Source organism: Dendrobates tinctorius, unplaced genomic scaffold (assembly GCF_039654945.1).
Source record: "Dendrobates tinctorius isolate UK_male_01 unplaced genomic scaffold, ASM3965494v1 ptg000084l, whole genome shotgun sequence".
Lineage (NCBI taxonomy): Eukaryota > Metazoa > Chordata > Amphibia > Anura > Dendrobatidae > Dendrobates > Dendrobates tinctorius.
The window spans coordinates 44,921,166-44,993,254 of NW_027361752.1; the positions used below are offsets into that span (position 1 = coordinate 44,921,166).

The window sequence follows — 72,089 nt, forward strand, 5'->3', positions numbered from 1 at the left end:
AATATGTTCCATAAATCTCTGTTGAAATCCGTAGGGTCTGTCAAAGAGGACTCCGAGCCTGTTGTTCTTCCAGTGCTGGTGGAGGGTCAATTGGAGTATGAGGTCGGACATATGGTGGACTCTTGGCGGGAGCGCCGCTCTTTGCAGTACCTGGTCCACTGGAAGGGATATGGACCAGAGGAGCGCTCATGGGTCCCTGCTCGCTCTGTACATGCAGATCGCCTGGTTCAGGCTTTCCATGCCAAGTACCCGGGGAAGCCTGGGGGTCCAGAGGCCCCCTGTTGAGGGGGGGGTACTGTCATGATCCCAGTGCAGGTTTTTGAGCTGCACGTCAGGGGTTAATGTCTGGAGCTCAGTGCAGGTTTTGACCTGCACACCTGGGGTTAATGATTGTGGCCTCTCTATGGTTCAGGGAGAGCTTCTTAAACCCCTGGGAAGCTCCAATCCCTGCCAGTTATACTTTTGCCTTTGGCCGAGTGTGGTGACCTCCGTGTGCCTGTTCGTTGTTATAGCTTGTTTATATGGTTCTGACCCGGTTCTGTTCCCCGTTGTGAGTTTGCCTGTTGATTCTGTACTGCGCTACCCTCCCTGTGTATGACTCGTTGCCTGTTATCTGACTACTCTCTGCTCGCCCCTCTTGTACCTTGCAGCTATCTCTGTGTATGACTCATTGGCTGCATCCTGACTATCCACCCTGTCTATGCCCCTTGGTAACTTTGTCTCGCAGTTACCCTGCTAGGAGTTCTCTTGCAGCTCCTAGCTCTCTGAGGTTTAGGCCACGCCCCCAGCAGTCACGTGCTTCAGGTCCTGCGGCTCTGAGGTACGCATCTACTCGGCTGCTGCCCGCTCCACAGGTATCTTTGAGCACAGTTCGCTTTACTCAGGACACGCGCACTGGCTCAGTGAGCAAGTGCAGTGCGGTGTTCTTGACATTAGAGTCAAACACTAGGACACTTATGAAGGACTAGATGATGGCCCGGAAGATGCCGGGAGCGTGGTGAGAGGTGGGACAGAGTCCGGGGTAAGTCGGAAGGTGAGTATATAACTATTTTTTATTTTAACAGAGACTCTAGAATACCCGATGCGATAGAATCGGGCCACCATCTAGTGTATTATACTCCTGTTACACCCGGAGCTGCTGTCACTGTTCTATTGTTACCTAATGTATTGTACTCCAGTTACACCCAGAGCTGCTGTCACTGTTCAGATCTTACCAAATGTATTGCACTCAAGTTACACCCAGAGCTGCAGTCACTGTTCTGCTGTTACCTAATGTATTGTACTCCAGTTACACCCAGAGCTGCTGTCACTGTTCTGCTGTTATCTAATGTATTGTACTCCAGTTACTCCCAGAGCTGCAGACACTGTTCTGCTCTTACCTAATGTATTGTACTCCAGTTACACCCAGAGCTGCAGTCACTGTTCTGCTCTTACCTAATGTACTATACTCCTGTTACAGCCAGATCTGCAGTCACTGTTCTGCTGTTACCTAATGTATTGTACTCCAGTTACACCCAGAGCTGCAGTCACTGTTCTGCTGTTACCTAATGTATTGTACTCCAGTTACACCCAGAGTTGCAGTCACTGTTCTGCTGTTACCTAATGTATTGTACTCCAGTTACACCCAGAGCTGCATTCACTTTTCTGCTGTTACCTAATGTATTGTACTTCAGTTACACCCAGAGTTGCAGTCACTGTTCTGCTGTTACCTAATGTATTGTACTTCAGTTACACCCAGAGCTGCATTCACTTTTCTGCTGTTACCTAATGTATTGTACTTCAGTTACACCCAGAGCTGCATTCACTTTTCTGCTGTTACCTAATGTATTGTACTTCAGTTACACCCAGAGCTGCATTCACTTTTCTGCTGTTACCTAATGTATTGTACTTCAGTTACACCCAGAGTTGCAGTCACTGTTCTGCTGTTACCTAATGTATTGTACTCCAGTTACACCCAGAGCTGCATTCACTTTTCTGCTGTTACCTAATGTATTGTACTTCAGTTACACCCAGAGCTGCAGTCACTCTTCTGCTGTTACCTAATGTATTGTACTCCAGAATATGTACAGGACTGTGCCTGTGTAATGAGCGACGCAGCAGTGATGCCTTTAACGGCTGTAATGTGCCTGTGCAATAAGCGATGCAGCCGTGTTGCCACGACGACTAAGCAACTGTCGCTGATTGGTCGCGGCCTAACTGCCGTGACCAATCAGCAAGGTGGGATTTCCATTACAGACAGACAGAATTAGACAATTACACTCACTGGCCACTTTATTAGGTACACCATGCTAGTAAGGGGTTGGACCCCCTTTTGCCTTCAGAACTGCCTCAATTCTTCGTGGCAGAGATTCAACAAGGTGCTGGAAGCCTTCCTCAGAGATGTTGGACCATATTGACATGATGGCATCACACAGTTGGCGCAGATTTGTCGGCTGCACATCCCTGATGCGAATCTCCCGTTCCACCACATCCCAAAGATGCTCTATTGGATTGAGATCTGGTGACTGAGGAGGCCATTTGAGTACAGTGAACTCATTGTCATGTTCAAGAAACCAATCTGAGATGATTCGAGCTTTATGACATGGCGCATTATCCTGCTGAAAGTAGCCATCAGATGCCTGTTCTTAGCTGAGAGGAGTGGTACCCAGTGTGGTCTTCTGCTGCTGTAGCCCATCTGCCTCAAAGTTCGACGCACTGTGCGTTCAGAGATGCTCTTCTGCCTACCTTGGTTGTAACGGGTGGCAATTTGAGTCACTGTTGCCTTTCTATCAGCTCGAACCAGTCTGCCCATTCTCCTCTGACCTCTGGCATCAACAAGGCATTTCCGGCCACAGAACTGCCGCTCACTGGATTTTTTTTCTTTTTCGGACCATTCTCTGTAAACCCTAGAGATGGTTGTGCGTGAAAATCCCAGTAGATCAGCAGTTTCTGAAATACTCAGACCAGCCCTTCTGGCACCAACAATCATGCCACGTTCAAAGGCACTCAAATCACCTTTCTTCCCCATACTGATGCTCGGTTTGAACTGCAGGAGATTGTCTTGACCATGTCTACATGCCTAAATGCACTGAGTTGCCGCCATGTGATTGGCTGATTAGAAATTAAGTCTTAACACACAGTTGGACAGGTGTACCTAATAAAGTGGCCAGTGAGTGTATATAGTAGATGTTGAGCCTCTGTCCTGCATATTGCTCAGAACAGTATCCAGTGTAGTTTCCAAACTAGTCTCCTGCACACGACTTGGATCAGTGAATGTTTCCTTCCGTTCCGTGTGATTCAGGCCTTTTGGTTATCACCTGGGAACTTTCGACCATCTGAGCCCATTTTACTGTTTCCCTAACCTGGCGCCAGTCCATTGGGTTAACTAAATTTTACCAAACAATAGTCCTTAGGTCGACATTACAGCTCGCCCCTGTAAGAGCAGCCTTTTTAACCTCGGGAACGGTCCATTTGTCCCCCATCAGTCCATAAGGTGGGGACACAGTCCTTTAAGCGCCTTTCCTGTCCATGTCCACGTTGTCCCTACTAGATAAGACTCAGTCCATGACTGAGGGTGCAGGACCGTCCAGTGGCTGCAGTGTCACGGCAGTCCAGCAGGGGAATGCACAGTGAGTGCAAGAAATGAAAACAAGGGGAAGGGAACACACTGTGCATTGTATATAGGGTTGCAACATACATTACATATGGGAATAGCACCGTACAGTATATATAGGGGCAGCACCATACAGTATATATAGGGGCAGCACCGTACAGTATATATAGGGGCAGCACCGTACAGTATATAGGGGCAGCACCGTACAGTATATATAGGGGCAGCACCGTACAGTATATATAGGGGCAGCACCGTACAGTATATAGGGGCAGCACAGTACATTATATAAAGTGACAGCACAGTACAGTATATATAGGGGCAGCACTGTACAGTATATATAGGGGCAGCACAGTACATTATATATAGGGGCAGCACCGTACAGTATATATAGGGGCAGCACCGTACCGTATATATATAGGGGCAGCACCGTACAGTATATATAGGGGCAGCACAGTACATTATATATAGGGGCAGCACCGTACAGTATATATAGGGGCAGCACCGTACAGTATATATAGGGGCAGCACCGTACAGTATATAGGGGCAGCACAGTACATTATATAAAGTGACAGCACAGTACAGTATATATAGGGGCAGCACTGTACAGTATATATAGGGGCAGCACAGTACATTATATATAGGGGCAGCACCGTACAGTATATATAGGGGCAGCACCGTACCGTATATATATAGGGGCAGCACCGTACAGTATATATAGGGGCAGCACAGTACATTATATATAGGGGCAGCACCGTACAGTATATACAGGGGCAGCACAGTACATTATATAAAGTGACAGCACAGTACATTACATATAAGGGCAGTGCTGTACATTATATATATGGCAGTACAGTGTATATAGGGGATAGCACCATACAGTATATAGGGGCAGCGCCGTATATTATATGTAGGGGCAGTGTTGTACTGTATATAGGGGCAGTGTTGTACTGTATATAGGGACAGTGTTGTACTGTATATAGGGGCAGTGCTGTACAGTATATAGGGGCAGTGTTGTACTGTATATAGGGGCAGTGTTGTACAGTATATAGGGGCAGCGCTGTATATTATATGTAGGGGCAGTGTTGTACTGTATATAGGGGCTGTGTTGTAGTGTATATAGGGGCAGTGTTGTAGTGTATATAGGGGCAGTGTTGTACAGTATATAGGGGCAGTGTTATACTGTATATGGGGGCAGTGTTGTACTGTATATAGAGGCAGTGTTGTACTGTATATAGGGGCAGTGTTGTGCTGTATATAGGGGCAGTGTTGTGCTGTATATAGGGGCAGTGTTGTAGAGTGTATAGGGGCAGTGTTGTAGAGTATATAGGGGCAGTGTTGTACAGTATATAGGGGCAGTGCTGTATATTATATGTAGGGGCAGTGTTGTACTGTATATAGGGGCTGTGTTGTAGTGTATATAGGGGCAGTGTTGTACTGTATATAGGGGCTGTGTTGTAGTGTATATAGGGGCAGTGTTGTACTGTATATAGGGGCAGTGTTGTACAGTATATAGGGGCAGTGTTATACTGTATATGGGGGCAGTGTTGTACTGTATATAGAGGCAGTGTTGTACTGTATATAGGGGCAGTGTTGTGCTGTATATAGGGACAGTGTTGTAGAGTGTATAGGGGCAGTGTTGTAGAGTATATAGGGGCAGTGTTGTACTGTATATAGAGGCAGTGTTGTACTGTATATAGGGGCAGTGTTGTGCTGTATATAGGGGCAGTGTTGTAGAGTGTATAGGGGCAGTGTTGTAGAGTATATAGGGGCAGTGTTGTACAGTATATAGGGGCAGCGCTGTATATTATATGTAGGGGCAGTGTTGTACTGTATATAGGGGCTGTGTTGTAGTGTATATAGAGGCAGTGTTGTACAGTATATAGGGGCAGTGTTGTACTGTATATAGGGGCAGTGTTGTACTGTATATAGAGACAGTGTTGTACTGTATATAGGGGCAGTGTTGTACAGTATATAGGGGCAGTGTTGTACAGTATATAGGGGCAGTGTTGTACAGTATATAGGGGGCGTGTTGTACTGTATATAGGGGCAGTGTTGCACAGTATATAGGGGTAGTGTTGTACTGTATATAGAGGCAGTGTTGTACTGTATATAGGGGCAGTGTTGTACTGTATATAGGGGCAGTGTTGTACAGTATATAGGGGCAGTGTTGTACTGTATATAGGGGCAGTGTTGTACTGTATATAGGGGCTGTGTTGTAGTGTATATAGGGGTAGTGTTGTACTGTATATAGGGGCAGTGTTGTAGTGTATATAGGGGCAGTGTTGTACTGTATATTGGGGCTGTGTTGTAGTGTATATAGGGGCTGTGCTGTATATAGGCGCAGTGTTGTGCTGTATATAGGGGCAGTGTTGTGCTGTATATAAAGGCAGTGTTGTGCTGTATATAGAGGCAGTGTTGTACTGTATATAGGGGCAGTGTTGTACTGTATATAGGGGCAGTGTTGTGCTGTATATAGGGGCAGTGTTGTACTGTATATAGGGGCTGTGTTGTAGTGTATATAAGGGTAGTGTTGTACTGTATATAGAGGCAGTGTTGTACTGTATATAGGGGCAGTGTTGTACTGTATATAGGGGCAGTGATGTACTGTATATAGGGGCAGTGTTGTACAGTATATATTGGCAGTGTTGTACTGTATATAGGGGTAGTGTTGTACTGTATATAGGGGTAGTGTTGTACTGTATATAGGGGCTGTGTTGTAGTGTATATAGGGGCAGTGTTGTAGTATATAGGGGCAGTGTTGTAGTGTATATAGGGTTAGTGTTGTACTGTATATAGGGGCAGTGTACAGTATATATTGGCAGTGTTGTACAGTATATAGGGGCAGTGTTGTACTGTATATAGGGGCGGTGTTGTACTGTATATAGGGGCAGTGTTGTAGTGTATATAGGGGCAGTGTTGTATATAGGGGCAGTGTTGTACTGTATATAGGGGCTGTGTTGTAGTGTATATAGGGGTAGTGTTGTAGTGTATATAGGGGTAGTGTTGTACTGTATATAGGGGTAGTGTTGTACTGTATATAGGGGTAGTGTTGTACTGTATATAGGGGCAGTGTTGTAATGTATATAGGGGCAGTGTTGTAATGTATATAGGGGCAGTGTTGTACTGTATATAGGGGCAGTGTTGTACTGCATATAGGGGCAGTGTTGTACAGTATATAGGGGCAGTGTTGTACTGTATATAGGGGCAGTGTTGTAGTATATAGGGGTAGTGTTGTAGTGTATATAGGGGTAGTGTTGCACTGTATATAGGGGTAGTGTTGTACTGTATATAGGGGCAGTGTTGTAATGTATATAGGGGCAGTGTTGTACTGTATATAGGGGTAGTGTTGTAGTGTATATAGGGGCAGTGTTGTAGTGTATATAGGGGCAGTGTTGTACTGTATATAGGGGCAGTGTTGTAGTATATAGGGGTAGTGTTGTAGTGTATATAGGGGTAGTGTTGTACTGTATATAGGGGTAGTGTTGTACTGTATATAGGGGCAGTGTTGTAATGTATATAGGGGCAGTGTTGTACTGTATATAGGGGCAGTGTTGTACTGTATATAGGGGCAGTGTTGTACTGTATATAGGGGCAGTGTTGTACTGTATATAGGGGCTGTGTTGTACTGTATATAGGGGCAGTGTTGTATTGTATATAGGGGCTGTGTTGTACTGTATATAGGGGCAGTGTTGTACTGTATATAGGGGCTGTGTTGTAGTGTATATAGGGGCAGTGTTGTAGTATATAGGGGCAGTGTTGTAGTGTATATAGGGGCAGTGTTGTACCGTATATAGGGGCAGTGTTGTAGTGTACATAGGGGCAGTGTTGTACTGTATATAGGGGCAGTGTACAGTATATATTGGCAGTGTTGTACAGTATATAGGGGAAGTGTTGTACTGTATATAGGGGCAGTGTTGTACTGTATATAGGGGCAGTGTTGTAGTGTATATAGGGGCATTGTTGTATATAGGGGCGGTGTTGTACTGTATATAGGGGCTGTGTTGTAGTGTATATAGGGGTAGTGTTGTAGTGTATATAGGGGTAGTGTTGTAGTGTATATAGGGGTAGTGATGTACTGTATATAGGGGTAGTGTTGTACTGTATATAGGGGCAGTGTTGTAATGTATATAGGGGCAGTGTTGTACTGTATATAGGGGCAGTGTTGTAATGTATATAGGGGCAGTGTTGTACTGTATATAGGGGCAGTGTTGTACTGTATATAGGGGCAGTGTTGTACTGTATATAGGGGCTGCGTTGTACTGTATATAGGGGCAGTGTTGTATTGTATATAGGGGCTGTGTTGTAGTGTATATAGGGGCAGTGTTGTACTGTATATAGAGGCAGTGTTGTACTGTATATAGGGGCAGTGTTGTACAGTATATATTGGCAGTGTTGTACTGTATATAGGGGCAGTGTTGTACTGTATATAGGGGCTGTGTTGTAGTGTATATAGGGGCAGTGTTGTAGTATATAGGGGCAGTGTTGTAGTGTATATAGGGGCAGTGGTGTACTGTATATAGGGGCAGTGTTGTAGTGTATATAGGGGCAGTGTTGTACTGTATATAGGGGCAGTGTTGTACAGTATATAGGGGCAGTGTTGTACAGTATATAGGGGCAGTGTTGTACAGTATATAGGGGCAGTGTTGTACTGTATATAGGGGCTGTGTTGTTGTGTATATAGGGGCAGTGTTGTAGTATATAGGGGCAGTGTTGTAGTGTATATAGGGGCAGTGTTGTACAGTATATAGGGGCAGTGTTGTACTGTATATAGGGGCTGTGTTGTAGTGTATATAGGGGCTGTGTTGTACAGTGTATATAGGGGCAGTGTTGTAGTATATAGGGGCAGTGTTGTAGTGTATATAGGGGCAGTGTTGTAGTGTATATAGGGGCAGTGTTGTAGTGTATATAGGGGCAGTGTTGTAGTATATAGGGGCAGTGTTGTAGTGTATATAGGGGCTGTGTTGTACTGTATATAGGGGCAGTGTTGTACTGTATATAGGGGCTGTGTTGTAGTGTATATAGGGGCAGTGTTGTAGTATATAGGGGCAGCGTTGTACTGTATATAGGGGCAGTGTTGTACTGTATATAGGGGCAGTGTTGTAGTGTATATAGGGGCAGTGTTGTACTGTATATAGGGGCAGTGTTGTACTGTATATAGGGGCAGTGTTGTACAGTATATAGGGGCAGTGTTGTACAGTATATATTGTCAGTGTGGTACAGTATATATTGGCAGAGTTGTACTGTATATAGGGGCAGTGTTGTACTGTATATAGGGGCTGTGTTGTACTGTATATAGGGGCAGTGTTGTAGTGTATATAGGGGCAGTGTTGTACTGTATATAGGGGCAGTGTTGTACAGTATATATTGGCAGTGTGGTACAGTATATATTGGCAGAGTTGTACTGTATATAGGGGCAGTGTTGTAGTGTATATAGGGGCTGTGTTGTAGTGTATATAGAGGCAGTGTTGTACAGTATAAAGGGGCAGTGTTGTACTGTATATAGGGGCAGTGTTGTACTGTATATAGGGGCAGTGTTGTACTGTATATAGGGGCAGTGTTGTACTGTATATAGGGGCAGTGTTGTACTGTATATAGGGGCTGTGTTGTAGTGTATATAGAGGCAGTGTTGTACAGTATAAAGGGGCAGTGTTGTACTGTATATAGGGCAGTGTTGTACTGTATATAGGGCAGTGTTGTACAGTATATAGGGGCAGTGTTGTACAGTATATAGGGGCAGTGTTGTACTGTATATAGGGGCAGTGTTGTACAGTATATAGGGGCAGTGTTGTACAGTATATAGGGGCAGTGTTGTACTGTATATAGGGGCAGTGTTGCACAGTATATAGGGGTAGTGTTGTACTGTATATAGAGGCAGTGTTGTACTGTATATAGGGGCAGTGTTGTACAGTATATAGGGGCAGTGTTGTACTGTATATAGGGGCAGTGTTGTACTGTATATAGGGGCAGTGTACAGTATATATTGGCAGTGTTGTACAGTATATAGGGGCAGTGTTGTACTGTATATAGGGGCAGTGTTGTACTGTATATAGGGGCAGTGTTGTACTGTATATTGGGGCTGTGTTGTAGTGTATATAGGGGTAGTGTTGTACTGTTTATAGGGGCAGTGTTGTACTGTATATAGGGGCTGTGTTGTAGTGTATATAGGGGTAGTGTTGTAGTGTATATAGGGGTAGTGTTGTAGTGTATATAGAGGCAGTGTTGTACTGTATATAGGGGCAGTGTTGTACTGTATATAGGGGCTGTGTTGTAGTGTATATAGGGGCAGTGTTGTAGTGTATATAGGGGCAGTGTTGTAGTGTATATAGGGGCAGTGTTGTACTGTATATAGGGGCAGTGTTGTACTGTATATAGAGGCAGTGTTGTACTGTATATAGGGGCAGTGTTGTACTGTATATAGTGGCAAAGTTTTGTACTGTATATAGGGGCAGTGTTGTAGTGTATATAGGGGTAGTGTTGTACTGTATATAGAGGTAGTGTTGTACTGTATATAGGGGCAGTGTTGTACTGTATATAGGGGCAGTGTTGTACTGTATATAGGGGCAGTGTTGCACAGTATATAGGGGCAGTGTTGTACTGTATATAGTGGCAGTGTTGTACTGTATATAGGGGCAGTGTTGTAGTGTATATAGGGGCAGTGTTGTACTGTATATAGGGGCTGTGTTGTAGTGTATATAGGGGCAGTGTTGTACATTATATAGGGGCAGTGTTGTACTGTATATAGGGGCAGTGTTGTACTGTATATAGGGGCAGTGCTGTACTGTATATAGGGACAGTGTTGTACAGTATATAGGGGCAGTGTTGTACTGTATATAGGGGTAGTGTTGTACATTATATAGGGGCAGTGTTGTACATTATATAGGGGCAGTGTTGTACTGTATATAGCGGCAGTGGACAGTATATAGGGGCAGTCTTGTACTGTATATAGGGGCAGTGTTGTACAGTATATAGGGGCAGTGTTGTACTGTATATAGGGGCAGTGTTGCACAGTATATAGGGGTAGTGTTGTACTGTATATAGGGGCAGTGTTGTACTGTATATAGGGGCAGTGCTGTACTGTATATGGGGGCAGTGTTGTACAGTATATAGAGGCAGTGTTGTACTGTATATAGGGGCAGTGTTGTACATTATATAGGGGCAGTGTTGTACATTATATAGGGGCAGTGTTGTACTGTATATAGCGGCAGTGTACAGTATATAGGGGCAGTGTTGTACAGTATATAGGGGCAGTGTTGTACTGTATATAGGGGCAGTGTTGTACAGTATATAGGGGCAGTGTTGTACTGTATATAGGGGCAGTATTGTACTGTATATAGGGGCAGTGTTGTACAGTATATAGGGGCAGTGTTGTACTGTATATAGGGGTAGTGTTGTACTGTATATAGGGGTAGTGTTGTACTGTATATAGGGGCAGTGTTGTACTGTATATAGGGGCAGTGTTGTACTGTATATAGGGGCAGTGCTGTACTGTATATAGGGGCAGTGTTGTACAATATATAGGGGCAGTGTTGTACAGTATATAGGGGCAGTGTTGTACAGTATATAGGGGCAGTGTTGCACAGTATATAGGGGTAGTGTTGTACTGTATATAGGGGCAGTGTTGTACTGTATATAGGGGCTGTGTTGTAGTGTATATAGGGGTAGTGTTGTAGTGTATATAGGGGTAGTGTTGTACTGTATATAGGGGCAGTGTTGTACTGTATATAGGGGCAGTGTTGTACTGTATATGGGGGCAGTGTTGTACTGTATATAGGGGTAGTGTTGTAGTGTATATAGGGGCAGTGTTGTACTGTATATAGGGGCAGTGTTGTACTGTATATAGGGGCAGTGTTGTACAGTATATAGGGGCACTGTTGTAGTGTATATAGGGGCAGTGTTGTACTGTATATAGGGGCAGTGTTGTACAGTATATAGGGGCAGTGTTGTACAGTATATAGGGGCAGTGTTGTACTGTATATAGGGGTAGTGTTGTAGTGTATATAGGGGCAGTGTTGTACTGTATATAGGGGCAGTGTTGTACTGTATATAGGGGCAGTGTTGTACTGTATATAGGGGTAGTGTTGTACTGTATATAGAGGCAGTGTTGTACTGTATATAGGGGCAGTGTTGTACTGTATATAGGGGCAGTGTTGTACTGTATATAGGGGCAGTGTTGTACAGTATATAGGGGCAGTGTTGTACTGTATATAGGGGTAGTGTTGTAGTGTATATAGGGGCAGTGTTGTACTGTATATAGGGGCAGTGTTGTACTGTATATAGGGGCAGTGTTGTACTGTATATAGGGGCAGTGTTGTACTGTATATAGGGGCAGTGTTGTACTGTATATAGGGGCAGTGTTGTACTGTATATAGGGGCAGTGTTGTAGTGTATATAGGGGCAGTGTTGTACTGTATATAGGGGTAGTGTTGTACTGTATATAGGGGCAGTGTTGTGCATTATATAGGGGCAGTGTTGTACTGTATATAGGGGCAGTGTACAGTATATAGGGGCAGTGTTGTACTGTATATAGGGGCAGTGTACAGTATATAGGGGCAGTGTTGTACTGTATATAGGGGCAGTGTACAGTATATAGGGGCAGTGTTGTACTGTATATAGGGGCAGTGTACAGTATATAGGGGCAGTGTACAGAATATAGGGGCAGTGCATTGTTACATGTATACGGCATGTGTCCGCTGTCAGTCACATGGGGTGTGAGGCGGAGGCGGGGCTACGGTTGAGGCGCAGCTGTGGGCGGAGAGGAAGGGGCGGGCCGCTGGGCGGAGCTCGGATCTCTGTGTCCTTCGCCGTAGCCCGGAGCCGGTGTGTGTCGGGCTGTGCTGCTCCTCTCCGCTGACAGACGCCGCGGCTCCTCCTCAGCTGCGCACATGCCCCGGTACGAGATGGCGCTGATCCTGAAGGCCATGCAGCGGGTGAGTGCCGCCGCCGCCGCTTCCTTCTCTTACAGGACAACGTGCTGAGCCCTGATTGGCGGCCCCGGCGCCTGAGCCCGCGTGTGAGCACCGGCGGCAGGGATGTGACCCCGGGGCTGCACGCTGTGTCCTTCACACTGACACTCACTGCAGCCATTCATTCACTGTAGTGCGGACAGTGTCACCCCCCATATACAGTGCCGCTCCGTACATCGTGTCACCCCCCATATACAGTGCCGCTCCGTACATCGTGTCACCCCCCATATACAGTGCCGCTCCGTACATCGTGTCACCCCCCATATACAGTGCCGCTCCGTACATCGTGTCACCCCCCATATACAATGCCGCTCCATACATAGTGTCACCCCCATATACAGTGCCGCTCCATACATCGTGTCACCCCCCATATACAATGCCGCTCCATACATAGTGTCACCCCCATATACAGTGCCGCTCCGTACATAGTGTCACCCCCCACATACAGTGCCGCTCCATACATAGTGTCACCCCCCACATACAGTGCCGCTCCGTACATAGTGTCACCCCCCACATACAGTGCCGCTCCATACATAGTGTCACCCCCCACATACAGTGCCGCTCCGTACATAGTGTCACCCCCCACATACAGTGCCGCTCCGTACATAGTGTCACCCCCCACATACAGTGCCGCTCCGTACATCGTGTCACCCCCCATATACAATGCCGCTCCATACATAGTGTCACCCCCATATACAGTGCCGCTCCGTACATCGTGTCACCCCCCATATACAGTGCCGCTCCATACATAGTGTCACCCCCCACATACAGTGCCGCTCCGTACATAGTGTCACCCCCCACATACAGTGCCGCTCCATACATAGTGTCACCCCCCACATACAGTGCCGCTCCGTACATAGTGTCACCCCCCACATACAGTGCCGCTCCGTACATAGTGTCACCCCCAACATACAGTGCCGCTCCGTTCATAGTGTCACCCCCAACATACAGTGCCGCTCCATACATAGTGTCACCCCCCACATACAGTGCCGCTCCGTACATAGTGTCACCCCCCACATACAGTGCCGCTCCGTACATAGTGTCACCCCCAACATACAGTGCCGCTCCGTTCATAGTGTCACCCCCAACATACAGTGCCGCTCCATACATAGTGTCACCCCCCACATACAGTGCCGCTCCGTACATAGTGTCACCCCCCACATACAGTGCCGCTCCGTACATAGTGTCACCCCCATATACAGTGCCGCTCCATACATCGTGTCACCCCCCATATACAGTGCCGCTCCGTACATCGTGTCACCCCCATATACAGTGCCGCTCCATACATAGTGTCACCCCCCACATACAGTGCCGCTCCGTACATAGTGTCACCCCCCACATACAGTGCCGCTCCATACATAGTGTCACCCCCCCATATACAGTGCCGCTCCGTACATCGTGTCACCCCCCATATACGGTGCTGCTCCGTACATCGTGTCACCCCCCATATACAGTGCCGCTCCGTACATAGTGTCACCCCCCATATACAGTGCCGCTCCGTACATAGTGTCACCCCCCATATACAGTGCCGCTCCGTACATAGTGTCACCCCCCATATACAGTGCCGCTCCGTACATAGTGTCACCCCCATATACAATGCCGCTCCATACATAGTGTCACCCCCCACATACAGTGCCGCTCCGTACATAGTGTCACCCCCCATATACAGTATTGGGCTACTCTATGCTCAGTGCCAGTGTCACCCCTCGTATACAGTGTCAGTGCTGCTGTATGCCCCCTGCTCAGTGTCGCCCCAGTCATTGTCAGCGCTATTCTATGCTCCGTGATCAGTGTCACCCCATATACAGTGCCATCTTAGCTATTCTCCACGCTCAGTGCCAGGATCACTCTATACACAGTGCAGTGCAGTCCCAGAGCCATAGACACATACAGTAAGGCGGTGTGCACACGCTGCGGGTCCGCAGTGCACAGTAGCATAACCTATAAAAAAAAAACCACTGTGCAGACGGTGCGGATTTTTCCGCGTGGATTTGCTGCGTTTTCAAAACCGCAGAGAGAATTGACATGTTTATTCTTTCTGCGGATTCCGCTGCGGTTTACCATCTCCTCCATTGTAGAGGTGATTAACCACAGAGCAATCCGCAGCCGCAGATCTTCTGACCTGCAGATTTACCTGCGGATTTTACAAAATTCGCACCCCAATCCGCAGCGTGTGCACGTAGCCTAAGGCTATGTGCACACATAGTTTTTTGTCTCTGCGGATTTTGTAGAGAAAACCACAGGAAATCCACAGGACAAAGACCTGCGGTTTATCTGCGGATTTGCCCTGCGGTTTTACACCTCATAATGGATGAGGTGTAAAACTGCAGCGTTTCTGCACCAAACAATTGACATGCTGTGTTTTGAAAACCGCGGAAAAAAAACGCAGCATGTGCACAGCTTTTTTTTATTTCCATAGGAAATAAAGGTACTGTACAACGCAGCAGAAACTGCAGCGTGTGCACATACCCTAATGCCCCAGACATAGTGTCGCCCTGTACACAGCGTCAGTATTACTTCTTCCTCTCAGGTCCGGTGTATACACAGTGTCAGTACTACTTCTTACCCAATCTAATTTACTTCTTTTCCTCCCTTCTTTTTGCTGCCTGGCATGGAGTATGTGGCAGTCGAAATATTTGCACCTTGACCGGAGGTGGGGGGGTGCCCTGTGCCTGAGGTGGGGGGGAGGGGGCGCCCCGTGCCTGAGGTGGGGGGGAGGGGGCGCCCCGTGCTTGTGGTCCTGTGGTTGTGGCGCTGTTGTTGTACCGTTGATACCCTTGTTGCTCACCCCCTGTTTTTTTTTTTTTTTGGTCATTTTATAGAGGCGTTATTACAAAGTGTCGGACCCCCACTGATCCTATGAATAGGTGATAACTTGTTTCATCCTCTTTTAAGTCCTTATTGGCAAAGATGCCCCCAGATAGGCAGCAAGGTGACCACCCCAAGTGGAAGCTCCAGTGATGGGCGCACTGGTCGTCCAAAAAAGTTTCTAAAAAGTTTGTAAACTTTTTAACAACTTAACACAAAGAACAACCTAAAAGAAGTTTAGACGTTACCTGACCTGCGACCATCAGGTTATAAATTTTCCTTTAAAAAAATTAAAAAAAAAAATAGTTCTCTGAGCAGCAGAAGACCTCCTGGATTCCCCCAGTGACCAGTGTTTAGGGCTGAGGGGGCACCGTGTGAGGCTCAGTGCTGGCAGGTCTGTTTTAATAAGATCTCTGCTTGAGTTCTTGCAATCATTTTCCCTGCAGGGGAAGCTCCTAATCCTTATTTTGTTTTTTTAATTTATTTTTTTTGTTAATAAAGGCAAGAAAAGAGGTTTTACATCGTAAGTACGGCTTATATGGCGTTAAAAAAAAAATGTCTGTTTTGCAGGTTTTAGCTCATGACTCCGCGGCTTCATGCGTTGCAGGGTTTTTAGCTGAAAGGAGGCACTATTTCTTATGAAGAGCAGAGCTGCGCTGCTTTTACCCGTTGGGGCCATGGAGAGGCGCTGTAACGAGCAGCAATATCAAACACGGCCTAAAGACAAGCGGTGCCAAGTCCCTAAAACGTCTAGGATATTGGGTACCGGGTACGAGAAGCTCAAAATTTATACCGATGTTCATCTTGGTTTTCCATAATTAAGATGCCATTGGTCCCAATAGCCAAATAACTTTTCAACATCCAGTCCAAAAAGTGCTGGAGTAATGGAATTTTTGGGGGGGTTTAGATCAGTCTAGGGGCCCACAATGACTAAATCAGATTTGGGTTTGATTTCCGACAATAATAGCTCTCAAAAATAAAATTCGAAACCTACCAAAAAGTTAGCGTCAAGCCAAAAACTTGAGTCTCGTTGGCGACAGCCTATAGAATAAGGGTGGTCTTTGTAGACCGCTCTTTTCAGGTCTGGCAATAAAATCTTGCCTAGATGTTGATGATCAAAAGAATCCAAAAAGTTAAGCTCCCCATCCACATAGGAACAAAGTCTAACCGGTCAAATTTGGTGAGCCTGATTAGTAATCTTGTATCTATGGTGGCTTCTTGACTCTCGCCTTATGGAGGAGGCTGAATTTCAGAGATTTGCTCCTTCATTCTGACGAGACGTTGCCACTAGAGTACAAACCAAGCATGTGTATGTTTGGGCATAAAAGCCTCCATATACATTTATGGGCCGATCCCGCCAATATTGATGGGTTTAGCCAACAGTCTAATGTGTACGGTGGTCCCTGGACAACTGAGCGTTGGGGAAGGTGTTTGATTTCGGACTGCAGACGCTCTGTTCTCCTGGAGATAAGACAAACGTATTTTTTGAAGGAAATGGTTTTCGGAGGCTCTCACATGACGGCCATAGATCACCGACCTGCCCGATTTGCCAACCCTGTAGGACCAACCCTTAACTTCCCAGACTCATTGGCCACCTTGTTACTAAAACTTGCCTTGACTATAGTTTCTTTTGTCCTTGTTGGACTTACAGCGATTTGGCAATTTCTCGTGATCCCATATTGAACTACTCTGTTATTTTTTACTTTTTAATGCTGATGTGAACAATCCCTAAACTTTATTTAAAAAGTTCCATTCTCTACCAGTGATTCACCTAACGACTGGCCAGAGTAATTTTGGTCGCTAAGTGTTGACGATGTGACGTAGGCTTGTATTTTGGCCGTAGGAGTTCCAAACCCTTGTGCTTGTTCCCTGCTTCCCATCTCGCTTTCTAAGTCTTCTGTCGATTGTGAAATCCATATTTTTAGATTGTCGCGAGCGTCCGGGAAAGTTTGTATGATGTGTGTTAAGCTCCCACACCCATCTCCTTTCCTTCTTTCCCCTGTTGTCAATGTACCTTGTAGAGTTGTAATATATTAACCGTTCGGGAACTTTCGGAAGCTTTGTTGTAAATTGAGTTTTCTTTTTTTAAGTGTCATTGTCTTTACAATGACTCCCATTTCTAATTGTGTCTTTGTCTTCTGTTTTTGCTGCCTTGCAGGGTTCCTTGCCATAGGTCCTCCTTCCATGGTTAAATAGCCGATGGCTTTGGAAATATTTTTAAAAAGTGCATGCAAAGCATCGAATATTGCAAGAGCTGGCGTCAAGAAAGCAAACCAAAGGACAAAGACTTGATTATTTTTTTGCACTGTTTTTTAATGATTTTATTAAACGAAAAAAAATAAATTACTTGGACGTATCCCTCCCTCCCATCCCGTCTTCTAATCATGAGGGCTTCACTGGAAGCGGCTGATATCGCCATAGTGGCATTGTATTTTGTACTGGTATTATGTTTTGGATTTTTTGCCATGTGGAAATCAAACAGGAGTACAGTAAGCGGATACTTCCTCGCGGGTCGTTCTATGACCTGGGCAGCTGTCGGTGCCTCCCTTTTTGTAAGTAATATTGGTAGCGAACATTTCATTGGACTTTCCGGATCTGGAGCGGCGAGTGGATTCGCAGTAGGGGCATGGGAACTAAATGCCTTGTTACTGTTGCAGCTCCTTGGATGGGTCTTTATTCCAGTCTACATACGTTCTGGAGTATACACCATGCCGGAATATTTATCAAAACGTTACGGAGGACATCGAATCCAGGTGTACTTTGCTGTCCTGTCCTTGATTTTGTACATCTTCACCAAATTGTCCGTAGACTTGTATTCAGGGGCATTGTTCATCCAGGAATCCCTCGGATGGAACCTATACTTGTCGGTCATACTACTCATTGGGATGACTGCCCTCCTCACGGTCACCGGCGGTCTGGTCGCGGTGATTTATACCGACACCCTCCAGGCTTTTCTCATGATCATCGGAGCACTGACTTTGACCATTATAAGTTTTGTGGAAATCGGTGGATTTGAAGAAGTTAAAAGGCGATATATGTTGGCAACACCCAATATCACCTCCATATTGCTAACTCACAACTTTACCAATACGAACTCATGCCACGTCTCGCCAAAACCCGATTCTCTTAAAATGCTCCGAGAACCTACCGATGAAGATATCCCTTGGCCTGGATTCCTACTGGGTCAGACTCCTGCTTCGGTATGGTATTGGTGTGCCGACCAAGTCATCGTCCAGAGAGTTTTGGCAGCCAAAAATATTTCCCACGCCAAAGGATCGACGCTTATGGCTGGCTTCTTAAAAATTTTACCAATGTTCTTAATCGTAATTCCAGGGATGATATCCAGAATTATGTTTGTGGATGATATTGCTTGCATCAACCCCGAGCACTGCATGGAAGTCTGCGGCAGCCGAGCTGGATGCTCCAATATTGCCTACCCTCGATTAGTCATGAAGGTTCTTCCAGTGGGCTTACGTGGCTTGATGATGGCGGTCATGATTGCAGCCCTTATGAGTGATTTAGACTCTATATTTAACAGTGCAAGCACCCTTTTTACCCTTGACATCTACAAATTTATCAGGAAAAGTGCAACATCTCGAGAGCTTATGCTGGTTGGGAGAGTGTTCGTAGCTTTCATGGTGGTCATCAGCATTGCTTGGGTTCCAATCATTGTGGAAATGCAAGGGGGCCAAATGTACCTTTACATTCAAGAGGTGGCGGACTACCTAACTCCTCCGGTGGCGGCTTTATTCTTGCTTGGAGTATTCTGGAAGCGCTGCAACGAACAAGGGGCATTTTACGGCGGCGTGGTAGGTTTCGTACTCGGAGTCACCCGTCTTGTATTGGCCTTTGTTTATCGAGCCCCAGAGTGCAACTTGCCGGACAATCGTCCCGGTTTTATCAAAAACATCCACTATATGTACATCGCAACTGCTCTCTTTTGGATCACCGCCATAATTGCCGTTGTAGTCAGCCTTTTGACGCCACCTCCAAAGAAAGAACAAATCAGGACCACTACTTTCTGGGCGCTAAAAAACAAATCTGTAAAAGAAAAAACGCACACGGAGGATTCCTACAAAAATCACGAGAAAAACGCTACGCCTACTGAAACCCTAAAACAAGTGTTTCCTAATGGGAAGTCTGAGGACCATATTAAGAGTATCCAAACCGAGGACGTCAACCTTCTAATGACTTACAAAGATGACCCAAATCCGATAAGTTCCCTAAGCGTCTCGGAAGCAGAGACTCCCGTGGATTGTTACTCTAACGGGCAAGCATCTCTTATGGGACAGCTTCCTCCGGAGTTGAATATTGAGGATGGAAGCAGATGCTCAAAGTTTTGTGACTGGTTCTGTGGGTATAAAAGCACCACTGCCAATAAAAGAACCATAAAGGACGAGGCGGACGATGAAACTGCGTGCCTAAAAATGTTGGAGGAGAACCCGATTGTCTCGCGAGTTCTCAACACTGGACTGGTTTGTGTCTGCTCCGTAGGGGTGTTTATGTTCATTTACTTCTCGTTGTAAATGTGAATTGTACCTTCTTCAGGGCGAGGCGAACAATCGACAACTTTTGCCTTTGGGATGAAATATGGGGGGGTTGCGTCATGTTTCAATCCGATGTTTACTTTGAATAAAAGGCCTTTTTAGAAGATCATAAGTGACCAAACCGAGCTCTTGTACATGCAAATTTCTTTTTTAAAGGGGTATCTGAGCCTAAAAGATTTTTCACCTATCTACCGGTTCGTGGTCTTGACACGTTCTTGACCCTGGAGGTCCCATCGGTCTGACCCTATTCGTTGGATCGCTAGATGATCGGTGCAGATTAGATCCTTCCGATCAAACACTTTATTACTCATCCATTGGGCCGGTTGATTACTATTTTGGGTTCGGATACCCCTCTCTTGGTCCGACGCTTATTTTTTACCAAAAATGTAATTTATTAAACTGGGGAACGTTTACCGGTGAGGGGGAGAAGTAACTTCTGTACTTGATGTAAGGAGGGATTCGGCACACCAAACTTTCGACAACTTTATATTCGTGTATATATTTGTTTTGTTGTTTTTCGTGTAAACTACCCTGACTCTGCCTTAGACTTTAATCGTAACGTTTTGTTCGGAGCGTAATGGTCCCGTCTCGCTGTGTAAATGAGTGCTTAACAATTTCTTATGGTTCTTTGTCTTTACTATTTATTTTAATTACACTTTTATAAAATACAGATTTGTGCTTCTTTGCTATTATTTAGATATTTTTGTACAACTTTTAGGCTTCTTTTTTTTTTTTTTAGTCAGTATTTTGGTGTCTTCTCCTGGGACTCTTTTTGAGTATTTAAATGAAATAAGGGGGTTTTCACACTGCGTTTTGGCCCCCGTTCCTTGGCCCGTCGGGGTTTACGTCCAAACCTCCCCCCCCCCCCCCCCCCCCTTGCAAAATTGGATTCAGGTCCATGACTATAGACTATAACGGTGACCACAAAATGAACATGTGCTCTGTCGATCATCGTTTTTGGGCGTATAAGCCTACCGGAGACAAACACTCAGACGTAGTAGAGTGGGATGGGTGGAATATGACGAAGGAATTTTCCAAGATGAGCAAAACAAAAAATCCTTCTTTCCTTCTTTCCCCAGAAATGGCCAACAGGTCATGCTTTGTATTGCAACTGTTCACTTGGAATGTTTGGCTGCAATACCTAACACTGCCTGTACCCAAATGTGGCGCTATTTCTGGAGGGCTTTTTTCTTTTCTTTTTTTTTTTTGACATCTTATGTGGATTTTACAGCCGGAGAGAAAACCGAAAATGTGACTCTTTACATTTTAAAAGGGGTTTTAATTTTTATTTATTTTTTTGTTATCCCTACTGTGCCTCGAGGTGGTGAGGGGTTAAAAGTCTGAAGTTTGGGTGGCCCAATAACATTTCTTACAGTTTGGGTTAGTCCTTGCTTGCTTAGTTGTCTAGGCACAGTGTGGGACAGTTTATTTTGGCATGGGGGAGGGGCATGGCACCGGGATTCTAGAATGTGCTGCCATGCTCCACCCTCTTAGTAATCAAACTTGACATGTGTTAGTTGCTTCTACTTGTTAAAAATTTAAAGGGAATTTGTCACAAGGCAACAAACTGCATATATTTAAGTTAATATCTCAGATCTGATGAGGCCGGTATACTTACACTGAAAATTCATGTCAGATTGGTTATGTATATATAAAAGACTCTTTTTTTTCCTGATATTAAAATGAGTATTTTACGAGTCCAGCTAGAGCTTTTAATATTGGGATTAGGCAGCTCTCCTGGTGTGGATTTTGATAGCAAGTACACCAGCCTCATCGGTAAATAAAGATCTATTAACATACGTATGCAGTTTGCATTGTCCATATTAACACAGATTCTCTTTAAAGTTAGCAAAGCGTTTTATATAAAGAAGGCTTAATCATTGTATTAATAAAATTAAAATTTCACAAACTTTTTAAAACACTTTTTTTTTTTTTTGTCGTGGGATTTTGGCCTTTTGACTGTAAACAACCAAAGTGTTTACAGTAAGCAGAAGACTTGGGGCGGAAAAAAAAGTGAAAAGCTGAAACCTAAAGTTTACTGGAAAGTTTAATAACTTTTTAGTAACTAAGTAAAAAATTTTTGGTTCTTATATTTGCAAGCAATTTGGTGGGGGACAACCGATCGCTCAATAAACCTCCGGAGTATTGCGCAGCTCTAGAGACCGGAGCGCACAGTTCCTGCTTGAGCGTCCACAGTGCGCAGTACGGATTCAATAGAAAGTATCTGCTCTGTGTATGCTTGGTTTACCAGCAATCAGCTGTAATGAGTCACTGAAAGCAAATATTTAAAGAGGACGTTTCACTTGAATTTTTTTTTCTTTATACTGAGTCCCTCTTCCGGTTGGTGCTGTTCCACAGATTCTGGAACAGCTTTTCTTTTTCTTCTGTGCCCCTCCATTCCAAAGTTATGCCCACCGGTAATAAAGGCGCAAATTTTCCTTTTCACCCTACTAGCTGTGGGCGGTGCTTCCTTGCCCCCTCTTCTGCTGACCAATCAAAACAAGGACACGCCCACAGAAGATCTGTGATTCACACCCAGTAGGTTGACCGGAAAATTTGCATCTTTATTACCATTGAGCATAACTTTGGAACAGAAGGGCACAGAAGAAAAAGAAAAACCGTTCCAGAATCAGCCGAGCGGCACCATTTGGACGAAGCGCATAGTTTAAATAAAAAATATATAATGAAAGCTTCCTTAAAATTCTTTCTTCCACTGTTCATAACTGGGGGTCCAAACATACATCGAGCAAGCCAGGTAGAGCAAGGACGTGCTGGGTTCCCCTAACCCAGAGACGCTCTTCACACTCCCCATTCTGGCTGATGATCCTGCCGCCAATCACATCACTATGGCCCGATCCCTGGGTTCATAGAATATACCGTATATAAAAAAAGTAAAATTTCTGCCGATCTGAAAGAGATGCGATATGGTATATTGTTAGAGTTGTTCGTTATCGCCATGCATCTACACTACAATCAGAAAATGAGCAAGGAACGGTCTGGCGAGACAAGGTGTATCTGTACATTGACCAACACGGATAATTCATATTTTTGGGAGGTGTTGTTGCAGCGCTAAGCTGAGTGATGTGGAGCTAGAAGGTTTCCCGTGTTAGGAGCTGATGATCATCGACTTTATTGGCCATGTTGACTAGATGAATGCCCGTGGCCTTGTACAAGCGTCGTCTTCCATGGTTCATGGAGTAGCAGAAGGTTCTACACTGGCTTCTCTTTCCCTAAAGTTATACGACCTAGCACTTTTTTGGGTGTTAGTGGAACATTTGGGATATGAGACCCTTTACCCTTGCACGCTGCCCTCCATAGACAATAGATGAAAGTTAGCCGAACCCAACCTGTGTATGGGGGCTCCCGACTCCTGATATCTGGGGGGGGGGAAATAAGAATCAGGCAGTTGAAATTTCGACGTTCAGTCCTTTTGTTTTCAGGGGAGGTAAGCCAGTGCCATAGGAGTCTGGCGGCAGCTTTTTCATCTCACCATTGTAAATGCATGAATGCTGTGCGAATCACATTGCTCATGTATGGCGGAGTCGGGAGAGAGCGGTCTCCATTAGTCTATGTGCTACCGGATTTTGACTGGTGGTAGATTCAGTAAACCTTTTAATTAAATATATAATAGTTCTGTAGCTTTGCTACACGTTCTAATATTAGAGAAGGTTTTGCATCTAAATCAAAATTTTTGGGATAATCTGATTAATATGACATTGGAGAAGGAGACACAGTCATCAGATTCATGCTGCCCAAGACACAGGAGGCATGAATCTGATGAATAGCCGGCCAGAGACGCTGCATCTTGGTTTGTGCACCTGTCAGACGGGTGAGCCAGCCAAGACGTCATCCCCGGCCGGTTTCTCTAAATATGTTTTCTCGGAAATTCCTGGGCATCAGTCAAACTATGCATATCTCCATCAATCAGGTACGTATAGTCGGCAGTAAATAGGGGTTCAGTCCTACATTCTAGACCTTCTACCATGTAATAGATTATTGCCATTTTGACTTGATGGGGCCAAAACTGTTCATGATGGGTCATCTCAAAAATATCAATTACCGAGTGGAATTACGGAATCAATAATTTACAAATCTCTTCCAAAAACCGGGGAATACAAAATTACCACCACCTAGGAAGCGCTATAAAATGACAAGCATGGCAGTCATAACTCCCTTTTTAGCCTCTCTTATGACTACGAGTTGGATTATTCTTTTATTTTGGGTTACCGGCTAGTCTTCATCCCATACGACCCTCTCTACTTGGGGGGCCACGTGCAGTACTTTGCTGTCACTTTTGATATATATTTGGTACAATTTACTCCCAACAAAATATATATATATATATATATATATATATATATATATATATATATATATATATATATATTGAGTGTAGGTGGGTTTGGCAATTAAAGCACATGGAGATAGCCAAGTATTTGTTAGGACAGATGCAAAATTAGTGATAAGCACAAGATCTAGAGTAATCCTCTATTTGAAGCAGTATAATGCATGTAACACTGGACCGCACCCATTTAGGCAGCCCCCTGCACAAACTTTTTTGTTTTTGGACACAAGTACCCATTAAATTACGTTAACGGGTCAGAGATATGGAAAGATGCGGATATATACTTGAGGCCACCATACAGAGACGTTCGGCCGACCGTCTGTCGTGTATGGTGGCCCTCAACTGTAGTCATCGGTTGGGTGGGAAGATATGGAATCCATCATGTTCAAATTTTTTGAACTATCAATCCTTTCCGTGAGATTAGCTGCCACCAGAGATGACCAGTAGTGGCTGCGGCTACCTTGCAGACTCTCTACTGAGCGCTCTTGTGTTCCCTACGAGAGAGACTTTGCCGACGGCAGCTTAACTTCTGATAACAAAAGGATCGGCAATCCCAAATCGGACATGCTGGATTCTGGTCTCCATTGACATCATTTGTTGGGGGCCCCCATACACATTAGTCTTCGTGGGGTCCTTAGACTACAACACAGACCCGGGAAAATCTATAGTACTTGTTGGAAGTGTTTGTCCTATTCGTGCGTAGACTTGGTGTACTGGGATGTGGTACTCCCATCTCCTACATTCATAAGTGTTGAGAAACAAGGTCCTGTCTGGTGCCACCGGTTTCTCTTCATTTGGCTCTGAAAATGGCCATCCACTTGCTCGGTCATTTTCAGAACTACAGTACAAGTTTTCTGATAAATTTATGCAGGAGCTGCCAACCGAAGCGGGAGATGGGAAATGACAATCGTTATTAGCACATTTCTTTTTAATAGAAGTGGTTGTCCCTTCTCAAGCTCTTCAGTTGATGACCTTACGCAGAGTTTCTACACTATGGACACCTCCAAACTCTAGATGCTTCCCTGTGTAGACTAATGTTTTGCTGGATCATTCATGGTCACACGTCTGGTTTTGTAAAATGGAAAAATTCAGAATACCTGGTCATGAGTCCCTTGTAAACTCTCATACTCAATATTTACCATAGTAGTATAGTATTTTGCTTAGGTATTCATCGTCGGTGGTATCTCACTAACCAAAAAGCACATTTTGACATTATTTTTGTGCCTTTTCAAACTTGACTCTGTCTGGTAAATGTTCAAAATTTGTTGTGTCCAGGTTTTATTGTGCAGCCAACTTTTGAAGTCCTAGAAAAAAAATTCGTTACACCTTTATTCATTGATCACTACCACCTTTCAAATGAGCTTATGAAAGATATTTTGGGGTGAGGAACTTGCGTAATGCAAAATATGGTCATTTCCAGTTCCTCTGGGGTTTTTACGGATCAGGTTACAGTTATCTATACCAAAAGTTGGTGAACACCACTACTCTAGATGGGTAAATCTTTTTTTGATGTAAAGCACAAAAAACATTCAATATCTCTCATATATGTCAAGATTCTCATCCTAAATGCGCTAAAAAGCTCAACCAAGTATTGTCACCGTAAGCATAGTGATACGACCTCCGGTATATAAGTCCACCACTCTTAGAACCTAATCTCTGTGGGGTCAACAAGATATCTGCTTGATGCTTAACTAGAAATATTAGCTTTGATGTGTATTTATAGCCTCCTTTTTTTTGGAAGGAGTTAGACTTCTCGAAAACTTCAGCCACCCATTGTACGCCTCATAAAGTCTTATCGTTCCTAGAGAAATATATGGTGTATTATTCATTTTATTACTTAATGGGTCCACAGCTCCGGCCACCTTTTTGATAACGTACAGTCTGTTTTTGTTTTCCCGCTATACGTTGAATATGGTTCCTCATGGGAGGGCTTAGAATTTTCAGCAACCAATCAAAGAAGCCGTCAGTCAGAGCTGTAGATTAAGGTATACACGAGTACTGGTTTACTGGAAACCTAAAAATATCTGTGATTTATATATTTTTTTCTCTTGTATATACATATATTGCTTTGTGTGTATATGGTTATTTTTTTTTTAATTGTCTATTTAATACGACAGAATTGTTTAATGGTGTGTGCACACGCTGCGGATTCTGCTTTTACAAAATCCGCGCGGCCAAATCCGCACCCCATTCCGCAGCGTGTGCTCGTACCCTTAAGGTATTTTCAGTAAATTTAAACCACGTGAACTTTTTTTCTTTTTTGTGAAACCGTTAACAAAACTATGAACAGTTTGTATTGTTGATGAATTACTTGCTGAGTAAAGAAGAAAAATTCTTGTTTCCCTAAGTGCCAAATTAAAGCCGACTTTTTATTGACTTTGTGACTTGCGATGACTTTACTGCGTCTACTTTTTTTTTTTTTTCTGTTCATTACCCGCAACACAGTTTGATCTTTCAGCCTGAGACGTGGGGTGGGAGATTTGGAAGCTCACTCAACCTACGCAACTGATCTTTGATGAAATCGGACAAAAGGCTAAACATTTTATGATAGAAGACCAATTTAAATTTTGTACAAAATTTGCAAAGAACAGAACGGAGCAATAGTTTACGAAGTAAGCCGAAACGCCAAGCCATGTACCTGCCGATGTTTTTTTGTTTAAGGCAGTCAGAGGTTTGACAAAACTTCTAAAATCCATGCTGCAGTTCTGAACCGAAACCTTAATATTTGCCAATAATAAGGAAGGTTGGACGGTGCTTCGTTGTGATTTTTTTTTTTTAAAAGGTTAAATATATTTTTGCAAGTGGGAATTACCAGAGTTGTGACGAGTGAGAAGGATTGTAAATAGAAAACAAGATTTTGATGGAAAAGGGATTTTTTGCAAAGGTCAGTCATTACCGGTGTAGGATTTTAAGATGAAGAAGAAAGTTTAGGAACAAAGCAACTCTTTGTACCGGAGTATTGTGTACACCACATCGAATTTGAGCTACAGACCAATGATTTCCAATTGGAGAAACCCAAAGGCACTGGATTTTTCCCTCATTTTAAGAAGAAATGGATGAGGTCTATTGTAGCTTTCAACAGTACTAAGGTATACAGGACTATAATATATATACACACGTGGTCAAAATTGTTGGTACCCCTCGTTTAATGACAGCAAAAACCCACAATGGTCACAGAAATAACTTGAATCTGACAAAAGTAATAAATCAAAAATCTCTGAAAATGAACAAATGAAAGTCCGACATTGCTTTTCAGCCACGCTTCCACAGAATTTAAACAAAAATAAAACTCATGAAATAGGCCTGGATAGAAATGATGGTCCCTTAACTTAATATTTTGTTGCACAACCTTTTGAGGCAATCACTGCAATCAAACGATTCCTGTAACTGTCAATGAGACTTCTGCACCTCTGGACAGGTATTTTGGCCCACTCCTCAAGAGCAAACTGCTCCAGTTGTCTCGTGTTTGAAGGTCGCCTTTTCCAGACCCCATGTTTCAGCTCTTTCCAAAGATTCTCAATAGGATTTAGGTCAGGGCTCATAGAAGGCCACTGCAGAATAGTTCATTGCTTTCCTCTTAGCCATTCTTGGGTGTTTTTAGCTGTTTTGGGTCATTATCCTGTTGCAAGAACCATGACCTGTCATTTGAGACCAAGCTTTCTGTCACTGGGCAGCACATTTCTCTCTAGAATCCCTTGATAGTCTTGAGATTTCATTGTACCCTGCACAGATTCTAGACACCCTGTGCCAGATGCAGCAAAGCAGCCCTAGAACATAACGGAGCCGCCTCCATGTTTCACGGTAGGGATAGTGTTCTTTTTATTTATATAGCACCATTGATTCCATGGTTCTGTACATGAGAAGGGGTTACATACAAATTACAGATATCACTTACAGTAAACAGACTAACAATCACAGACTGATACAGAGGGGAGATGACCCTGCCCTTGCGAGCTTACATTCTCAAGGATGCTGGGGAAGGAGACAGTAGATTGGGGGGTTGCAGCAGCTCCGGTGTTGGTGATGAGGCAGCGGGGTCATTGCAGGATGTAGGCTTTTCTGAAGAGGTCGTTTTTTAGGTTCCGTGTGAAGGATCCGAATGTGGTTGATAGTCGGACTTGTTGGGGCAAAGAATTCCAGAGGATGGGGGATATTCAGGAGAAGTCTTGGATAAGGAGCAAATAAGTGTGGAGGAGAGAAGGAGGTCTTGGGAGGTTCGGAGATTACGTGAGGGAAGAGATCGGGAGATTAGTTCACAGATATATGGAGGAGACAGGTTATAGATGGCCTTGTAGGTCAGTATTAGTAATTTGAACTGGATACACACTGAGTGATTGGGAGCTAGTGAAGAGATTTGCAGAGGGGAGAAGCGGAGGAGTAGCGAGGAGAGAGATGAATTAGTCGGGCAGCAGAGTTAAGGATGGACAGGAGTGGTGCGAGGGTGATAACTGGGAGGCCACAGAAAAGGATGTTGCAGTAGTCGAGGCGGGAGATGAAGAGGGCATGCACACGCATTTTAGTAGATTGAGGGTTGAGGAAAGGACGGATTCTGGAGATATTTTTGAGCTGGAGGTGACAGGAGGCAGAAAGAGCTTGGATGTGTGGTTTGAAAGACAGGGCAGAGTCAAGGGTTACTCCGTGGCAACGGACTTCCAGTACGGGGGAAAGCGTGATGTCGTTAATTGTGATTGGTCAGGTAAGGCCGGTTTCACATTTGCGCTTTATAGCACAGCGACGGCCTGCACACTGCCGCCGCTAAGCCCCGCCCCCTGCCGGCTCTCTGCCCGCCCCTTCCGGTCATCGCCACCTACTAGCGCACATGGGCGCTTGCGATCTGCGCACTCTATCTTTAGCATAGGGTGCGCAGATTGTGCGCTGGCCGTGCGCTAGCTGGATTTTGCTGTGCGCTGCGCACTCTTGAAGGTGCGCCGTGCGTGCCGAAATGCAACATGCTGCGTTTGGCGCACACGGGCGCACCTTCAAAAGTGCGCAGCGCACGGCAAAATCCTGCTAACGCACGGCCAGCGGACGATCTGCGCACCCTATGCTAAAGATAGGGTGCGCAGATCGCAAGCGCCCATGTGCGCTAGAAGGCGGCGATGACCGGAAGGGACGGGCAGGGGGCGGGGCTTAGCGGCGGCCGTGCGCAGGCCGTCGCTGCGCTATAAAGCGCAAATGTGAAACCGGCCTTAGGGAGATCTATGAGAATGAGGAAATATGAGTTCAGATTTGTCCACATTGAGTTTGAGGAAGTGAGAGGAGAAGAAGGATATGGCTGATAGACCCTCCGGGATTCTGGACAGCAGAGAGGTGACGTCTGGGCCAGAGAAGTGGATCTGAGTGTCATCAGCACAAAGGTGGTACTGGAATCCGTGGGACTTTGAGTTACCCCATGCCAAGTGTATAGATTGAGAAGAGTAGGGGCTCTAGAACAGAGCCTTGAGGGACTCCCAACAGAGAGAAGGTGGGACGAGGAGTTAGTGTGAGAGATGCTGAATGTGCGGTTGGAAAGGTAGGAGATCCAGGATAGGGCGAGATCTTTGATGCCAAAGGAGGAGAGGATCTGTAGTAGGAGACAGTGATCAAGTGTGTCGAAAGCAGAGGACAGGTCTAGAAGGAGGAGTATAGAGAATTGTCCGTTAGCTTTGGCTGTAAGTAGGTTTTTAGAAATTTTCTTTTCTTGATATGCTTCATTTTTCCATATGTGAACAGAGCTGATGTGCCTTGACAAAAAGTTGCATTTTTTCTCATCTGTACGTAGGACATTCTCCCAGAAGCTTTGTGGCTCGTCAACATGTAGTTTGGCAAATTTCAGTCTGGTTTTTCTATGATTTTTTTTCAACCATGTGTCCTCCTTGGTCGTCTCCCATGAGGTCCACTTTGGCTCATACAACGAAGGATGGTGCGGTCTGACACTGATGTTCCTTCAACTTGAAGTTCACCTTTAATCTGTTTAGAAGTTTTCCTGGGCTTTTTTGTTACCATTCGTATTATCCGTCTCTTTGATTTGTCATCAATTTTCCTCCTGCGGCCCCGTCCAGGGAGGTTGACTACAGTCCCATGGAGCTTACACTTCTGAATAATATGGTATGTGCAACTGTAGTCACAGGAACATCAAGCTACTTTGGAGATGGTCTGATAACTTTTACCTGTAATATGTTTGTCTATAATTTTATTTTCTAGTCTCCTGAGACAACTCTTTCCTTCACTTCCTCTGGTCCATGCTGAGTGTGATATTCACTGTGCTGTTTGGTGATATGGTGTGTATCTGTAGCCTCTATACTGGCCACTCACTGATTCCAAGACTGTAGACACCTGTGATGCTAATTAGTGGACACACCACGATTTAACATGTCCCTTTTGTCACATTATTATCAGGAGTACCATCATTTCTGTCCAGGCCTATTTCATGAGGTTTATTTTTTGGAAATTATGCAAATTGTCTCTTCAGAGAGGAAGAGGTCTAGAACTCTAGTGGCACCTATTGGAATCCTAAAAGTCAATGTCGACCCTTTAATGAGCCTTGTTACATGACTTAGGATAAAAGCCAAGCCAGAATCTCAATTTGCAGACACTGTGTTTCGGGGTACTGCCCCTCGTCAGTGCAAAGTGTGAGATCTGGTTTGGCTGTGAGAGAGGCGTCTGACCGATATCCAAGAAGTATCATTTCTCCTTGCGGAGAATGACATGCTAAGCATGCCGAGAGGAGGAGACTTAAAGCCGCAATGCTCCTCTGGGAAATATGCTAATTATTTTTTGGAAGCATGGTTGAAAAGCAATGTCTGACTTTCATTTGTTCATTTTCATAGATTTTTGATTTATTACTTTTGTCAGATTCAAGTTATTTCTGTCACCATTGTGGGTTTTTTCTGTCATTAAATGAGAGGTACCAACAATTTTGATCACGTGTGTATATTTTTTTTTACTATCAGCTAAAAAATGAATAGGCACATAGTTGCTAACCAGTAACCAGTTAGTAGCTACTTGCCCGGTGCCGGTTCAGCGCGGTCACATACTGCTTCTGCTGTCAATTTAGCTCCTCCCAGAGCACCTCTTCCCGGCTGCTCTGGTAATGGGATGGGGACTGGTGACATCATGCTGGTTTGACAGCCGTCTCGCCGCAGTTTGAGAGGCGGCTTACCATTACATAGCAGCAGAGACGCCCGGTTGACAGAGCGAAGTGGAAGAGAAGCTGCTGCTCTGTTGACATGATGCCAGCGAATGCTGCCGGTGCGGTCAGTGACTGCTCCATGGCGGTAGAGTGGGAGTGCTGAGAAGATCACGTGTTCACCGTCTCATCGTGGGAGAGCTCTCCGATAGGCCTATCCTGTAAAAGTAAAGATATTCTAAAAAAAAACTGACAGATCATTTTCTCAAGAAGGAGGAGAGCAGATATCTGATGAGACCAACCAGAAATACTGGAAATGTCAGAAGTAGAAAAATCAACTCCACGAGAGAGGGATCAGTCTATTGACACACGTCGTCTTTTTAACATTGGCTTAGAAATGTTCGAAAAGGAATTGAAGGTCTCGAGTTGCCCAAATTTCACAAACTGGAGTCATCGAAGCCTATAAAGCCATTGGGACACTATGAAACCTATGGCGATTCCGATTTTGTAATTATAAGAATGATCTCTCCGGCGCCTGCAAGAGGAAGAGACTCGTGTTCGTTGGGCAATGAAAGAGCAGCCAGATTGTCCAACTCATCCCCCTACATTGATGAACGTTCCCTGTACTCATTTTTTACATTTGGGCTTGGAGATCTGGGTTCTGTATTAATTGTGACGTTTGCGTTAATCATACCTGACAACTTCCAAGAAGAGCTGCCAAGTCTTCGAGGTGCCACAATCCGGACAGGAAATATTCACCGTTCCTTCTGTCCTCTCCTCCTCCGCAGACAATGTGAGGACATTGGGACTGGTCTGATATCAGTATGTATAATGTCTGGCTCCTAGGGGGTGTGGTCCTTTTTGTCTTTAGACATGATTGGGTCATTTGCACTCTCGCCTTAGATCGGGGGCCTGTCCTTTTTATAACCGGACAGGGAGACATGTTCAAAAATGTTGTTTGATGCAAAACAATTTGGAATTCGGTTTCTCGACAGTTGGCAAAACAGTAAAAAAAAAAAAAATAAAATAAATAAAATTGTGACTCAATATAAATGCCATCCTAGTAGTGAAATTCTGAGTCATGTAAATAAACAGAATAAAATGTTTAGTCGGGGGCCATTGTGGAGAATTGCCTTGTCAGTCGTTGCCAGTTACAGACCAGAGTACCGAAATAAAATCTGATCGGCTTTTTTGGGGAATCAATACTATTTCCCCCCCCCCCCCCCCGAGGCCATTTGTGTGGCCTCTCTGGACTAGGACTATCCGTTTCTGGCTACAGAATGAGTTAACTGAAGATGCTTGCATTGAAGTAAAAAAAAAAATGTCTCTTTATCCTCTTTAGATACAAAGGAGAAAGAACTGGAGATAGATAACACAGGGTGTTATCTGGATAACAATGTTCAAAGAATTGCCCAGTTTTGCTCACCTGGTTGGGTTTTGTGCACACAGCTGCTGATGAAGGTATAAGTAGTGGAGAAACAAATGGGTTAATTATTTATGCGCTCCTGTAAAAAAAAGACTCGGAATGCCAATCCGAGTATAAGGGGTTTATTCGTCAATGCGTTTCGAAGTATACTGCCTCTTCAAGACACCAACACTGGTTGTCCTGAAGAAGTAATATACTTCGAAACGCGTTGATAAACTCTTACACATAATTAACCCGTTTGTTTCTCCGCTATAATACTCCGACTTGTCCTTTTTTAGAGCATTATCAAGGTAATTGATAAAAAGCTCATCATTAGGGACAGTTGCATAAAGTCAAAACCTCCATAACTTTTATGGGTACCATATCACAACTCGGAATTTTTATGGAACGGGAATGAAATGATTTACGTGTATGTAAGGCCTTCAAGGGGTAGCTACAGGATGTTTCATGCCCATTACTGGGAACAAATATTGCTAAAGACTGGGGTCCTTTTGATCGTGTGCAGTGCCACAGCCGCTGTCAGCAGAGAAGTGCCAGCATGTCCATTGACTTCTATGGGAATGGTGTTTAAGCAAGTGTTCATAACTAGTGATGAGCGGACATGCTCCAATGTGGTGTTGAAAGTGTTGGAACCACTCATGGTGGAATAAACCTGGTTGGATCTGTCATAGGACCAATATGACCAAGCTCTTTGGCTTCTGCTTGTAAGTAAAGTAATGCCACCAGTGTGAACACAGCCTTGACTGCTGGTCTTTTTTTGATCTCTGGGTATTAAGACGCCCTTTGACGTCCTTGACAGCCGTATAAAGCTTCATTTCCGGATCAATGGTGAGACGTTGCCTTCCACGTTAACTGTTGGAGAAGCAGCTGGTGGACGATCCCTCGAAGCCGGATTTATAAGAACAGTTACACGTCATATATTGAGTTTCGGGACCTGCAAATGTTTTATTTTTTTTTTATTTGGTTATAGGTTTGTTTTTTAGCTTATGAAGACACTTTATAGACTGTTTTATGAGGAGTTTTACACGAGCAGGGTCCCATTAAACTGCTGAAGATGCTGCTCTACATATGTCATTCCTATAAGGCTTATGGAGGCGACGTTCCTCCTCGCAGTGCCCGGTCACGATACGCTTGACGAGCCGCACCAGGTGCAGAACGAAGAACCGCGGCTACAGCTTTTTTTGTGCTTTTTTTTCCCCCTGTTTTATAACGAGGATTTCCCTTTAAAGCATCAAAATAATTCTAAAGAATATATAAATATAAAGAAAAAGACCTATGGCTGCTCGAAACAACGCATCTATGCCAGAATCAATGGAACCTTGACTTTTTTTTTACCTGAATTGGACGCCATCTCTGTCTTCTAGAGGATTTCTCTTACAGTACCGTCCAATATTAATGGTGCTGCCAGAAGAGAAGATAGTCGGCAAACGTGTGATCATCGAAATGCTCGTTACCCAAGGATCTGGCTGTAATCCTGTGCCGGTGATCATCCAGCAAACAAGGAAAATAAAATGCTCAATTTCCGGTTGATTCTGATCTTTTATGCCGGCATAAAACCCCACGTCTATAAAAAGTAGATGCGATGCCGATAACCTGATACTGTGATCATATTAGGGATTGCGCTGTCCCCATCAGTGTTCGTTGGCCCGTATAAAGGGAACATTGCGGAACACCCAACAACTTGTTCCGTAGGTGATCGGCGCTCCTTTTACCATGTTAATAAAACCCTTTACTTTATGCCCCATCTTTGTAATCTTATTACCGGTATTCCCTCCAGATGTTCAAGCGCGTCTTCCCAACTTAAGGTCCCCATACACAGAAGGCTAATGTCATCCGAACCTGCTTGATGGGTGTAACGCGTATGATGAGGGCCACAGACAACAGGTTGTCAGTTGAGATATCGATCTGACATGTCTGATTTCGGAACGCCGGTCACTTTGTTCTCCCAAAGATAAAACGCCACTAGACGTGTTTGAAGATGGGTCCCTCATAGAGAACACAGGAGTTATTGGCTGAGTAAGGGCCCCTGTGTATAGGAAAGACGGCCGAGATGGTTGCTGGCTGAAGGATCAACCGGTATTGTTCAGCCGACGGCCATCTAATGTGTATGGCGGCCATTAACCCGGAACTCAAAGCTGTCTCCCAACAGGTCTTTTGGCTTCACGATAAATGCCTTTTTGCCCTGTCTCACCCAACCAGGATTGGGCATATTAAAATCCAACATGTCTGATCCTTTTTTTTTTTTTTGAACCAACATCTGCACTAGGGGAAGAGTCAGAGGCCTTCTTATAGAGGACTGATTTTCTCGTGGTCATGCAATGAGTTTGTTATTCTTACCTATATGTGTAGATGTAGATATTTTTTTTCCACAAGAGGAAGAAAATTTCTAAAAAAATAAAAAGTATTCTGTAAAAAAAAAAAAAAAGTTGACATCCCCTCCCACCCCCCCAAAAAAAGAATTTGGCATACACGTTCGATAGGGGTCAACAGTATCAGATTTTCCTACATTTAAACCAAATGATCAGTAGTGTATTGATGACTTCTCGCTAAACTCAGAAGCCGGAGACGAGTCCTGTGATACAAAGACTCGTTTGTGCCAGGATTCTGCCTAAACCCATAGCTACGTTTAGGGAAACCCATTATAGTTCCAAATAAGCGGAAAGTCCCACCTGAAGCAGGTGAGTAATGCGTTGGTTGTGCGTCAGTCGCCCCGGCACGGACAAAGTGTTGGAGCACAAGTCATAGGACCATCTCCGAACCCCGCCAAGACGATGTGCCTCTATCTGTGCCATCTTTGTTGGAGATGAAGAAAAGAGTCCACATTTTTTGGAAAACATATATTCTTCCTATTATTTTGGACCTATAAAATCTCTGGTTATTCCATTATTTTTAATTATCATTAGTATTTATTCGTTACGCCCCCTATAGTGTCCTCCACACTAAGAAGAAGACTGGGAATTCGTGTCCCTTTGGTCCATGGATAAACACCGTGTTGTGCTAGACCGAGACAGGTCTCTCGCGACATCTACCTAAGCCTAGTCCATAGGACATCAATTAAGTCAAACTGCTATTTATCCAACAAGTTTAAAAAGCTTTCGGTGCCCATTCCAGTCTAATATGTCCATTAACTATCCTGATTCCCATGCTATGTAACAGCAAGTGGTTTCTCTCGCCAGCCTTCTGCCAGCACCATCAGTGTAAGGACTTCCTTTTCCTCAATTCCTAGCATGCCTTGCCTTCTAAAATAAAAATTAAACAATACAGCCCATTCTACCAGTATTTACACATAAGTTATAGAACTTTGGGTTTGTAAATCCGGTTCGTCTAGTTTGAGTAATTGTTCAAACAGTTCCTGACTCTCGGCCAGACAGAGCTGACCTTTGTGGTTGGGCCATGTGGGCTGGATGGATGAGATATGGAGGTCTGTTCGGCTTTAATCTCCTCCTTAATCTTTGGCCTTTTGGTGACCCCTCCGCCATCTGTATTACCTGCGCTGTTATCATGTCTCAAAGACTCTGATCATTGAGATACTTGACTGTAGTCATTAGTCTTCTAGAAGAACGAGGTCGACCTGGGCTAATATGTACCTGTGGTTTGGTCAGCGATGTTTCGTGGTCAAGATGTAAACAGTAACCAAACTTTCATTTTTAAAATAATTTGTCCAACATGGAAAGTTTATAAAACTTTACAGATCACGTTATTAGGGGGATTTGTTTTCATTAATGAATAAAATTTTTTTACATATGTGGCGCTTCCTGCTTTTTCTCCAGTCTATTTGCATATTCCAGTTGCATTGATATGTCGTACTCATTTTGGAGTACAGGTGATGGCAGTGATGGGTCAGGACCTGTCTCCTCCTCTGAGTTTTGTGCATATCAGACCAAGCTCCTGCAGCAGCTTCTCCCCAGAATTAGTGACACAGGAGCTGAGCTGACCCATCACTGCCATCACCTCCAAATAAGTACGTTCTGATATCAATTCAGCTAAAGGCAGGGAAATAGACTGGGGAAATGCAGGGGGTTGAAGTCACTTAAATTTATTATTTTTTTTTAATGGGAATGAAGTAAAATTAACCTATAACTTTCCATGCTGGCTAAATTTATAAACCACAAAATAAAAGTTACTCTTCAATGAATATGCCATAATGAGACAACTATCTTAAAATTGGGCAGTTTCCCAACCTTTTTGGTCCGATGGCACCACTGGTGAAAAAAAAAAAAAAGCCTCCTGGATGGGTAGGAATAAAAAAAAATATACCCTATATTATATTATACTGTATCCCATACTGAAAAAAAAAAAACTGTGCTTCCGACTATAAAAAAAAAATATTGTCACCACTGGACAAGTATATATACATTGTGCCCTCTGAGTAAAGAAAAAAAAATACTGTGCCCCCTAACAGGGCTGTGGAGTCGGAGTCGGAGCTCATTTTGGTGGAGTCGGAGTTGGTATAAAATGGACCGACTCTGACTCCTAAAATATATAATAAATTGGGTACAGTAATTTAATGCAGAATATGCTGAATATTTTTTCATAGGAGTTTGGGAAAGTTATGAAATGTCCTATAAATGGCTGTTATATTCCTGATCTAAAGCTACATTCACACACAGCGTTTTTCCTGTGTTTTTTGAGGATACGTTTTTCAGCTGCAAAAGGTTTTTGAGCTCATAGATAATGTTTTCAATAGCAAAAGCAGATTAGAAATCTGCTCTATCTATCCATTTATCCATATCTGTCTATCCATATCGTATCTGTACCAAAAAGAATGAAAACCGGGTAGTACACCAATATATATTCTGTTCCAGAGGCGTATCTAGGCTCTCTGGCACCCGGGGCAAGAATTCGGTTCGGCGCCCCCCCCCCCCAGTACATATGCGACTTGCACACTTAGCCATGTACCCACGAGCTGCTCTCCCTAATGCTCTCAATGTTCAGTAAAAAACTGAGAGAAGCAGGAAGAGAAGCTCGTTATCACAGGACCATAAGTATGAAAATCGCATATGAGTGAGGTGTCCATGTGATGAGTTCTGGAACCTGCAGAGCTGAATCCTGACATTGCAGCTTCTGAATTCTCACAACGAATGCACTGCACACTTTTAGGATTCTCCCTTGCCGATGTACAGTCATGTCAGCACAAGTATGTGATTTGTATACTTCTGGCCACACTCCGACTAGACGTGCCCGGCCTCGCTCTGTTCATTTTCATTGAGTGAGGCCACACATGTCTAGTCAGCATGTGACCGCATATATGTAAATTACCAGCACAAGAGAATCCTGACAGCGTTCAGTGAGCACTGTGAGAATTCAGAAGTCTGCAGTCACATAGAATGTCTGCAGTCTGATCACCGACCTGGACAACCCCTGTAATGTTCCTAATATAAATAAAACCATGAGAATAAGTCAGTGTCACAAATAACATTTACACCCAGGTACCTTATAGATGATATCTCTGCAGTCGTTCTCCTTTTCTTCTTCTTGTCCAGACCCCATGATGAGTTTTCTCATCCACAGCCGTCTCTGTAGACTTCCATCTTCTCCGGTCTTCTGCAGCAACTCTCCACACGATGCCCTTAAAGATAGAAGTGTCATTATAATGCTCCTGAATAAAAATGTCTGCAATATACTGTGGCCTCACACTATTCCCCTCCCTCCTCATACTGTCTCCTAACATCCCACCTGTTCACCATACTGTCTCCTCATATATTTACCCCCTCACTGTCTATACTGTCTGCTCACACATATCCCCGACTCCCCATACTGTGTCCACATACATCCCATCACCCTCACTCCCCATACTGTGTCCACTTACATTAACCCGTTCGCTCCCCATACTGTCTGCACCCATCATACTGTGTCAGCACCAATCCCCCATACTGTTTCCTCATACATACTCTTCATTTTGTGTCCTAAAATCTCCCCACACATTAAATCCCCCCATCCCCACTCCAAATCCCCCCACACATTAACCCCATCCACACTCATTAACCCCCATCACCACTCATTAACCCCCACACACATTAACCCCATCCCCACTCATTAACCCCCACACACATTAACCCCCATCCCCACTCATTGATGCCCCCACACATTAACCCCCATCCATTAACCCCCCACACATTAACCCCCATCCCCACTCATTAACCCCCCACACATTAACCCTTATTCCCACTCATTAACGCCCCCACACATTAACACCCATCCCCTCTACAAATCCCCCCCATCTCCACTCATGAACACCCCCCCATCTCCCATCTTCGGTGGTTCTTCAGCTCCACAGTGGAGCACACTTACCACCAGGATTCTCTCTGGGCGCCGGGGAGTGACGTCAGCAGCGTGATCACATGACCTGATCACTCTGCTGACGTCGCTCTGACCCGGCGGTCAGAGCTGTACTGGCGTCTGTATAGACGCCAGTACTATTGCTGCCTGGGAGTCGGCGCGGCGTCCTTCTCTGTGTCGGCTGTCAGCTTGACAGCCGACACAGAGAACCGCCGACTCTCAGGCCGGGGGGGCGGCAGAACGCAGCCGCCGGGGGAGAGACATTGCCGACCGCTGCATTAGGCGGCCGGGCGGCCCGACTGCGCCCCCCTGCTGCCTGCGCCCGGGGCAACTGCCCCGGCTGCCCCCCCTGGATACGCCACTGTTCTGTTCTATCTAAATATCTTGATTATTGGATAATAAAAATGATTAAATGTCTGAGGTTCACATTGTACTACAATAAATTTTTCACTTAAATATAAGCAATATGTGTGGGAGTCGTGGAGTCGGAGTCGGAGTTGGAGTCGGAGTCGGTGTAAGGGAAATTGAGGAGTCGGAGTCGCAGGTTTGGCTTACCGACTCCACAGCCCTGCCCCCTAAATTGTAAACAAAGATTTCACCCTTAGACACCACACACAGACATGGAGGGACTCATGCTCCCCTATCTCTATGGTGCAGGCTCAGAAGCAGCAGATTGGGAATACATTATACAGCAGTACTGAGCAGTGTAGCTGTGAATCCAGCATTGGAATGAGATAAAACACTTACTAGAAAGTAGCTGCATACTTTGTGTGTCTGTACCTCTTCCTGCTCCTCCTTTCCTCTATTAAAACTTCAGTAGGCTGCTATAATCTGAACCTTTTAGTAATCTGGTAGGAGAAGTGGTTCATAAGTGGAGAAAGAAACCTATTTTTTCTTATCTTACAAAGTTTCTTATGTTCAACTCTACTATTGATTTTATGCAAAGTTTGTTGAAACTAGTATGTCAGTTTCATAAGGTTTCCTTGAGGCTCATACTATGGTCTCTCCTCTGTATCCTGAGATGGCCTCCTTCACAGCGTCGCCCTCTCCTTCATGTCCTCCGGTAGCCGAGGATTGTTAAATGGCGACCATTCATGAACATCGTCAATGGCCCGTGGGCTGATATGGAGACGTACTTTGAAGTCTGAATATAGCTTTAACATGTCACTTTATGGTCCAAAGTCATCTGACCACTATGGGGGCCTGAAGATGTTCTTTGTACAAATCTGTGGAGCAGAAATATAACAGAAAATTGATGCAAGTGGAACAAGGAAATGTAAACCTCCTTAGGCGCTTGGAAAAATAGAAAACAAAGTTTTGTTTTTTTATGGAATTTGATATATGCATATAAAAGTGAAAAAGTATCAGTCGGTATAGAGCAAGCATACAGCAAGCCATATTGAAACTGTTTGATTTCCCTGCAGTGCCTCCGCAGGTAAAACAAAGGATTACAATTTTTTTAATTTTTTTTTTAACCTTTTAATCATGGGTCGTCCAGAGTGAAGGGTCTCTTTTACAGCTGATCTAGCTAATAGATGAGGGGACCCTAGTATAGTTTTTATTTTTTGCAAAACTGTCAACCTTATCTCTATCCGTTATCTGTGAGTTTTATGTAAGTGCTGCACCCTCCGGCTCCATAGTGATCTCGTCAATGACTATGTCCCCTTGGTCTGGGAGACAAATTATGGATATAGTTACATGTCAATTTTCCCATCTTTTTATTTCTTTTTTTTGTAGCCTGAGACAGTGGCAACTTTGAAACGTACCATAGAGGCTCTGATGGAAAAGGGAGCCATTGTACGGAACCTGGAAAGCCTTGGCGACAAGAATCTTCCATACAAGATCTCCAAACACAACCAGCGCCACAAGCAAGGAGGGTATGAAAAAATTAGGACGTGGACACACTTCATATCATATCTGTATAGAGTTTTAGATGAGTTAAATATATGTACGCAAGCAGCTCTCAACACTTTCCTTAAAACAATTGGGACCCCTCAAAAAGACACTCCAGACTATAAGAATGTGTACTATAGTAGGGTGTGAAGATCTACTCTTCGGCTGGGCTCTGTTCACATTGGCTTCCTGGGTTGCCACTAATTTTTCATTAATGGTCAAAGCTTAAGTCCCTATCACCTGGAGAATCGGCGGTAAACTCTGCCACCACCACACCTAGGTAACAGGGACAGCCAAGTACCCATTCGCCCCATATGATCACATACTGGGAGGGGGTGATTTATATGCTCCTCCTAATGTCACCAGGATTATCTAGATACCACTGATGGATGGTTGAGTTTCCCTAATGAGGCCACCAGTAGCGTCACCAACTGTGCAGAAGATGCAGTCGCATCTAAGACCTAGCATTTAGGTTAGACTTGTGATGGCTGGGGGCCCTGTATTTTGAATTGGGGGCCACTAGCGGAAAGATGCTCCACTAGAATGGTGGTTATCCCGAAACCACAAATTTGGTAACTTGACGCCCCCAACAAGTGTTCCAGTCTCCCATACTAGGTGGATACTTCTCCCCTGTCCCTTTGACGTGTTACTGTACATCTCTCCACCCATTAGTTTATGGATGGCAGTGATGTCCAAATAATGAGAAAGTGGCAAAATAAAAAAGACCTCCACTATTACTTCCCCATGAATCGGAGTTGTTACCATGAGACGGAATTATTTTTCCGCATTGCTTCCTTCATTGTTGACTACCATTCTGGAGCTCACTTTATATGGTCAGCGATGAAACCCGCTAATATCAGCCGGTGTATTGCTGATGATCGGTGACATTGGTGTGGTTACCAAGTTTTTGTTTTTTTTTCTTGGAAAATGTCATTTATGCAGTAAATCGGAGTCACTGATGTAAAGTGACGCTTCTAAAACTGATTCTAACCACAGTTGGACTGTTTCCCCTGTGTTGTATCCTAAGAGCAGATTTTATAGCAGATCTAACCAAGGGAAGGCGGCACAGGTCGGGTCCTCTATTCACCGCCTTTATATAGTTTTTTACATAATTTAAAAAAAAAAATCTACATTTATAAAAAATACCGTTATACGGTGCCTAAATTATACCTTCATACTCTATCCAAATAATAAACTCTTATATTGTCCACACAGTACTGCCTGCAATGCCCGAATAAAGCTGCTAAATGACCAAATAGTGTTGCCATACCGTGTCTAAATAATACCTAAATGCACTATTCAAATATTGTCCTCATGTACTTTCCGAACACTGTCAAGTACTGCCTAAATAAAATGACCAACAATGAGCAAATAATACCTCCACATAGTGCCAAATTCATACCTTTTATACAGGGTCGACGTAATAACCCCATTTATTGTCCAGACAGTACTGCCTTGAAAGGTGAAAATAATGCTGCCATATGTTTATCTACATAGTGCCTAAATGCAATATTCCATTAGTGCCCTCATATACATTCCTCACGTTGTCATGTATGGCCAAAACACAAAAGGAATGCAAATAATACCACCACACAGTGCCTAAATAATATCTGATACTGTGTCCATAGATTTTCATCACAATTCTACGAGGCAATGTCCAAATACATTCGCCAAGTATCCACATATTACCACCATATGGTGTCTAAATACATTATGCAGTACAATGCCCAAATAATACCTTACTACAGTGTCCAAATCTCTCATTAAACCGTCTTTTAGTATGTAAGAAAACACTGCCAAACGCTAAATAAGACCCTCATACCATATCCAAATAATACACTCATATATGGTCTACACAATACCGCCGTCCAGTGCTCAAACTACGCTGCCACGTAGCGTCTAAAGAATATCATATATTATCCACACTAAGATATATCGCCATATGGTGCTGAAATAATACTCCTATACAGTGTCCACATTAAACTGCTTGGATAGGGTATGCACCCATCCTGTTTTTCATGTCTGAAAACCCTTATGGATACTTATTAAAGAGCAGATGGGATGATCTCGCTCCACCGTCGCGCTCTTCCTTACGTTACTTTTTACCTTTTATTATGTTTATATATTTTCTATTTTCTTTTTTTTTTAATTTCAAGAGGCGATTTCTTCTAGGAAGCCAACCAGTAAGGTCCCGAAGTGCAGTGTTCCTTTAAGAAAAGCTCTGGGATACTTGTACAAGGCTCTATTGTGCAGGCCTGTCTATTTTAATAAGTTACTTCTCTTCTCCTTTTTGTTAGTTGTCCACCGGGTTTTTGTTGGTTTTTAACTTCTTTGTGAGAGCTGCCCAGCGGGCGTCGCCGGATGGCTGCCAGAGAACTTGTGATGCCATTAATCTAGCTAATCGCCAGTGTTGTGTGGCAGAAAAGTAAGCAATGGGGGTAACTGATCCGCAGGTTAACCCTCATGACCGCTCCAGTTAAATTTGGGTTACTGATGGGGTGTAGAGTGTGTTTTGTTGAGAGGTATATGGCACTCTTTATAATAAAAAAAAAAAAAAAAATGGGTGCACGAGTAAAGGGTTCCACCCCGTGCGTACAAGAAAATTATTGGATACTCGGCGCTCCAGTATGAGAAGGGATTCCAGAACAAATCTTGACGTTTTGGCCTAAAACCTGGGCCTTTATCAAATGTGGATTGCTGTGGCGCCTAGCACAATGCAGTTTGCTGTCATTCCAAGAGTGACAGTTCCCTACATCTTAACAGCAATCCGTGTTTGTTTGATAAAGGCCCATGTTTAAGGCCGAAACGTCACTATTTGTTCTGGATTGTCTAATAAAAGAATACCTTTTCATTCTGGCGTGCATTGTATCCAATAATTTTCTTGTAGAGTGTTTTGTGTCATGGTTGTGATGTCGTAGTCATAACATGCCAGAGGGGCTATGATACAAATAGGGTTACCTATTTTTGGGTCTGTGACCTTTATCTTCCTATGCCCTTTATCTACCTGTGCCATTTATCTATCTATGCCCTTTATCTATAGTATATAGCCAGTGGTTCAGCTTTTGGGGGTACAGCATTCAGCATTACCAGTCACACCAAGAACCTATAGGTCTATACAGCTCATACTGCCTGATCATTTTAGCATCTATATTAAGATAGGCAGCAATAAACTCGCACACCGCTTAGGTGTATTGAAGTATTTTATGAGTATGCCTTGATTAGGACAAAGGTAATTGTGAAGAGAGGAGGAGGTGGTGAGTTGTGACCTCTATTGTGAATGATAGTTACGGTGTCATTTACTGTATATAGAGGTATTATCAGTCATTGTACAGGAGGAGGAGGTGAGCTGTGACATCACCTATTGTGAATGGTGGATACTGCGTTATCTACTGTATATAGAGGTGTTATCAATCATTGTACGGAGCAGAAGGAGGTGAGCTGTGACATCACTTATTGTCAATGATGGATCCGGTGTTCTCTACTGTATATAGAGGTGTTATCAGTCTTTGTACAGGAGGAGGAGGTGAGCTGTGACATCACCTATTGTGAATGATGGATCCTGTGTTATCTACTGTATATAGAGGTGTTATCAGTCATTGTACAGGAGGAGGAGGTGAGCTGTGACATCACCTATTGTGAAAAAATAATAATAATCTTTATTTTTATATAGCGCTAACATATTCCGCAGCGCTTTACAGTTTGCACACATTATCTTAATGGATCCTGTGTTCTCTACTGTATATAGAGGTATTATCAGTCATTGTACAGGGGGAGGTGGTGAGCTGTGATATCACCTGTTGTGAATGGTGGATCCTGTGTTTTCTACTCTGTATAGAGGTGTTATGTACGTTTATGTCTGGACGGGTTTAAACAATAGGTCATTTTCTTATTTCACATTCCCTTTAAGGTGGTTGTCTCATAAATTAGATCTATAATCTCTCCACCAGATATGACAAATGTCTGGTCCGCTGTGTGAATGGTACAGTACTGAGCATGTGCAACCACCACTTGTATAGGCAATGAATGTAGCAGCGGTCGCACATGCTCAGTTCCGCTCTATTAACATTAGCACTTTAGGACCCTTGGCCTCATGAATGGTGATGGTTTCCAGCAGCTGAATCCCAGAAATCAGCCTCTGCTGTGGACATATATCATGTTTGTGGGTGTAAAAGCCCTTTTGACCACCTGATTACCCTCCTGAATATCAAATAAAGACAGAATCCACAGGTATTTCTTAATTTTAACGCTTCTGGATGGTAAAACATGACCATATCTCAGGGCTGTGGAGTCGGGAGTCGTGGAGTCGGAGTCAGTGCTCATTTTGGTGGAGTCGGTATAAAATGGTCCAACTTCGACTCCTAAAATATATAATAAATTGGGTACAGTAGTTCAATGCAGGATGTGCTGAATATTTTTTCATAGGAATTTGGGAAAGTTATGAAATGTCCTATAAATGGCTGTTCTATTCCTGATCTAAGGCTACATTCACACACAGCGTTTTTGCTGCGTTTTTTGAGGATACGTTTTTCAGCTGCAAAAGCCGATCAGCTTTTTAAAAAACTGCATCACCTGAAAGGTTATTGAGCTCATAGATAATGTTTTCAATAGCAAAAGCAGATTAGAAATCTGCTCTATCTATATATCCATTTATCCATATCTGTCTATCCATATCGTATCTGTACCAAAAAGAATTAAAACCAGGTAGTACACAGACTAACACTCCTTTTTTTTTTTTTAGCACCAGTCAGATACACCTCATAGCTGCCCAAAAGGACGCCCAGGACAGGCATTGCTTGTCTTCAGTAACACATCAACATCAATTGATAGTTGGAATAAATAGACTGCATTCATCACCACATCTTCTTAGGTTCTGCAGCAGCTGAGGTGTGCAGTATGAGGTTCTGTCCCCCCCCCCCCCCCCCCCAGGTTTGATCCTGGATACGCCCATAGTGTGAATGTAGCATGAGGATCTAGGCTTTGTTTTAGCTGAGATAAGTCATAGTGTGTATGTGTATATACAGTATATACGGTATATATACACCGTACAGACCAAAAGCAAAAGTTTGGACACACCTTCTCATTCAAAGAGTTTTCCTTATTTTCATGACTATGAAAATTGTAGATTCACTCTGAAGGCATCAAAACTATGAATTAACACATGTGGAATTATATAATTAACAAAAAAGTGTGAAACAACTGAAAATACTGTATGTCTTATATTCTAGGTTCTTCAAAGTAGCCACCTTTTGCTTGATTACTGCTTTGCACACTCTTGGCATTCTCTTGATGAGCTTCAAGACGTAGTCACCGGAAATGGTTTTCACTTCACAGGTGTGCCCTGTCAGGTTTAATAAGTGGGATTTCTTGCCTTATAAATGGGGTTGGAACCATCAGTTGTGTTGTGCAGAAGTCTGGTGGATACACAGCTGATAGTCCTACTGAATAGACTGTTAGAATTTGTATTATGGCAAGAAAAAAGCAGCTGAGTAAAGAAAAACGAGTGGCCATCATTACTTTAAGAAATGAAGGTCAGTCAGTCCGAAAAATTGGGAAAACTTTGAAAGTGTCCCCAAGTGCAGTGGCAAAGCCATCAAGCGCTACAAAGAAACTGGCTCACATGAGGCCTGCCCCAGGAAAGGAAGACCAAGAGTCACCTCTGCTGCGGAGGATAAGTTCATCCGAGTCACCAGCCTCAGAAATCACAGGTTAACAGCAGCTCAGAATAGAGACCAGGTCAATGCCACACACCGTTCTAGCAGCAGACACATCTCTACAACAACTGTTAAGAGGAGACTTTGTGCAGCAGGCCTTCATGGTATAATAGCTGCTAGGAAACCACTGCTAAGGACAGGCCACACGCAGAAGAGACTTGTTTGGGCTAAAGAACACAAGGAATGGACATTAGACCAGTGGAAATCTGTGCTTTGGTCTGATGAGTCCAAATTTGAGATTTTTGGTTCCAACCACCGTGTCTTTGTGCGACGCAGAAAAGGTGAACGGATGGCCTCTACATGCCTGGTTCCCACCGTGAAGCATGGAGGAGGAGGTGTGATGGTGTGGGGGTGCTTTGCTGGTGACACTGTTGGGGATTTATTCAAAATTGAAGGCATACGGAACCAGCATGGCTACCACAGCATCTTGCAGCGGCATGCTATTCCATCCGGTTTGCGTTTTGTTGGACCATCATTTATTTTTCAACAGGACAATGACCCCAAACACACCTCCAGGCTGTGTAAGGGCTATTTGACCAAGAAGGACAGTGATGGGGTGATACGCCAGATGACCTGGCCTCCACAGTCACCAGACCTGAACCCAATTGAGATGGTTTGGGGTGAGCTGGACCGCAGAGTGAAGGCAAAAGGGCCAACAAGTGCTAAGCATCTCTGGGAACTCCTTCAAGACAACAGGAAGACCATTTCCGGTGACTACCTCTTGAAGCTCATCAAGAGAATGCCAAGAGTGTGCAAAGCAGTAATCAGAGCAAAAGGTGGCTACTTTGAAGAACCTAGAATATAAGACATATTTTCAGTTGTTTCACACTTTTTTTGTTAATTATATAATTCCACATGTGTTAATTCATAGTTTTGATGCCTTCTGAGTGAATCTACAATTTTCATAGTCATGAAATAAAAGAAAACTCTTTGAATGAGAAGGTGTGTCCAAACTTTTGGTCTGTACTGTATATATGTAATCGATATTACATAGTGCATTACATATTTACAATTTATTACAGTTTTTTGTGTTCTAAAGTTGTATTCCAATAAATAGATATTATGTTCTATCTAAATATCTTGATTATTGGATTATAGAAATGATTAAATGTCTGATGTTCACATTGTACTACAATAAATTTTTCAAATATAAGCAATATATGTGGGAGTCGGAGTCGCAGGTTTGGCTTACCGACTCCACAGCCCTGCATATCTGTAACTCATCCACCAGTGACTTCTATAATTATATTTTTTAAACTAAAATTGCAGATTTTTTAGCCGTGGAATGTAACTTCATGTCGGGGTGTTGTCATCTCACCGGTTGTGCCGGCCAAGTAATGGTCCTCGTCACAAGCACACAGCACTCCCTGTCTTGGGCTCGTTTGCTCTGAGTATTTTCACACCCTCCGTAATCATCCAGTGCGGTGGAAGGAATTTTACAGCAACGGCTGAAAGAACATTCCTGTTACCTCTTATCCAAAGTCCGTGCAATATTTATCCATCCATACAATGCAGATACATGGATAAAGGTGCAGGGGGGTGACAGAGATCACAGGTTCTCTTTTATGGCTAGTTTAGAAAACGTATTTGAAAAATGTTGTAATAGAGACTGGATAGAAAGGGCACAGAATAACCATGGCTGACATAAGTCCATTCATTTCAATGAAAATGGGGGATCTGTGGATGATGCCCTGTTATGGGGATCTGTGGATGATGCCCTGTTTTGGAGGATCGCACTGTTATGGAGGATGACGCCCTGTTAGTTGGGGATGTGTGGATGACACACCGTTAGTGGGGGATCTGTGGATGACGCGCTGCTAGTGGGGGATTTGTGGATGACGCGCTGCTAGTGGGGAATCTGTGGATGACGCGCTGCTAGTGGGGAATCTGTGGATGACGCGCTGTTAGTGGGGGATCTGTGGATGACGCGCTGTTAGTGGGGGATCTGTGGATGACGCACTGCTAGTGGGGGATTTGTGGATGACGCACTGCTATTGGGGGATCTGTGCATGATGTGCTGCTATTGGGGGATCTGTGGATGACGCGCTGTTAGTGGGCGATCTGTGGATGACGCGCTGTTAGTGGGCGATCTGTGGATGACGCGCTGTTAGTGGGCGATCTGTGGATGACGCGCTGTTAGTGGGCGATCTGTGGATGACGTGCTGCTAGTGGGCGATCTGTGGATGACGCGCTGCTAGTGGGCGATCTGTGGATGACGCGCTGTTAGTGGGCGATCTGTGGATGACGTGCTGCTAGTGGGGGATCTGTGGATGACGCGCTGTTAGTGGGCGATCTGTGGATGACGCGCTGTTAGTGGGCGATCTGTGGATGACGCGCTGTTAGTGGGCGATCTGTGGATGACGCGCTGTTAGTGGGCGATCTGTGGATGACGCGCTGTTAGTGGGCGATCTGTGGATGACGCGCTGTTAGTGGGCGATCTGTGGATGACGCGCTGTTAGTGGGGGATCTGTGGATGACGCGCTGTTAGTGGGGGATCTGTGGATGACGCGCTGTTAGTGGGGGATCTGTGGATGATGTGCTGTGAGTGGGGGATCTGTGGATGATGTGCTGTGAGTGGGGGATCTGTGGATGATGTGCTGTGAGTGGGGGATCTGTGGATGACGTGCTGTGAGTGGGGGATCTGTGGATGATGCGCTGTTAGTGGGGGATCTGTGGATGACGCGCTGTTAGTGGGGGATCTGTGGGTGACGCGCTGTTAGGTGGGGGATCTGTGGGTGACGCGCTGTTAGGTGGGGGATCTGTGGGTGACGCGCTGTTAGTGGGGGATCTGTGGATGACGCGCTGTTAGTGGGGGATCTGTGGATGACGCGCTGTTAGTGGGGGATCTGTGGATGACGCGCTGTTAGTGGGGGATCTGTGGATGACGCGCTGTTAGTGGGGGATCTGTGGATGACGCGCTGTTAGTGGGCGATCTGTGGATGACGCGCTGTTAGTGGGCGATCTGTGGATGACGCGCTGTTAGTGGGCGATCTGTGGATGACGCGCTGCTAGTGGGCGATCTGTGGATGACGCGCTGCTAGTGGGCGATCTGTGGATGACGCGCTGTTAGTGGGCGATCTGTGGATGACGCGCTGCTAGTGGGGGATCTGTGGATGACGCGCTGTTAGTGGGCGATCTGTGGATGACGCGCTGTTAGTGGGCGATCTGTGGATGACGCGCTGTTAGTGGGCGATCTGTGGATGACGCGCTGTTAGTGGGCGATCTGTGGATGACGCGCTGTTAGTGGGGGATCTGTGGATGACGCGCTGTTAGTGGGGGATCTGTGGATGACGCGCTGTTAGTGGGGGATCTGTGGATGACGCGCTGTTAGTGGGGGATCTGTGGATGACGCGCTGTTAGTGGGGGATCTGTGGATGATGCGCTGTGAGTGGGGGATCTGTGGATGACGCGCTGTGAGTGGGGGATCTGTGGATGACGCGCTGTGAGTGGGGGATCTGTGGATGACGCGCTGTGAGTGGGGGATCTGTGGATGATGCGCTGTTAGTGGGGGATCTGTGGATGACGCACTGTTAGTGGGGGATCCGTGGGTGACGCGCTGTTAGGTGGGGGATCTGTGGGTGACGCGCTGTTAGGTGGGGGATCTGTGGGTGACGCGCTGTTAGTGGGGGATCTGTGGATGACGCGCTGTTAGTGGGGGATCTGTGGATGACGCGCTGTTAGTGGGGGATCTGTGGATGACGCGCTGTTAGTGGGGGATCTGTGGATGACGCGCTGTTAGTGGGGGATCTGTGGATGACGCGCTGTTATTGGAGGGCATCTGTGGATGTCATAACTGAGCGTTGAGTTGCGACCGGTACCAGTCCTGTATTTTGGTACCCTATATGCACCCCCCTGCAGTCATGGGTAACTGCATGTACTTACTACAAAGGGGGCGATGAAGGAAGGGTGACTGAGGTGTGAGTGCATTTCATGGTGGGGGATGAGTCATTGCAGGAAACAAAGGACAACTCTGTCATTACTATAATCACCATCATCCTCTATATTATTTTTCTGAGTAACCGTTCAGCAGTCGCTTTAACATCAGAAAGTCGTTTCTCCGTCCTTGTTGCTCACATTTCATCAGTTGCCCCCTCCGTGGCTGCATACATAACAGATAAGACACACGCTATGTGCCCACGGCATTGCCAGCCCCTTTTTTGCGGGATTAGCCTGAATGGCTTGTGCAGATGCCGGGGTGAGAGATTGAGTGCGGGGAGCAGCTTATTCCCACCCGCCCTCATCTCTGCTCTCATAGTGGAAATTTCCAGTCTCTTTGTGATGCGAGCTGCTGCAGCGCCGAGACCAAATCTGAAAATATATAGTAAAGGATTTACGACGAGAGGCAGGGACGCCGCTTACAAATCACTGGTACATAACTGATCTGCTGCAACCAATTTATTACAATGGAAGTATGGTTAATATTTGTACATATTGGGTCAGGAGTCACTCATTCTATTCCTCCTATCTATCATAGAAGACAATGGAAAAACTAAACTGCTGCACATCCGCCATAGGGAATAATATTCAAATATGTCATTACTGAATGCTGCATTAATAGGGGGTTGTCCCATAAACAACATAGATCACCTGTAACACATGGGGTCCCCACTGATCATGAGATGGGGTTCCAAAGCTCCCCATGGGAAGGAAGAACTCATGAGCATGTCTATCTTCTCTCCTCAAAGCCCAACATTCCATTCCTGGAACTTTGCTGCTGCTCTACAACAATGCCCGTGTCCCCTGCTTGTCCCCTCTCCTCTAAACCCAATACTCTCCTCTTAGAACTTTGCTGCTACTCTACAACAATGCCCGTGTCCCGTGCCTGTCTCCTTTTCCCAAAGCCCGATACTCGCCTCTTGGAACTTTGCTGCTACTCTACATCAATACCTGTGTCCTCTGCCTGTCTCCTCTCCTCAAAGCCCGATACTCGCCTCTTGGAACTTTGCTGCTACTCTACATCAATACCTGTGTCCTCTGCCTGTCTCCTCTCCTCAAAACCCAATACTCTCCTCTTAGAACTTTGCTGCTACTCTACAACAATGCTTGGGTCCCCTGCTTGTCCCCTCTCCTCGAAACCCAATACTCTCCTCTTAGAACTTTGCTGCTACTCTACAACAATACCTGTGTCCTCTGCCTGTCTCCTCTCCTCAAAACCCAATACTCTCCTCTTAGAACTTTGCTGCTACTCTACAACAATACCTGTGTCCCCTGTCTGTCTCCTCTCCTTAAAGCCCGATACTCACCTCTTGGACTTTTGCTGCTACTCTACAACAATGCCCGTGTCCCCTGACGGTCTCCTCTCCTCGAAACCTGACACTCACATCCTGAAACTCCGCACCGATGACTATGTCCCCTGCATGTCTCCTCTTCTCGAAACCCGCTCATGGATAAATTGCAGCTTTTGACATTTTGACCAAGCTTTAAGAAATGAGCTGGGAAAGTGTTTCCTCGAGCTCTGACCGAACGTCAAGGATGCAGGGGATTCGGGTAGCAATACTGAGGAAGTACAGCAGTTTGGTAGGTGATTATCGTCAGTCTTTTTTTATTTTAAGATTCCTAAGGGCCAATTTTAGTCTAATATGTGGGTCTCCAACCCAATATATTGTAGCAGTGATCGCATATGTTCACCAATTTTTTGTTCTCACAGCAGATTTTTTACCCTTTCTTCTTTTGGTCAGTGGGCATCTTTGGGAATGGACCTCCTGCCATCTTTCCTTCTTTTTTTTTTTTGTACTTTTCCTGCTAAGTAATCTATATTGCCTGTGGGATTACCTCTTGAATTACCTCTAAACAGTGTTGGTGATTCTGGAGAACTCATCCTGTCCATGAATTGCATGGACAGCTTAATAATTTTAATGCCTGCCGTGTAAAAATTGATGGGTGAGAAAAGTCTATTTCCAAAGGAATGAAATCCATATGCAACATTGCTCAAATCCGCACCTGGAGTCATTTTTGGGGAATTCTAAAGAAAAACTAGATTGTGTGGGAAAAAAAATCTAATCTTTGTGTTTTTGTTTTTCTTTTATCCTTCCAGGTACTTCCTAATTGACTTCTACTCTCCACCCAACATTATTCCCAGCATGCTGGACCATCTATCACGTGACATCGATGTGATCCGACCGACCATTCTGAAACACGAGGAGGAGAAGTCTCCGGAGAGACCTTGCCCCGGGATTCTTCCCGTCACTAATCTTGAGTCAAAATTCAGCCGCAGAAAAAAGAAATGAGCCGGAGTCAGGAGGAGGGGAAGTTGTCGCGACTCCTTGTGTATAAAGCAAATTGCTATGTAATTTTTTTTTTATATTTAGAAGAATAAATAAAATATCTTTAATTTTCAGTTATTATTTCCCTTTAGCCCCCCCGTACCTTGCACTTGCAATAAATTATTTCTTTTATGGTCTTCAAATGGCCATGGGACCCTTGAAAAAAGTGTCTGGCCTTTATTGGTCCCATAGAGCTCGGTATTATTTTGGGGACGACTTCTTGTGCAGGACAACAAAAAATTGAGTAATTGGCCTAATAAATCGGTACTTGAAACCTCGTGTCCTGGCTGGTAAAACCCAGCTTTATATTTGGGGGCCTAGTTTGACCTTTCTCATCTATATAGGCGCTTGGTATCTGGCTACCACTTTTGGAGTGGGGCGCACCATCACGTTCCACTGTCCAATAGCCCTTCTCCATTTAACTTCTTGGCGCCACCTGTCCAACATTTATTGCTCTCCACTCAAGTATTTCAGTTTATTATATCACTGATCAAACAAACATGAGGTCCAGTCCTCCAATTGGGCTAAAAAAAAAAAGGTAAATTTCCCCAAAACGGTAGCAATGTAAATGGACCAATAATTGCAGGGCAGTCCCCTATGGGAACCAGAGTTAATCATCACTCCTAAATGGTAAAATAATAAAAAATGAAGGGTTAATGCATAGTAATATGCAACACCCTCCAGAAATGTATAGAGATTTGACAGTCATTTACTGGTGAAGACATTTTTCGGTCATACCTTGATGGCACACTGCAGACAAGATTTTCTGTGTGTGCATTTACAACCTGAAAGTTTAGTAATAAACTTTGCAAAAAATAAAAAATTTATTTTTTTTAATCTAGTAATAAAAATTAAGCTCTAGTCCCTAGTTGCCGAACATCTATACTTGTGGCTAAATATCTGACCCAAACGTGTACTGAGAGTTGAGGTTGATAACATGAAGAAATGTTCTGATCCCCCTCCGGTTAGGTCACAGGAGGCTGTACAGAGATAAGATGTCCGTAATAAGCCATGGTGTGTAAGAGGGGTGATAACATTTAGGAAAAATCCCATATTCCCCCTCTGGGATCAATAAAAGTCGTACAGAATCTGTAAATTCTAAGAGGGGTGATACAATGAGGAAAAGCTCCTGTACACCGGCCTGGAGATTGTTGAAAAACTGTAGGAAGAGGGAGGGATGTCAGTAACTGGCTGTGGTTGATTAGTGGGGTGATTTACATGAATAAAAAAGCTCTGTATTCCCCGTCAGGGGTCAGTGACAGCTGTACAGAGGGAGAGATGACTTGTGAATTGTAAGAGGGATGATAAAATGAAGAAAAGCTCCTGTACAGCACCCACAGGGTTTTCAGTGTGATTTTTCTTTTTTTTTTTTCTGGACTTTTCATAAAAGTCACAGACATCCGATCTTTTTTGTTTCTGGACTCTTCATAAAAAGTCACAGACATCCGATCTTTTTTGTTTCTGGACTTTTCATAAAAAGTCACAGACATCCGATCTTTTTTGTTTCTGGACATGTTGAAAAGAACACTTAATAGAAAAGATCTTAAGTGATATCGGTCTACAGTCAATAATTCAGATATGAAGCCATTAGCTGCATTCGCTGTGAACTGTAAAATGATAATTGCAGTCAGACACTACAACTTTCTCCAGCTTAATTTTTAAAAGAATGGAGTATTAAGTGCCTTCTATATTTTGTACTGCATCAATTTTTTTTTTTTTTACGAAATTGGTAAAAAGTGCCCTATTGTTATGAACTGTCCATCAATTTCAAGAACACCCTAGGAAATGTAACAAGCGGGAGATGATGGTAATCGTCTTTGAATATGTAAAAGTTGTGATAACATGAGAAATAATTCCCACTGAGTCAGAGGCGTAGCTATGGTTTTGGTTCGGGGGGGGGCGAAACTTCTTAGAGGGGCCCCTAACTAGGTAACTGTGATTACAACTCGGTGACGCACGCTAATAGTGGATGTAGGAGATGACTGCGCTGTTACTGAAATTAATCTCTATTTAAAGACCAACATGGATATTACCGCCTTATGGTCAGTGGTAAATACCAGTCCTACAAAACATATAAGTGATTACTGCACAGTTATAGTTGGTGTCTTACCGCTGACGTTCTTTCTGATGGAATCATTCACTTTTCACATCTTTTCCATCTGGCCCAGACTGACAATGATGACTCCTTCAGCCAGGACTCTGCTACAGAGAATACAACAACGACACATTTCACTTCTCATATTCCAGCCCCATCACCATGTATCCCCAACCTGCACAAACCACTCATCCTGCTGATACCCCAATACTGAGGTGCTGATGCCATATGTGTCCCTATTACTGCACCTGATACCCCAATGCTGAGCCGCTGCTGCTGTATGTGTCCCTATTACTGCACCTGATACCCCAATGCTGAGCCGCTGCTGCTGTATGTGTCCCTATTACTGCACCTGATACCTCAATGCTGAGCCGCTGCTGCTGTATGTGTCCCTATTACTGCACCTGATACCCCAATGCTGAGCCGCTGCTGCTGTATGTGTCCCTATTACTGCACCTGATACCCCAATGCTGAGACGCTGCTGCCGTATGTGTCCCTATTACTGCACCTGCAGTGTGGTTCTGTGTGCCCTTTAAATTCTAAAGCAACCCCATAGCAAACAAGTGCCCATATTTTGCCCCCTAGAAAGTAATATTGCCCTGTGTGCCCCTTTGACAGTCACAGTAACCTGAGCTCCCTATAACAATAAGTTTACATTTAATAATGTCCCGAGTCCCCCCCCCCGTACAGCTCCCCTATACACAGTATGATGCCCTCTCACTGTATACATACTGACCCCTTCTTATCCCCCAGTCTGTTTGATGGCTCCAACCAGAGGCGTATCTAGGCTTTCTGGCACAGCCGGCTCAGTCAGTGAACGGGAGAATCATCTGAGTGTGGGGGCGGCAGAATGCCGCTGACGGGGAGTCTCGACTCTCCTCCATAGACCGCCGCATCAGGCGGCCCGATGGCGCCCCCTGTCGGCTGCGCCCGGGGCAAATGCCCCGGCTGCCCCCCACTGGATACGTCCCTGGCTCCAACACTATATGATGGCCCCCTAACTAATCGCCACATTGTATGATGGCCCCCTAACTGTAATCTCCACACTGTATGATGGCCCACTAGATAGCCTCCATATAATATAATACACTAGATAGTCCTCACTATAGTATAATGCAGCCCCCATAGGCAGACTCTATAGAGTATAATGCAGCCCCCCCATAAGCAGACTCTATAATGCAGCCCCCCATATGCAGACTGTAATGTAAGGTAGCCCCCATAAGCAGACTCTATAGTATAAGGCAGCCCCCCATAAGCAGACTGTAATGTAAAGCAGCCCTCACATTGGCAGACTGTAACATAATAAAGCCCCCATAGGCAGACTCTAATATAAGGCACTCCCTATAGGCAAAGTGTAATGTAAGGCAGCACCCCTCCACCTATAGGCAGACTGTAATGTAAGGCAGCACCCCCACCACCACCTATAGGCAGACTGTAATGTAACGCAGCACCCCTCCACCTATAGGCAGACTGTAATGTAAGGCAGCACCCCCACCACCACCTATAGGCAGACTGTAATGTAACGCAGCACCCCTCCACCTATAGGCAGACTGTAATGTAAGGCAGCACCCCCACCACCACCTATAGGCAGACAGCAATATAAGGCAGCACCCCCACCACCACCTATAGGCAGACTGTAATGTAAGGCAGCACCCCCCCACATGTATAGGCAGCCAGTAATATAATGCATCCCCGTAAAGAAAAAAAAAATCCAATAGCTCTCTTCCTGCGACCTGCGCTGCTCTCTGCTCTCCCGCTCATCCCCTGACAGCGGGCGATGATTGGAGAAGGAGCGCTCGCTCCTTCTCTCATCAGTGCGATTGGCTGTATCGGCTAGATGCCGATACAGCTGACCATGCGATAACAGGCGGGGGGGCCCACTACTGGCACCAGGGCCTCCCGCCTGCTTAGGGGCACCATAGTGGCCCTGCTCTGCCTCAGAATGTAACTGTATTGGCGCGCTGCGCACGCCGATACAGTTACAGTAGTGTAGCTCCGGGTGGGCCCCCTCAGAGCGTGGGGCCCGGAGCCACAGCCCCCTCTGCCCTCGGTAGCTACGCTACTTCACTGAGTGGAATCGGCTGCCACGAGAGGTGGTGGGTTCTCCTTCAATGGAAGTCTTCAAACAGAAGCTGGGCAGACATCTGTCTGAGATGGTTTAGTGAATCGTGCATTGAGCAGAGGGTTGGACCAGATGACCCTGGAGGTCCCTTTTACGCTAACATTCTATGATTCTGTGAAGCCGTACAGGGTGAAAGATGAGGGGCTCCAAGCAAAGTAGACGGGTGTTGGTTTAATGATGGTTCCCACAATCGTTCATCTGGCTGCCATCTCTCCCAACACCTCTATACACAGGAGAGCTTGCTTTGTCATCACAGTTGATGTGGTCCTAGGTGGCCACGCACACCAGTTCTATAAAATTGACGGCTGGATGGGCCATCACAATCAGACTGGTGATGGTAACTAATCGGTTTTCAAAGGTCAATTTGAAAATTGGAGACATACACTCTGTGACCTATTTCGCCACATTTCATACATAAATGGACCAAATCACCAGACTTGATGGATTCTGCGCTGAAATCATTGAGGCGTATTGTTCTTAATGAATTTGGTGCATCGCTTCTTTGCCATGCTCCACTTTCTTGAAATGTTAACGTATTTCTGGCATAACTTGCGCCACTTTAACAGTGTAAATTGTAATGAATTGAATTAGTCGGGTGCACTTGATCATTACCCACCCCAACTCCTCCGAGCTCTCTAAACATCGGTCTTGCTGACTGGCAGTGGCATAAAAATTCCAAAAATTGTAAGATTTTTGTACAACTTTGAGTTGCACAAAATTTTTGCAACGTTTCAAGTTTTATTCCAGAATTATGGCAAACAAAAAAAAAACAAAAAACTTTGTGTTCGGCCCAAAGACTAATTTTATTGTCTTTGCTTGGAATATGAAACTTTTTGAAAAAACCTAAATGATGATCTAGATCAAGAAGAGAAGATTATGGGCTATTTATAGTGATTACTAAAATCTTAAACTGTGGTTTTCTTTTTCTATTAGAAAAGTTCTTTCATAAGACAATTTATGCTAGATTTTTAGGGAAACTTCAAATCCGCCTCTAAAGCTCAAAACTCTTCAAGTACTTTGAGGTTCTTTTCTGTTTTTGCTCCAAAAACTCATCAAAACGACTGTGTACACATAGCCTTATGTTGTTTTTGTGCATGTGGTTTTTCCTAGCAATATTGGAAGTTTTTTTTTTTTTTTAAATCAAAGTTTCAAGAATTACTATTTTGCTTTCTTTTGTGGAAAAAAACAGAATCATGGCACTATACACTTATTTTGCCTCTAGAATCAATAGAAAACTTATTCAAAGACGATTTGAAGTGGATTTTGTTGTTGATTTTTTTTAGCAAAGTCATCTCCAAAATCCATGTTGAAAATATGTGTGCACATAACCTTAGCCTTTTTCGTCAGGTGAGAAGCATCGTCTAGTAGCCCTAACTTATTTATTGGTAGTACTGATAAACTTTAAGAAACAATTACTCCCTATAAAGGAGTATTGTGAAGGAATAAATCGAAGGAAACCTTTGGGTTGAGTCTAGTGTGTGCTTATTTTCCGGTCATTCGGAAAATTGTTACACCTCTGCTGGACCTCAGCCAATCGCCTCCATCCAGCAAAGAGACTTTGTTTTTTCCCTGAACATTCCATACGGAATTCTTGCAGCTTAGAAATAATCTTAAGGTTCCTTGAATTTACAGTTTTGCACTTGATGCAAAAGTAATTTTCAAGAGGACTGTAGCCTTCAAAATTCCTTCTCGTAAGTCTTTCATGGTCTTGACTATAACGGTGCCTTTTGAAACCAGGTACTTCTATGAAATGGATTATCTATTTTGGACTATTCGGACACCATACTCCTGGGACTCATCTGTAATCGATGGCTGAATCTGACAACTGATCAATTTCCCTGTAGCGCCACCTTTGGTCAAATGAAACTTTACACTAAAAACTAGGGATTATCTAAGATGGTCAACCCTTTTTACGTCCCATGTGTCATTCTTGAAGGACAAGTCGCTTGTTGATTTGGTCAAGAATCCAAGGGTTTGTTTTCTCTTGCTATCTCATATACAGTTACAAGTCAAAATACACATTCATATGTAGCCCAAAATATCATAGCATAGACCAGGGCTAGACTGGCCCACCAGAGAATCCTCCGGTGGGCCCTGGCTTCTCCTTCAGAAGAGTTCATAGTGCAGTCCTTGAAGTTGCTATGGGGCTTTTCCGTGGAGGAGAAAGGTGGGCCCTCAGAATCAAATCCTCCGGTGGGACCAATGTTCTTCAGTCTGACACTGGCCTAGACCTAGATACTTCTTGTTGACCAGCTTTTGTAGGGGTATCCATAGTTAATCAGCTATTTTTTTTTTTTTTATAACTTCCATAGAATCATATTGGCTTACATACGTGAAAAACTCACCATGCTTGGATCATAGTATCTGGCCAGATCAGCTGGTCTCTGGAGCTGAGTGAACCACCTCAATATGAGGCAGTTAACTCGGGTCAAAAGACCCGGTGGTCATGGTAGATGTTGCGACCCAAGCATGGTTAATATATCATGGACATGTGAAGCCGGTCTTTTATGTCAAATCTTTTTTCTTGTGTGAAAAATGTTCTGAATATTTTTTTCAGTGTGACGGAGGCGTTTTTGGTCCATGTGTCATTGTAGCTTCTTCTACCCAGTAAACGGCAACATGGCTTAAAGTAGGAGATCTGGAAAGTCACATTCATTGTGATGGGTCCATGATCCATTCGCAAAATTAATGGATAGCAGACATCCCCAAAAAATCTAATGTGTGGAAAAACACTTATAGGGGTTATCTGGTTACAATAAGTTTAGGAATACCGGTAAGTTATAACTCTATGGGTGGTCTGACCCCTGGAATTTGGACCAATCGACTGCATAGGGAACTTCATCCCAACAGGGACTTGAGAGGTAGTAAGCGTGTGGCCTGCGCTCCATTCATTCCCCATGGAGCTGCCGAGTACTGTGCTTTGCATTTTCCATCAGCTCCATGGGGAATGAAGGGAGCAACAATCAGGAATCCGATCTGCCATTTGGTAACTGTGATAAAAGGTGCGACTCTGTTTCGCAGTGCACGTCCCAGCGGTCAGACCCCACGATCAGTAAATTATTACTTATCCCGAAGATAGGCGCTAACTTGTTTTCACTGGACAACCCCTTTAAATGCAGAAAGCAGTGGATATTGGCACTTTTTCTTACAAACTGCAAATTTGGTGGGTGGCAAATCCCCTTAATTAACGTAAGGGATATAAGCTTCTTTAAAGGGGTTATCCCAGAATTTTATTTATTTTTTAATCTCCCTGTAGTCCAATAACTCCTCTAAAATTACTCACCCGTGTCTTCAGATTCTCTCTAGCTAATCTATTTCATATTTTTGTGTCTCCCTGCTGAGTGTGAAGTGGATGATACTTCAGTGTTGCCCATGTGACCACCATGAACTACATTTCCCAAAACCCCTTGCTCCCCGCAGATGACATTACGCCTCCGAGCTGCTCTGTGATCTGCTAATGGCCACCGGGGCAGACGACATGAGAAGACGTGGTGCTGTGCATAGCTTCTAATAACAATAAATTTAAATCTTGTCACTGCCACCCTGTATAAGGGTTTATCATCCTCCGGCCTCCAATTCGGTGTTTTAGGGCTCAATCATTTGCGACAAAAATGGACGAGCGCAATCCGAATGAAAAAAAATTGTATCGCACTCTGCCTAATGTTATTCCATACGTCCCTGCTCATCTGCGATTTTTTTTTTTTCTCTGCTCAGATCGGACTGAAAATAAAATCGCAGCATGCTGCCATTTGCCGCATATATTAGACGAGACTCGCCAATGCAAGTCAATGGGTGCGAGAAAAAAGTTGCACGGTACACGGATCATGCGTGTGCTGTCCGATTTTTACGCACCCATCTCCTAGAAAACCTGACATTTCATCAGCCAGGTACTGTAAATTCACTGCGTGACCCGTCAGAATAGAATGGATAGAAAGATGTCAGTGACATATATAATTAGTGCAGTGCTTGTGTAGCTTATTGTACATGTATTTATCGAATAATTAAATAATTTAAAGAAAAAAATGGCATGGTGTCCCCTGAAATTTTAATAACCAGCAGAGGGAAAGCAGACTGCTGGGGCAGATGTTTTTAGCCTGGGAAGGGGATAATACCCATGGAGCATCCCAGGCTATTAATATCAGCTCACAGCTGTATACTTAGCCTTTACTAGTTATTAAAATGGTGGAATCCCCACCCCAAAAAAATTACATGGGGTTCCCCTATAATCAATAACCAGCATAGACTAGGCAGACAGCTGCAGGCTGATATTAATAGCCTAGGAAGGGTCATGGATATTGGCCCCCTACCATACTAAAAACATCAGCTCTCAGCTGCCCCAGAAATGGCACATCCATAAGATGCACCAATTTTTGTGCTTAGCCTCCGCTTTTCCAACTTGCCCTATTGCATTGGCAAGTGGGGTAATAGTATTGAGCTTGGTAATACAAAGCTGACAACAACCCAAATACTATAACTAGTAAAGGCTAAGTATACAGCTTTGAGCTGATATTAATATCCTGGGAAGCTCCATGTTTATTACACCCTGCACAGGCTAGAAATATCAGTCCCCAGCTGTCCGCTTTCCCTCAGCTGGTTAACAAAATTTTGGGGAACCACAAGCCATTTTTTCAGTAATTTGTTGATTTATTAACTTTGAATACTATCTTTAAATGACATAGAGAATTACTCTATGTAAAAGTTAATGTTAAAATCGCATTGCATGCGCATGTCATTTGGATGTCAGACGGATGTTAGGTGAGAAAAATTGTACTAGCATGAAAATTGCATGACATTCATCCGACTTTTCAGAACATCGGACCAATTTTATTCACGCTGATGGGTATGAGCCCTTAGACATATTTTCCTGAGACTCCAAATTTGTAGTTGCTGCTCATGGCAACCAATCACAGCGTAGCTTTCATTTTACCAGAGCTGTTCTCAAAATGAAAACTGAGCTCTGATTGTTTAATGTAGGCAACCAAATCAGTCTATTTTTAGATGGCATAAATAATGCCGCAGGTGTATATATAACAAGGAGTCCATTATATGAAATATTAACAACATTATTCATGCTTAGTTACCGGTCCACCTGTTATTCTTCATCTATTACACAACCAAGCAGCACAGTCGGAGAGGAGGCTAGCTGTTCCTCCTTTGACGCACTGTGTCCGCCCTGTGCAGTGAGGACTCCGCAATGACCAATCTCACTGCAAAGTAAGATAACGATCGATTCCCGCTATAGAAAATTAGCCGGTATCTACTGAGCATGTGCGACCACTTGTGAGAGCGCTACCGGACGTATCCATGGGCAACCAGGGAATCAAAAGCCTCTGACATGCAGGTTTTCATGGGGTGATATCCGGAAGGGCGAGCACTTTTGGAAATTGATTGCATTTGACAGCTTAATTTATTTGAGGGTTTTAAGCCACTGAGCTGTGATTCATATTTTTGGTAATAACCCTGTAAATAAAACCTTGTATTTTTATTTTTAGTGAGTGTCTTCTTCAGTACAGTGTGTTTAGGACGGGGCACATCCACAAAACTATTAGCGGAATGTGGGAGAAATCGAGTGGAATTTTACAGCATTTTCTGTCAGTGACGGCAGTGTCTGCGGCCGGCGTGAGGGATTAATAACTTGATCCGCATGGTAAGGATGAAACATTGGATATCTTGATCGGTGTCAGCCGTACGGTCATCGTAAGGTTACGGAAAACTGAGCGAACATGGGAGCTTTATATAAACATATGACAAGAAGGCATTGACGGGGAGTCTTTCTCGTCGGCTTGTGTAGAACTACAAATACAACCATGATGTACCAAACCGGCATGCTGCGATTTCTAGTTGTCTAACACCTGGAGCAATCTCGACATCGGCTTTTCTGTAACGCCATGAATTGCTAGGCAATAACAAGAGTCGAATTTAAGATGCTTTCAGCAGATCAGCTTCCACCCAGCGCCCCCTCCGCTTCTTATCAGGAGAGTGGAATTTTCCACCGTCTTTGTAAGTGGCAGAAAACAGTAACCAAGACAGGAGGCTGCCGGTGTGACACAATGGGCACATTTATAGCCGAAGAGCCTGGTCCCTTCATATAGATGATGGTGGCGGCAGCAGGCGATGACAGATTAATGTGCGGTGGTCTGATGTACGGCCACATTTACCATGCTGTGTGTATATATATATATATATATATATATTGGTTAGTATGATGTAAACTAGACTATCTATAGAGAGTGAGACAATAGGGGTCAGTGTGGATTTAGGAGGGGCTGAGACATGATGAGTAGGAGTAATAAATGTGCTAATAGTATTATATGCAAGAAGTCTTGGAGACAAAATGAATGAATTGGAGACCCTTATGTCAGCCGCAGATTGCGATACGGTGGGCATCACGACTGGACAAAAGCCACGACTGGGTGACAAACATAGAGGGTTACGTGACATTCAGAAAGGACATGAAAGACTTAAAAAAAAAGGTGGAGGGGTGTGTATTTTCGTGAAATCCAACTTAAGACCTGTGCTCAATGACAACATTGGGGGGGAGCACCGACAATGTAGAGGCAGTAAAAGGTACATGAGAATGGCAATAATGGAAAGTTACTAATCGGAGTTTGCGCTAAACCTCCTAATATAGCTGAACAGGTAGAGGAGGAAATGCTGCAACAAATAAAAAAGTTATATCATACAGATCAAGAGAGTCACATAAACATAACGTATTCAGGATTGAGAGTCCTCAGTAGTTGATACCTTTTAATGGCTAACTGAAAAGATGGTAACACATTACAAGTTTTCGAGACTACTCAGGTCTCTTCATCAGGCTAGACTAATACAAAATCTGAAGTCACATATTTATGCACAATACAGCCTAGAAAAAATGCAATAGATAAGACAAGTGACGTGAGAGGGAGAAACATAAATATAAACATTGGACCAGTTCATAGATAAGGAGTCCGGATGTTTTATGGTCCCCTGATTGGGGTCTAGTTCTGTGTTGTGATGCCCCCACACGGTTTTAAAAGGAAATTCCTTAATTGATGTAAAAAGACATAAATCCATGCGACACATTCATTCCAGCACTGAGAGTGTCAAAGTTCGTCATAAATTTGTAACATAACATAACGTAAAATCCAAAAGACTTTATTTCAAAATATAAAACATGACAAATGTAAAAGACCTCAATACTATTTATTGTACTCTTCGCCATTGGGCCACTCTTTAAAAAAGTCCTTACATCCACAACTTATTAAAAATCACCCACTGATACTTGTTAGATTCTGTTTCATGATTCATGAGACATTATAGTATATTTAGAATAAGGTGTTTTTACTCTCCTTGGAAGGAACCATTGTCTTCAGCTCCACACTGCACCTCTCTATTCGTGAGCCACCACACTAAAGTAATTTTACAGTCACAGTTCCAGTTTGTCTTTATATGGCTCCAAATAACACATTGATTTAGGCTCAGCCCCATAGTCACACTGCCCGGCTTGCATGTGCGGCTTCTGGGCTCACATTTGGTTGGTGTGAGTGCAGCTCTGCCCCCTTCCTGCAGGGGGGGCCGTTTCCACTCATTACCTCTTTTTGTTGGGTCAGGTTGCCGGTGTTGCGGGGTTGGTGCGTTCTGGGGAACTTGGCCTCCCTTTTAATAATGTGAACCGTAAATATCACTTTCTGCTTTATAGCAATATAAATACCGTATTCACTACCAGAGTTTTTTTTCCTCCCAATATAAACATGATTTTGAGAATCATTTCTTGTGACATATTTACCTTCACATCATATCACTATAGGTCTTTGTCATGGTAAGCCTTAAATCTTTGTTTAAATAAATCCTATGTCATGTTTATACCCTTCAAACTTTATACCACTCGTATTGCAGGGATTTGGCAAAGTCCAACATAAGTGGACATGAGCTATATGTTACAGCGTAATGAAGGTGTGAGTGGACTAACATTCACTAGGGGGATACTCTCATGCCCTCCCACTGTGCTGTCACTCCGAACAGGCTGCATGGAGATTCATGATGCAAATGGGCAGGACTTGGGTAGGACGTCTCATGCTCTCCCAGTGTGCTGTTGCTCCGAACGGGCTGCACAGAGATGTGGATGGGCGGGACTTGGGTAGGACCTTGACGTTCCCCAGCTAAACACGAAGCATGAGCAAAACGTGCGTCGGGGTAAGGGGAGACGGCGTGCCTCTCGGCGTTCACGTTTCCACCAGCACAGATTCAGGTAATATGTACACTGCCTGTTTTGACGTCTCACTATGCACTGCCATTAGGATGCTTGTCTACCTTTATACACTCATCAGAGAGCTGGATGTTATGGGTCCCATATGTAATTGAGCACAGGGATATAACATACTCACATACAGGCTGCAGTCCTCAATAGGAATACATATTCCTCTGCATTGGCAGAGTGATTTAATGGGCTTCTGTCTCTAGGTTCAATTGGGCATATGGACTTAATATTTTACCATGTAATATAAGCTGCTGTCTTTAAAATAATATCAACAAATGAAACCTATACACCTCTGCACTGGCTCTTTAAGTATTTTGTAGTTATTTACATAGTAACATAGTTATTAAGGGTTGAAGGAAGACTTTAAGTCCATCTAGTTCAACCCAAATCCTATCCTAACTTGCCCTAACATGTTGATCCAGAGGAAGGCAAAAAAACCCATGTGGCAAACAGTAAGCTTCACATTGGGGGAAAAAATTCCTTCCCGACCACATACGGCAATCAGACTAGCTCCCTGGATCAACGCAATATCAAGGAAACTAGTGTATATACCCTGTAATATTATACTTTTCAAGAAAGGCATCCAGTCCCTTCTTAAATTTTATTAGGGAATCACTCATTACAACATCATATGGCAGAGAGTTCCATAGTCTCACTGCTCTTACAGTAAAGAATCCGCGTCTGTGAGTATGCTTAAACCTTCTTTCCTCCAGATGTAGAGGATGCCCCCTTGTCCCCGTCACAGGTCTAACAGTAAAAAGATCATTAGAAAGGTCTTTGTATTGTCCCCGCATATATTTATACATTGTAATAAGATCACCCCTAAGCCTTCGATTTTCCAAACTAAATAACCCCAAGTGTAATAACCTGTCTTGGTATTGCAGACCCCCTAGTTCCCTAATAACCTTGGTCGCTCTTCTGAAGGCTGATCATTTCAATACACCTTAACATTTTTTGATAATTCAGCCACTGACACTGTTCTGTCCTCACTAAATGAAGCAGAATTCATGTAGCTATATAGGCAGCTAAACCGCTATACCGGGGTCCAATAAGGAGACTGTAGGTTGAATCTGTGCTTTATTGAACGTGATGGTATATTGGCGCGGTGAAACTACAAGTAAACATGTAAATACACTCAGTCAATACATGGTACATCAGGAATTCTTATATACATAATACATTGTAAATCAGCATCTGCACTAATAGCTAACCAGTGGAAGAACTAACTATGCAGGCTAATGTGGGACAGGAATTAGATATAGGAAACATAAATATATACCAGCGATGCTGTCACAATGGCAGAAAAAAAATGAGATGCTTCCTGAATGCAGGCAGAAGGAAAATGGAGAACTGGAGGGAAATTACCATAATCCTTTGCAAAGGCTACCAGGATGCATTGCAAAAGCTTACCAGAATGCATTGCAAAAGCTTACCAGAATGCACTGCAACGGAGGAAAAAAAAACATACAAGCAAAGTGAAAGTAAAATAACACTGCGGTTATGACTCTGGTCACTAGAGGGAACCCGAATCAATGAAAGCAATAGAATCTATGGAAAACTGAACATTCTATATATTCTCCAGTAAATCATCAAACAGACAGTCAAAGATTATGAATCATAGAATCATAGAATCATAGAATCGTAGAGTTGGAAGGGACCTCCTGGGCCATCTGGTCCAACCCCCTGCTGAAAGCAGGATTCGCTAAATCATCCCAGTTAGATGTCTGTCCAGCCTCTGTTTGAAGACTTCCATTGAAGGAGAACTCACCACTTCTCGTGGCAGCCTGTTCCACTCATTGATCACTCTAACTGTCAAAAAAGTTTTTTCTAATATCTAATCTGTGTCTCCTCCCATTCAGCTTCATCCCATTGCTTCTAGTCTTTCCTTGTGCAAATGAGAATAAAGTTGATCCTTCTACAATGTGACAGCCCTTTAGATATTTGTAGACAGCTATTAAGTCTCCTCTCAGTCTTCTCTTTTGCAAACTAAACATTCCCAAATCCTGCAATCTTTCCTCATAAGACAGGGTTTGCAGACCGGTCACCATTCTGGTCGCTCTTTTCTGAACTTGCTCCAGTTTGTTGATGTCTTTTTTAAAATGTGGTGCCCAAAATTGGACACAATATTCCAGATGAGGTCTGACCAAAGAGGAGTAGAGGGAAATAATTACTTCACGTGATCTAAACTGTATGCTTCTGTTAATACATCCTAGAATTGCATTTGCCTTTTTTGCTGCTGCATCACACTGTTGACTCATATTCAGTCTGTGATCTATTAGTATACCCAAGTCTTTTTCACATGTGCTGTCACTTAGCCCTATTCCTCCCATTCTATATATGCTTTTTTCATTTTTATTGCCCAGATGTAGTACTTTGCATTTCTCCCTGTTAAAAACCATTCTGTTAGTTGCTGCCCACTTCTCCAGTTTATTTAAATCTTTTTGAATCCTCTCTCTCTTCTCTAGTATTAGCTATCCCTCCTAGCTTTGTGTCATCAGCAAATTTAATCAGTTTACCCTCAATTCCTTCATCTAAATCGTTGATAAAGATGTTGAACAATACAGGGCCCAGGACAGAGCCCTGTGGTACCCCACTTGAGACATTCTTCCAACTGGATGTGCAGCCATTTACGACCACTCTTTGGGTCCGATCACTAAGCCAGTTATGAATCCACCTAACAGTTGCCTTGTCCATTCCATACTTAGTCATTTTTTCAATAAGTATTGTATGAGAGACTTTGTCAAATGCTTTGCTGAAGTCAAGATATACTATATCTACAGCATTTCCTTGATCCACCCAATCAGTAATACCATCATAGAAGGAAATTAAATTAGTCTGACATGACTTATTAGTTACAAACCCATGCTGACTCTGTTTAATCACTTCATTCTTATCCAGGTATTGACATACATGTTGTTTAATAATTTGTTCAAAGATCTTTCCTGGTATAGAAGTCAGACTCACCGGCCTATAGTTGCCTGGGTCCACCTTCTTCCCCTTTTTGAAGATAGGAACAACATTTGCTCTTCTCCAGTCTTCTGGCACTTCTCCTGTTCTCCAAGAATTTTCAAAGATTATGGAGAGGGGTTCAAAAATTTCTTCTGCTATCTCCTTCAGTACTCTGGGGTGTAATTCATCTGGACCTGGAGACTTGAATACATTTAGGTTAGCTAAGTGTTTCCTCACTATCTTTCTGTTTATAGATATCCTGGATTCTTCTATTCCCTTAATAGGACAGTGAATAACAGTTGATGTTACATTTCCTTTCTGATGCAAAATAGGAATTTAAAAGTTCAGCCTTCTCAACATCCTGTCTTACCAATTCATCATTTTCATCCTGTAAAAATCCTATAGCATCTTTGACTTTTCTTTTACTTTTGACATATCCCCAAAATCCTTTATTATTGCTTTTGACATCTCTTGCAAGCCTCAATTCATTTTCAGCTTTAGATAATCTGATTTGTGCCTTGCAGGTTCTGCAGACAGCATTATATTCTTCTTTAGATATGCCTCCTTCTTTCCATTTTATAAACATTTTTTGCTTCCTTTTTAGCATGTGCTTAAGTTCTGTGTTCATCCATCCTGGTTTCCTTAAATGCTTCCTATTCTTCCCTCTTTTCGGAATTGTTAACAACTGTGCTTTGAGAATTTCATTTTTCAAGATTTCCCATCCTTCCTGGACATTTTTGTCTTTAAGGATATCCAGCCATTGGATCCCTCCAATTCTCTTTCTGAATCCCTTAAAATCTGCCTTTCTGAAATCTAACCTTGACGTCTGAGTCTTCACAGGTCTTCCGCCTCTAGTTATCCAAAATTCTAAAATAGCATGGTCACTACCTCCTAGGGTCCCAGCCACTTTTACCTCCTCAACCATTTCCTCCCTGTTTATAAGGATTAGATCCAAGGTAGCAGTTCCCCTTGTTTTCTCCCTTACCTTTTGGAAGATAAAGTTGTCAGCAAGAGAGGATAAGAATTTCCTTGACCTGTTAGTTTTGCCTGAGAGAGATTCCCAACAAATGTCTGGATAGTTGAAATCTCCCATGACAACTATGTCATATTTTTTGGAGAACTTGGCCATTTGATGCATAAAGAGTTCATCCATATCTTCAGCTTGCACAGGCGGCCTGTAGTAAATGCCTACAATGGTGTCCTTTCCATTGTTCTGTCCTTGTATTCTTACCCAAACAGTTTCCACAGAACTCCCAGTCTCTGAAGCTTCAATCTCTGTGCAGATATACGCGTTTCTAACATACAATGCGACACCCCCTCCTCGTTTATCAAGTCTGTTTCTTGCAAATAAGTTGTATCCTTCTAGTCTTGTATTCCAATCATGTGTATTGTCCCACCAAGTTTCAGTGATTCCAATGACATCATATTTCTTTTCCTGTGTTAGTAGTTCCAATTCTCCTTGTTTGTTGCCCATGCTTTGTGCATTAGTATAGAAACATTTTAGTTTGTGATTGGTTTCTCTTTCTCCAATATTTTTTTTAATTAGATTCTTTTGTCTTTGTTCTTCCTTTCCACTTCTAATAGCAGAGTTCTCAGTAGCATTTGTCAGGTGTATGGCTTTTTCTGGTCTTTTGCTTCCCTTCCCATGTTGTTCTAGTTTAAAGCTCTCCTTACAAGTGTAGCAAGGCGACTTCCAAATACCTGCTTTCCAGTCTTCGTAAGGTGCACCCCATCTCTAGCAAGTAGTCCATCGTATAAGTAGTTCACTCCGTGATCCAGAAATCCAAATCGTTGCTGACGGCACCATCGACGTAGCCAGTTGTTCACCTGCAGAATCTTATTCCACCTCCTTGTTCCATGGCCATCCACTGGGAGGATGGAAGAGAAGACCACCTGCGCTCCCAGTTCTTTCACTTTCTTGCCTAAGTCTTCAAAGTCTCTGAATTAGATGTCGGAGACAGAACAGACACATAGGACCAAAAAAAGATTTCCTTTTGTGTGACAGGGAATTGTTTTACCCTGTCTCTCATCAGTGTTTGCAATGTTATCTAGACTTCATGCAAATGTGGGATCAGAATCCTCAATGTAAATTTGCATGTGTAATTTGAATATACGTGCAAGAAATGTACTCTGAATGCCAAATATGGTTTAAATATATGTACAACTAGTATCCCCGTTTGTGTGGTTTTTGGCCCGCTCCTTGTATGAAGAAAATGTGCTTACAACAAATAAAAAAAGGTAGCAAATAATAAGTCCTTATTATGGGAGATTTTAACTATCTAGAGACTTCCAGTTGTGCTAAAAGCAGCAAGTTCTTAACCATAACATCTACCTCTCAGCTCGTACATGAACCGACCAGGAGAGATAATCTGCTCAATCTGGTTCAGATACAATTTCTGCTCTACAGGTCATGGAGCATTTGGGATGCCATGATATGGTAAGTTTCAATGTAATATTCAATAAAACATTTCAAAGGCAAAATGCAAAAACCTGGAACTTTAAGAAAGATGATTTCAACAAAGTAAGGGAAGAGCTTAATCGTGTAGACTGGGACTGTCTCATGGTAACTGGTGAAACCGAACATAAATGGGGCGTGTTTAAGGAAATACTACTAGAATCCTATAGAAAATTTATACCCTCTGGTAATAAAATGTCCTGTAATAAAAAGAAACCATTATGGATAAATAAGACAGTACAAAGTTTAGTAACACAAAAACAAAGTGCATTCAAAATCCTGAAGGCCGAGAATACAGAAATAGCATTTCAGGAGTATAAAGATCTAATTAAAAAATGTAAAAAAGAAATCAAGCTGGCAAAGTTATGTACAGAGAAACAAATCACCAGCGACATTAAAATATATCCAAACAAATGTCATCAATACATCAATGCCAAAAAGAAAAAAACAGATGGTAACGGCCCTTTAAAAGATGATAATAATAAGATAATTATAGAGGACAAAGAAAAGGCTTGAGATATTATACATGCACTTTTCATCCGTGTTCACCAATGAACTCTCCATTACAGGGATCATTCAGCAAGGCAAAAATCAAAGTTTACCACCTGATATGACTAGTTTAACAAGAGAACAAGAAGAAGTACGCGTGCGTCTGAGCAAATTAAAAATTGATAAATCCCCCGGCCCAGATGACATTCATCCACGGATACTGAGGGAGTTGAGTTCAGTAACTGACAGACTTCGTTCTTAGACACTCTTGTAATAGGGATGGTGCCACAGAACTTGGGGATGGCTAATGTGGTACCTATATAAAAAAAGGTAAGACGGTTCGGTAAGCTTGACATAAGTAGTGTGCAAAGTTCTTGAGGGCATTATAAGAGATGACCTGCAGAAATATATTGCAGAGAATAATATAATAAATGACAGCCAGCATGGATTCATGACAAATAAGTTGTGTCTAACTAACATGTTGGGTTTCTATGAGGAGGTAAGTACAAATCTAGATGTTGGTAATGCGGCTGATATGATTTGTTTAGACTTTGCAAAGGCATTTGATAGTGTTCCGCACAACAGCCTTATACTGAAGCTTCAGAAGCAAGGACTGGGGGGAACTATATGCAGATGGGTAAGAAATTGGCTAAAATACAGGAAACAAAGATTTGTCATAAATGGTACGTTCTCTAAACATTCTTTGCTCCAGCCCCAGTGTCTCCTATGTAGTGTAGATGCTCCAGCCCCAGTGTCTTCTATGTGATGTATATGCTTCAGCCTCATTTGTGGTGTACATACTTCAGCC

At 43.7% G+C, this 72,089-nt stretch overlaps 1 protein-coding gene across 1 annotated transcript; it reads left to right on the forward strand.

Moving 5' to 3' along the window:
- The first annotated feature begins 12,305 nt into the window (after nt 1-12,305).
- Nucleotides 12,306-53,009, forward strand: LOC141097446 (sodium/myo-inositol cotransporter-like). The gene is made up of 4 exons (XM_073584625.1): nt 12,306-12,519; nt 17,522-19,838; nt 40,806-40,945; nt 52,707-53,009. Exons 2-4 carry the CDS (start codon nt 17,748-17,750, stop codon nt 52,897-52,899), a joined length of 2,424 nt encoding a protein of 807 aa, XP_073440726.1. The 5' UTR covers nt 12,306-12,519; nt 17,522-17,747; the 3' UTR covers nt 52,900-53,009.
- Nucleotides 53,010-72,089: the final 19,080 nt, after the last annotated feature.

Excerpts from the sequence above, each read along its gene's own strand:
- LOC141097446 (XM_073584625.1), top strand. The coding sequence starts at position 17,748 with ATGAGGGCTTCACTGGAAGCGGCTGATATCGCCATAGTGGCATTGTAT. Across the intron at positions 19,839-40,805 it reads GAGTTCTCAACACTGGACTG|CCTGAGACAGTGGCAACTTT; the intron begins GTTTGTGTCTGC and ends TTTTTTTTGTAG. Across the intron at positions 40,946-52,706 it reads CAGCGCCACAAGCAAGGAGG|GTACTTCCTAATTGACTTCT; the intron begins GTATGAAAAAAT and ends TTATCCTTCCAG.